The sequence below is a fragment of the Capricornis sumatraensis genome, chromosome 15 (genome assembly GCF_032405125.1).
Source record: "Capricornis sumatraensis isolate serow.1 chromosome 15, serow.2, whole genome shotgun sequence".
Taxonomy (NCBI): domain Eukaryota; kingdom Metazoa; phylum Chordata; class Mammalia; order Artiodactyla; family Bovidae; genus Capricornis; species Capricornis sumatraensis.
Window position 1 is genome coordinate 62517221 of NC_091083.1, and position 66989 is coordinate 62584209.

Genomic DNA, 66989 nt, shown 5'->3' on the forward strand with positions numbered 1-66989 from the left:
GGCCTCAGTGGCCCCTCTCCAGAGTATTTTTCTTCACAGCAGTCACCTGTTCCTGAACAATGTTGTATATTTATGTGTTTGTGGCCAATGTCAGTGTTTCATCATTGTCTGACTAAATCCCCCAAAATACTGTAGGATTTTATTATCTTCGCATTCTCGGTGCCCAGGAGGAATTTGGCCTTTTCGGAGTTAACTAATATTCCATGTATGGATACGTCACATTTTGTTTATTGATTCATCCATCCACCCATGGACACTGGGGCTGGGTCTGCTTCTTGGTGGCTGTGAAAATCACTGCTATGAACTAGGATGAGCAAACAGCTCTCCCCAGTCCTGCTTTTAATCCTTTGGGGTGTTTACCCAGAAATGGAGTTGCCAGATCATATGGAAATCCTGCTTTTTGAGTTTGGGGGGAAGCCCCGTCCTGTTCTTTGCCGTGGCTGCACCGTGTTCCAGTCTCTTTCCTGGGAGCCGCCTCTAATGGGTGTGAAGAGGCCCTGTGCGCCGCGTTCACACATCACTGGATCTGCCGTGCTCACACAGAGATGCTCCTGAGCCCTGGCTGAATGATGAGCAGATACATGACAGAGGGAAGGGTGAGTGAGGGAAGGGTGAGTGAGCGAAGGGGAGACGGTGTTTCCGGAATATCGAGGTCAAGGAAGGTGGCTATGATGGCAAAGCTCCAGCGCATCTGCCTGAGGGCTGAGGCCACACACACTGGGAGGGGAAGGTGCTGAGCAGCCTCTTCAAGCTCATGGCTCAGAACCGCAGCCCCAGCAGGGGAAGCGAGGGTCCAGGTGGGCACCAGGGGCCAGACAAGGAGGGGCTCTGCCCCCAGGAACTCAGGGCCTCCCTGTGGCCCCAGGGAGCTCCATCCCAGTCTCTGCCTCTCCCAGGTCACCACTCTGGGGCAGGCCCCTGCTGGGCCTCCCCAGGTACCCCTAGGAAAGAGAGACAGAAGAGCCTGGGCGGCAGTGGGTCCTCCACGGCCACTGTCCGCTCCTCTCCATCATGTTTCCTTTTCTATGGGTTTTCAAGATGGAAGGGAATCTAATTTCTTCATCTCTGGGAGTAATGCACTTCAGAGCTGTCTTCATGTCAGCACTGTCACTGAGAAGGGCTCAGGGCTCCGTGTAAGGGAATTAGACTCTTTTACAATATGATGATCACATGTCAAAGATGTTACTCAGGGGACTTCCCTGGTGGTCCGATGGTTAAAGATCCGCCTTGCAATGCAGGGAATGCGAGTTCTATTCCTGGTCAGGGAACAAAGATCTCACATGCTGAGGGCAAGGAGATCACACCAGTCAATCCTAAAGGAAATCAACCCTGAATATTTCCTGGAAGGACTGATGCTGAAGATGAAGCTCCAATACTTGAACCACCTGACGTGAAGAGCCAACTCATTGGAAAAGACCCTGATGCTGGGAAACATTGAGGGCAGGGGACAAGAGGGCAACAGAGGATGAGATGGTTGGATGGCATCACTGACTCGATGGACATAAGTTGTAGCAGGTTCCAAGAGATGGTGAAGGACAGGGAAGCCTGGCGTGCTGCAGTCCATGGGGTCACAAAGAGTCAGGCACGACTTAGCAGCAACTGAACAAAAACACACCAAGATGCAACTAAGACCCAACACAGCCAAACAAATAAATAATAAATAAAGAAACAAAAGAAACAAAAAAAATTATCAAAAAACGAGAGATGTCATTCATTAGTTATGGAGGGGCCAGCTGCGCGTTATAGATGAGATTCAGACGAGGCTTCAAAGGACCGGCAGTCTACAGGAGGATGACAGACAGACAGACAGAGGCAGAGCTGCTCGACTGGGTCCCCTACGTGCAACCCACCTGCATCTTCATAAAACCGAACGCTCGGCATATTATCTGTTTTCTAGAGTAAGTGGTAAGTGGCTCCAAGGCGCCAGAAGGCAGAGCTCACCCTCAGGACCTCCAGAAGACTCCTTGTTTCCCATGGAAGCCTCATGTTGCCGTGTTTATTGTCCCCTGAGGGCCACGCCCCCCACACCACCCCCACCAAGGGCTCCTGAGAGCAGAGACCAGCACTCACTCAGCATCCATTGGTTGTGGCCCAGGCTGGGCCATCTGGAGATACCTGGAGAAATGGGTGCATCCTGGCCTGTTCCAGTCTCCTCTCCCCATGGCCTGCATCTCATCAGGAGGGAAACTCAAGTCCTGTCGGTGACCAGCAGGCACCTGCTCCCTGGGCCCCACCTCATCCCCTCTCCAGCTCCACCCCAAGCACAGGACACCCCAGGGCTCCCCATCAGGCTGGGCTCCCTCCAGCCTCAGGGCTTTTGCGCCTCCCCTCCCAGTGTCCACACTCATCTCTAGCTGGTCTTCAGGGCCGACCCCCTCCAGTAACGGCTTCTCAGTAGCCCTTCTGTGACCACACCATTTAAGATCTAAAGAACCATCTCACTCACTGATCCCCACACCCTCACCTCCTGCCTTGGAGAGACTATCTATTGGACTCATGGGCTTGCTTCTCATTTCTCCCTCAGTGGACAGAAAACTCTGCCCCGGGAATTTGTTTGTTTGTTTTTATCTTCTCATGCCCAGAACCTGGAGAAGTGCACTGAACAAACACTAGAATAAATGAATAAATATAATCAATGGCCAAAGTTCATTGATAATAAAAAGTAATGTTATTACTGCTTTTAAATATATATTAATATATAAAATATATAATGTTAAGTATATAATTAATATATAAATATTTATTTATTTATTTGGCTGCACCAGCTATTAGTTGAGGTATGTGGACTCTAGTTCTCTGACCAGGGATCGAACCCAGGCCCCCTTCATTGGGAGCACAGGGCCACTGGACCACTAGGGAAGTCCCTGTTATTACTACAAAGTAGTACAAAGAATGCCAGTTGCTAACTATGATAAAAGTGCTACGACCACTTCATCAGATGAAGTGTTACCATCACTTCATCTCACACATTATTTTCATCAAGGGTCTTTGAAAACAGTCTGGGAAACCAGAGCACTGTTTCCCGTGACGGGCTTCGTATGCCACCTAGCAGCAATCTTAGGTAACTGCAAGCCTCACAAGGCCATCTAAGACAGGTACTTCAGGCAGAAGTGTCCAGTCAGCTGTCCACACATCCGTTAAAAAAAAATAAAAATCTGTATTGGCATTTCTGGTGAGAATTCGAGCTGGCACAAGCCTCCTGGAGGGAAATTTGGCAATATCTAACAAAACTACGCCTGGGCTTATACCTTTCTCCCCCACTAAGCTCATTCCTAGAAGTCTACCCTAAAGTTATGCCACCAACAACACAAAAACAGGTATGCACAAAGTGATTCACTTCATTATCATTTGTCATTTCAAACTTGTGGAAACTACCTGAATATTTGCATGTAAGACAGAGGCTGAACAAACACGATGGGGCACTCCGCAGCGGGGAAAAAAGCATGAGAAAGACCCTCTCAAAGCCAATAAGAAGGGATTTTCAAGGACATTCCGTTAAATGGAGAAAGCAAAGCCCCAAAGACTATAGAACGCTTGCTCTCCTTCACATTAGAAAGAAGGAGCGTAAGAAAATACATGTGTATCTGTTCATTTGCGCAAAAGAAATGCAGGAAAGATAAGACAGAAAGCAACGAGGATGATCACAGCCCTACAGGGCTTTGTGGAGGGGAAGAGGGCATGGGATTTGGGTAGCAGGGATGAGGAAGAGAGGCAGTTCTCTAGGTGCATCTTTTTTTCTAAATCTTTGACTCTCAGTGAAGGCCAAAACCTACACTTCTCATGTAAACCAGCGGCCATAATCCTGGACATCTAAACCAGAGAAATGAAAGTGTGTGTTCACATAGAAACCTGCACACAATTCTTCATAGCAGTCCTGTTATCATAAGCAAAAACCACAAAAGACTAAAATGTTCCCCCACAAGTGGATGGTTCAACAGACTCAGCAGCAGACAAGCATGAATTGTTGGCATACGACACCACCTGGATGTATCTGAAGGGCTGTATGGAGTGAAAGAGGCCAACCTCAAGGGTCACATACTGTGTGATTTCATTCGCATAACATTGTCATAGAGACGGAAACGAACTGGTGGTTGCCAGGGGTCAGGGGAGGTGGGGAAGGCTGTTGAGTGTCTCTGCCAGGATAGTGTAGTTGGGGGAGGGTGGGTCCTCGCTTTCACACCAGGGACAGAACAACACAGAACTCTCCCCACATATTGTTGCAACATCTGTCTTCTGGTTCTGTGATTGTTCTCAAGTTGCATAAGATGCAACCGCTGGGGAATCCAGGTGAAGGGTCTAAGAAGATACTCTGTTACCTTTGCAACTTTCTGCAACTCTACAATTATTTCAAATAAAATGGTAAAAAATGTGATTATGGTCAAACAAACATGTCAGGGCAGGGGGAGGTTTGGTCCCTGGGCCAATTGTTTGTAACTTCTAGCTTCAAGGAGCAGGACAATCCTATTCTTGATCCGCTGCCATTATTCCTTTGGTCCCATTCTCCTGGTTCAGAGGCCAGGGACTAGGTCAGAGGGAGTGTGGACTTGTCCTCCAAGGCATTGGGAACAACAATGGTGTTCAGCAATTGGGAACAGAAAGATGGGGGGTGTGTGTGTGTGTCTGTTACTGATTTTTTACTGCTGTGTCATAAACTATCACAAACTTGGTGGCTTCAAGCAACACACATTTATTCTCCTACAGTTTCTGTGGACCGAGAGTCTGTGTTCCAGTGGGTGGGCTCCTCTGTGAGGGTCTCACACAACAGAGGTCCCCTCTGACACATGGTCTGGGGGCTCTTCCAGACCATGTCCTTGCAGCTGTGTGACTGAGACTCTGGGCTTCTTTTCTAGCTGTTGACTGGGGACTGTTCTCGGATCCTGGAGGATGCTCTCACATCTCTGCCTCATGACCCACCACCTCTGGCAGTGGCCTCTTCAGGCTGCCAGGAGAGGGTCGTGGCTGCAGATCCTGCCAACCCTCCGAGTGAATCTCTTCTGACAGAGACAGCAGGTGTAGACGACTACAGCCATCTGGTGGCTTCGAGCTGCTGAGTCACTGTAGAGTGCAGAAACCCTGGGGTTTCAGCTGACGCTCAAACAGCAGAGGTGAGCGGCTTTGTGGGGCTCCTGCTCCTTGATCTGTATCTATTACATTTTTGCATGAAAATAATGCATGAAATAGACTGGGGCGAGAAAAACACTATTTTCTAGGCAACACCGGGGTCTGCAAAGCTTTGTGTTAGTCAAGGTGAAGACTCGGGACACTCCTTTATGGGAATTGTTAAATCCACTTGTACAGCAGATTTTGTTCTAATTATATCCTAGATCAACTTCCTATAAGAAATTTTGATGTTTTGCTCTTTCATAGGATTCCTATCATTAGCTGGAACAAAATGACACAAAAATGATACGGAATTACATTTTTGCTTATCAGACAAAGAGGGGATGTTTGTGAAGGTTATTGAATATATCAGATCCTAGTGAACATATTTTCTGTTTGTTAACATATAAATTAGGACTTCCCTGGTGGTTCGGATGGTAAAGAATCTGCCTGCAAAGCAGAAGACCTAGGTTTGATCCCTGGGTCAGGAAGATTGCCTGGTGAAGGGAATGGCAATCCAATCCAGTATTATTGCCTGGAGAATTCCATGGACAGAGGAGCCTGGCGGGCTACAGTCCATGGGGTCGCAAAGAGTTGGACACGACTGAGCGAGATTAGCATAAACTAGGATCAGCAAACTTTCTGTGAAGAGCTAGTTAGTAAATATTTTCAGTTCTGTGGGTCATAATGGTTTCTGTGCAGTAATTCAACTCTGCCACAGAGCAGAAAAGTCACCATAGGCAACATGTAAATGGTAGTGTGGCTCTGTTTCAATAAAAATTTATCCATGGTCACTGAAATTTGAATTTCATGTAATTTTCATATCATGAAATATGATTCATCAGTTGATTTTCTTCAACCATTTAAAAATATAAAATCCATTATTGGACTTCCCTGATGGTCCAAGTGATTAATACTCCACGCTTCCACTGTGGGTGCAATGGGTTCTATCCCCAACCAGAGAACTAAGACCTTGCCTGCCACATGGCGTGGCCAAAAATATTAAAATTAAAAATTAAAAAACCACTGTTAGTTCAAGGGCTGTTTGAAAACAGGCAGAAGCTGATTTGACCTGTGAGCCGTGATTTGGCAACCTTTCGATTATCTCCATTCTAATCTAAAATATGCCCCATGTTGTCATCACAGGTTAAAACCGAAGTCTTTTTTCCTTATCTGCATTTCTTCAGAATGTTCTGGGAAAATAACTTTTGCTTGAAAACACCCAGAAAGAGTACAGGAGGCACTGAGGAAACATCTCAACTCCTTCCAGTTTTTTTTTCTTTCTTTTTTTTTAATATTCTGAAAGTTGAAATTAAGACAAAAAGCAAAGGGTTCAGGGACCACTTTTCAAAGATAGGGTGACAATGATAAGAGGGGAAGAGGTGGGCAGGTCTAACCTGAGGTCTCTCAGACACTGTGTGGGACTGGTCTTGAAGATGGTGCTCGAACCACGAGGATTAACTCTTTTTAGCCAGATGGAAGGCAATGGAGGTTCAAGCACACTTTAATTAGGTGTGAAGTGGAAATAAGGGAACCTCCAGAGCGGACGTCTCTGCCTAGGCCTACATCTGCTCGTCCTAAAACTATCAGGGTGGCCTATATGAGGCGTCATGAGCTAATAGAATAGCCCAGGGAAAGTGTAGTTTCCATTAGCCATACGAACATGCTGAAATACCCATATTTTAATTATTTGTGGTTTTTTTTGCACACTGCAAGGCATGTGGGATCTTAGTTCCCCAACCAGGGATCAAACCCTTGTCCCCTGCAATGGAGTCTTAAACACTGGGCTGGCTGCCAGAGAAGTTCCCCAAATATCTATACTTTAAACAAGTATTATAAAGAACATTCAGGAGACATAAGAGATGTAGGTTTGATCTCTGAGTCGGGAAAATACTCTGGAGGAGGCATGGCAACCCACTCCAGTACTCTCGTCTGGGAAATCCCGAACAGAGTGGTCCATGGGGTCGCTAAGGGTCGGAAACCACTGAAGCGACTTAGCATTCACAAAGAATGTTAACACTGACTGCTTTGGAAGCTCCTGATTAGCTTGTCTATATCCAAATGACATTAGAAACGTGGTTTAAGTCTCTGTTTTTCTTAACCCACTTAGATACATGTAATCGTCAGTTTTGTAACAGAAAAAGTCAATACGTTAGACCCACAAGACAGAATGAATAAGTCTGAAGGTAAGAAAATGAAGTGAGGGACTTCCCTAGTGGTCCAGTGGCTAAGATGCCACATTCCCAATGCAGGGAGCTCAGGTCAGGGAACTGGATCCCACAGGTCGCAACTATGACCAGGAGCAGCTAAATTAAGAAAAAACATTAAAAAAAAAGAAAGTGAAGTGAATCCACCATCTTCCGGACACACACACCTCCTAATTCAATCATTTTATAATTTTAAACCTATAATTAAAGTTGTCCTTTGTAATGTAGTAAATTAGAGAAAAAATAGTTTTCTGCCCTTTCCAAAAATAGCTACTATAAAGATAAGCTATTACAGAAATAATATTAGCATCTTATCCCAAAATCTCCCAAGCCCTATTCTACGAAGGCCACGGCGCAGTGGCCAAGCTTGTCACCCAATGCAAATGTCACTGTCCTCACGCTTCTCTCCATCCTCAGCTCTAGAGGAGCTAAGAAACGAAAACTGTAACAGCAATGGCTTCTGGCCTCATGTTTTTTTTTTTTCTGGTTTAAAAAAAAATGAGAAAGGAAAAAGGTCACAAATTCGAGAATTGCTTTTCTTCACAACAGTTTTATAGTTTGGATACAGTTTGTCAGTACCAAACTTTTCCTCTCCTTCTTGGACACACAAACCCACTCAATCGGCAAAGTTGTCTTTGCCCCAAATCTCATATATTGTAATGTTATGGTGTGGGTCTACATTCCCTAAGTTCTGAAGCCTGAAGGGACTGCTGGTTGCCATGCTGACTTTCAGATTCCGCACCCTGGACACAAATTTCACAAGGTCCAACTCTAGCCGGGTTAAGCTATTGAATGCATAGTTTTTGTCGGGTGAAGCGTTTTTCCTTCCTGGAGGGCGAAATGTACAGCCCCGAAGGGTGGGAGGAGTCTGCACCTGTCAAGAAAGATATTCAGGGTGAATGATACCATTGACAATGCTGGTTTGTGTTGACGGAGTTCTAAGAGAGTTGGGCTCACCTGAGAGAAGTTGGCTCTAGCATTGATCTAGTCAAAGGACTGGCAAATGATGGCCAAATCTGGCCTGCCAGCTGTTTTTGTTGATAAAGCTTTATTGGAACAGCCAGGCTCATTCATTTGCCTATAGTCTATGACTGCTTTCATGCTCAAAGGGCAAGAGTCCTTGCAACAGAGACTGAATGGGCTACAAAGCTGAAAATATCGACCATGCGGCCTTTTGCAGAAAAGGTTTGCCATTCCCCTGCTCCCATCAGGTTGGACACAGTATCCTGGAGCTTTGGGTTTGTTGAAGAGGGAACAAGCCACCATATTTCTCTTCTCATCCCCTTCTCAGAGCTCTTCAGCCACTTCATGGACAGGCTGTTACTTCTTTACACCTCTGACCCTTTATGACAGATCTTTTCCTTTACTTGGAATAATGATACCACTTCCATTCAGTTCAGCAACTGGTAATAATTCAGATGCCAGGGAAATGAAAAGTCAGGGGCAGTGAATCTGGCTCTGTAAATACTTTTGACCTAAAACATACCAAGTTCTTGAATCTATCCTCATTTGAAAAAAACCTGATTTAACAGGATAAACATTGAGCCAAAGTTTTAGTTGCCTAATAAACAAAAGGTGGCCTTCAACTATATGAGTCCCAACCTCTGTGAGCTCAGGTCTAGTTTTCTCTAAGGATATGTGCGGAAATGAGTTAACTAGCACACTCAGGACTGGGAGTAGATACTCCACATTCAAACTTGTTATACCTAACAGTCTTGCCTGTAATAACGAGAGCATCTCGTTCTCTTGAGTCTGAGTTTTCTGAGATGGAATCACTGTGGAGTAACAAACGGAGCCACCCTTACCTTCTTCTTCTCACCATCTCCTCGAAACTTCAGTATCATGTACAGCACAACAATAAAAACGAGCCAGAGCCACTTGCTCCCAAGCCAGCTTTGGGTATGCTCTGGTAGATTCTGCCGAACTCGAAAGTGCCCTCCGCAGGGCACCTTCCCCTGGGTTTCTTTGGGTTTATCTCTCAGAGAAGAAAACATAAAGGCATAGCCGCAGGACAGACACAGAGGCAAGAACAAGCACCATTTCAGAGACTGCATGGTGAGCAGAGGTGGTGCAGGATGTGGCTCACAGTGGGCTGGTCTGCCCTTGTACCTGGAGACAGGGGACCAGGCAGGGCTGGATTGTTGGTGATGTCACAGAGGGCCCCCCCCCCCCCCCCCCCCCGCCCCTGCCCCCAGCCAGAACCTGCTCTGGCCATTGTGATGACTTCAGGGTGGGAGACAAAGAGGCTTGAGGGGGTTGCCTGGGAGTAGGATTTAAAGGGAAATGGCGTCATTTCCAGCGAGCAGTCGAAAAAGAGGCCGGGAGTGACAAAATGCCATCTCCTTGCCAGCGTATGCTTTGAGCCTGGTGCTCTACTGGGAGGGCGGATCCATCTCCTATTTTTACTTTTTCCATTTGTTGAATCCAGACACTGTGGTGAGCAGAGCAGACTCGAGGCATGTGCCCCCGTGGGAGCAGAAAGCCGAATGGGAAAGAAAGATATTAAACCAGAGGCTGCAAACTAGGAGCTACTCATGTGTTTTGCGTTGCCTATACTGTTCTGAAAAAGGATTGTGCTCAGTCGCTAAGTCGTTTGTGACTCTTTGTGACCCCGGGGACTGTAGCCCGCCAGGCTCTTCTGTCCATGGGATTCTCCAGGAAAGAATACTGGAGTGGGTTGCCATTTCCTCCTCCAGGGGATCTTCCCAACCCAGGGATCAAACCAAGTCTCCTGCATCTCTTGCTTTGGCTGGGGTATTTAAATGGGGGTGGGGGAGCTCCATTTACAAAGGTAAGATTTCTGATTTCCTTGAAAAGTACGGAAGATCTGGTAACACAGGGCCCCTCTCTGCTGCAGCCAAGTAGGAACCGCCCCTTCGGTGGCCGCGTTCTACTTCCCCACTACCTCCTATCACCTCACGTCCACACTCGCTGACATCACCTGAGTGTACAATGCCTGGCTTAATTAAGAGTATCATTTATTTCATTAAAATTGTGATAAGGGAATTAGGAAAGACCTTTTTTGCTTTATTTTTACTATTTATAAACTGAAGACAAATCATTTGAGCATGTTTTACATGACCAGTTATCAAACAGTCACAGTATGAAGTGTGCAGTTGTTCATTAGCAAACTATGTTTGAGTTTTAGACTAGTAAGTACTAATGGCTGAGATGAAAACTGAAGAAAAATGCCAATGTGAAGTTTGTGAATAGCTAGCCTTAAAGAAGCTCCATCCTTTTAGGTGATCTTTTTTTCCTGTTAGTTCTTTGGAAAAACAATGGAGATTGGACATCTCAATTTCAAATGTAAATGAAAACTAACTTTTAATATTTAATATAACTGCTATTGAAAAAAGTGAAAGTGTTAGTTGTTCAGTCATGTCTGACTCTTTGTGATCCCATGAACTGTAGCCCACCAGACTCCTCTGTCTATGGGATTCTCCAGCCAAGAATCCTGGAGTGGGTAGCCATTCCTTTCTCCAGAGGATCTTCCAAATCCAGGGACTGAACTGTTATTACAGTGAAAAAACAAACTGATGAGGGAACTTCCCTGGTGATCCAGTGGTTAAGACTCCAATGCAGGGGACACAGGTTTGATCCCTGATTGGGGAATGAAGATGCCACAGGCTGAACGGCATGGCCAAAAAAACAAAAAAATTGTGGTAAGAAATGAGAGCTTTAAGAGTGCGAGGGGGTAGCTGGAGGTTAGTTCAGGCAGGCAGGTTTTCCTGAAGAAGACCTCCGAGCAGAGTGTGAGGGATGATCAGTTGGCTGGATGAAGCGGGGGAAAGGCTGACATCCAGGCAGGTGTGGGGACGGTGAGGCAACAGGGGAGCCACGGATAGAGGCCACTGCCAGGAACACAACCAGGCCCACAGGCCACTGCGTTCGAGACCACCAGCTTCTGAAAGTGACACGAAACAAAAAAAATCCCAACTAGTGGAACACAGGGCTTGCACCTGTTCCTCTGGGTCATCTGATTCACACTTATTCCTCGGAAAGAAGACTTCTGCTGCTACAACCCAGGGTCCACGGGGTGTCTGTGCTCAGCCTCTGACTGTGTTGAGCCTAGCAAGTTTTGTGAGAGGATGTGAAATCAGAAGGGGAGACAGAGGAGAGTCGGACGTACCACACAGGCTGACTCGGGGCTCACACTCCCCCTAGCTTCAGGGGCAGGGGGCTCCCAGGTAGAGAGCTTACAGGAGTGTGAGACCCCAGGGTTGATCAGAAATAGGCACGGTGATCATAACTAGATGTACCTGTATGTAAATGTACATAAATGGTAATTTTCACATCTCTTTTGGAAAAAGTCCGCAACAAAAATTCACTGATGTTAATATAATCTGATGAAAATGCATCTATATTCACATATCCTGGGGTCCAACTCCCCAGAACGCTAAGGCAGAGGACAGGGTGACAGAACAGCCTGGCTTCGGCTCTCCAGCCCCTTCCCCTCCCCAACCCCAGGCTGCTCCCTCCCACTTCCAACCTCCTTTCCCAGCTCCTTTGGCTGCTTTTAAAAAAATTTTATTTTCCTGAAGTATAGTTGATTTACAGTGTTGTGTTTCCTCTGCCTGCTTTTTAATGGAACCCCATGCCCCGGATCTCTTATAAAGAACCATGTCAGTAACATGCCCCTGTCTCCAGAAGGCAGGGCTCGCAATCTTGATGCTCCTGCCTTTAGAGCAGAGTTTCATTAACTATTGACTTTAACACACTCTATGCATGAGACATACCAATTTTATGTCCAGTTTCCCTTTTCATAATCTGCTGAGAGAGAACGTGGAATTGACATGACGTCACAGAATTACTGTCACTAACAATGCAATGGCTGCAAGTTTCTTACTCAGATATTAGTGGAAGAAGGAAAACACAGAGGTGAGAGAAAAAGCAGACTTTAGACTTAATTTTTGTACCAAACCATCAGGTGCGCAACTAAATCTCCTTTCTCACCACAGCGATGGAGCAAGGAAACCCCCTAAGTCCCCTGCTCTGGTGCAAAACACTCCCTCCCACAGCCCCGCAGGCAGAATGTACTTGAAACTCAACTCGTCCTTTCTCAAGTTCAGTCTCACTCGGCTTATTTAATTAATTAACCATTGGCAGCAAAACCATGAAAATTTTAATCAAAATGAGCTGACCACACACCCAGGAGGAACCTGGAGTCTTTACTTATTTTGAGCATAAATATGCAGCCAACATGCTCTTAGGGCCACGGGAAGGTCCAAGTGCACAGAGGGTGGAGGTGAGTGGGACAGGGTGATGGGCGAGGCCAGCGGGGTCACAGAGTCCCCAACTGTGCCTGAAGGCACCGTGCCTGGCTCCAGCTTTAAGGGGACGAGCAAGTGCACCGGGCCCAGCTGAGGCCGCACCACTGGCCTCAGAAGCAGTAGGATGTGTGGGTGACCCAGTGGGCCGACTCCTCCTTGGAGCGCTTGGCAGAGCTGTGGGTGGTGAAGAGAGACTTGTAAGCTTCTGACTCTTCGCTGTCAGCGATGGACCTCTTTGTGGCTTTTCCAGAAGCGATCCCGTGTGCTGCAAGAAAAATGAAAAGCTTTGAACTTTGAGGCTAGGGCTGCAGACCATTCCAACCATCACATTCTCGAGAGGCCACCAAGCCCAGGAATTTCCCTCCTCCTTTCTGGGGAGGAATGTTGAAATACAGTATCTCAATCACCAAGCCCAAAAAACAAACGAAGCTGCTGTATGTAAATCTGTCGTTTAAAATCAGCTTAATCACTACTTGCACTGGCCCCTGCTTCAGAGACTGACGTACATGAGACCCTGAGGCCAGGTGGCTGGTATGTGGAGGGGTAGCTGGAACCCATGAACACAAGATGACTCACTCCTCACCTCATCCATCTGTGCTTCTCTTCTTTGTGAAATAAATACTAGGGTCTCTAAATTCTGGACTAGCCACCAAACAGCTCCTGGTTAGGAGGCCAGAGGCGGGAGGCTGGCTCCAGTGCACATCTGGTGCACAGAGAACCCAGCCTTAAAATGGGGAACGACCGAGTCAGGTCTTTGGTCTCTGCACCCCATTCGCCTGGCCCTATGAGCAGGCTCCTCAGGAAAACTGGACAATGGCACGTGTGAACACCCGCTTCAATCCCGACAGGTCTTCTGCTCCAAGGTGAATCAACTGCTTCCTAGTTGCCCCCCAAGAGAGCTCAGGGAGCCCCCAAGAGAGCTGGAGACACGATCAGGATAAGCTCCAGTCTTCAGAGTCACCCCAACAAACAGTGACACAACCACGCAGGTCTCTAGCCGTCTGAGTGGCCCACAGTCGTCTCAACTGGACCCACCTGCACTTCTGGGAGCCGAGTTGATCTTCTTCTCTCTAGTATCAAGGCTGGTTTCTTCGGGCTTCCCTGTTTTCATTTTTGATGGTCCTGGGGTTTCTGTGAAAAAACAAAGCAAAACAAAACCAAAGCAGGAACTTATTTAGCAAAACAGGCCTAAGGTCTTATTTTTGCTAAATAAGGACTTCTTTTTAGCATCTTACCTTCACTGACATCTGATTTTGAGACAGACTCTGCTGCCTTAGGTTTCTTTGTTTTCTGTGGAAAGAAAAGGAGAGAGGACATGTGCTCCAATTCACTGATTTTAACGTCCGTGTGGCTGCCACTGGCCTGGGAGTCCAACTTCAGGCTGACACAGATCACCTAGGGCAGGGTTCCCTCTGAAGATGACTCTGACCCTCACCCCTGCACCTTGGTCCTGCCTAGGTGTTTCTGGCTGCACACTTATGCCTCACGCAATACACATCTGGAGAGATCTGCTCAGCTGTACAGTTATATTCCAAAACCACATCCTCAGACAATTTCAATGAGGAGGACAAGTTTTGGTGAGAACAGTCCATTTTAATAGTGACCACTACACACATAAGAGCAGTTAGCTGGATAATAACATAAAATCCAGACAGGATAACTATAGACTGAATCCTAACCTTTTCAGGAAGACCTCTTCAAAGTGGTCAAAATGCTCTGACATTTGTGTATTTAACTAAGGACTTGAGGCCTGTACTAAAGAACATTTTAGCCAATTCTCAACTGTGGATTACTTCTGTTAGAATTCTGTTGCTCATAATAGTTAAGCTGGTCAGCAAAAAATTAAGAAATGAAACTTCTAAAAACCACACAGCTGGGCTTCCCTGCTGGCGCAGTAGTAAAGAACCCACCTAACAATGTAAGAGACACAAGTTCGATCCCTGAACTGAGAAGATCCCACAGGCCGAGGAGCAACTAAGCCCGTGTGTCACAACTACTGAAGCTCGCACACCCTAGAGGCCATGCTCTGCAACGAGAAGCCACCGCAATGAGAAGCCCATGCATCACAACTAGAGAAAGCCCACGCAGCAATGAAGACCCAGTGCAGCCATAAATAAACATTAAGAGAAAAGGAATATTAAAAGCCACACAGCTGATTCAATCATAGGACAAACAGGACTCTCTTCACTGAGGGAATTTACTTTAAGCATGCCATTTCCTTCAGTATGCAAAAGGTGGCGCTAAAGATACACAGCCTAACACTTTCAGGAGGCTCCCATATTTAGAAAACATCCCATCTCTAGAAAACATCAGAGACCCTGCTCAGGCAGTGGCCTCTTGGTCTCATAATGTATAGATATGCCATGTGATTCATAACACCTGTCCAAAACACAATGTCCTGTTCATTTCAAACAGGCAAGACATGCATTCAACTCTGAGGGTAACATATCATAGTTCAAAAATGATACAGAAAACTGACTTCTAAGCCCTCCACTCACAGCTAAGGTTATGATGTTTGAAAAGCACGGGCAATGGGGCATTAGAAAGGAAATGCTATGTCCTATTCTTAGCTGTGGGTATATTTGGGAAATATTTTGGTTTCCTGGCAGCCGTCTCTAAGAGGCATTCCCAGAAGCTCCAGGGAGGACCCTGCGGAGATGGGCAGGTTAGCTCCGCTGGGCTTTCAACAACTTGGCGGAAGCCTGGGACACAGGAGACAACTAAGGTAAGAGGGCTATGACCACACCACCATCTCTACTAACACTTCCTTCAAAACACAATCTTCCCCTTCTGTGCTTTCTAAAAACTGAACTTGATTGATAGTAGCAATCAAGGACAGGCAGATCCTTTTTGGTAAATGTCCTCTGTCAAAAACATCTCAAACTTTTTCTTTTTCTGCTCGTTTGATAATGAGATCACAGCCATTTAAAAAACCAACTTAAAATGAACTCATTTATAGATTTAATTGCTCCTAAACCTAAAGTCACCCCTTTAAAACACAGAGTGGCTCTTTATCCTCATGAATGTTGTAATAACCTAGTATAAGACCACTTCGGGGAACACTTCTATTGGCATTTGATCACAGAAGTTGGACACAATTTCCTGTACTACAGAATAATTCACACACATTATTTATTTTCTACCTAAGTGAGACAATAAGAGGAGGAAACCCAAATGGTTTAGCTCTTTCTGAGAATGCTGGACACATAATACCAACACTACATTCTCAAGCATCAGGCTTTTAAAGCGCCATGGGCATGAATTACATATTATTTGAGAGTGATACAGTCCTTTCTCTATTATGCACCTTCTTCTATTATGATTTTTAAAAAAGAATAACCTGAAAAATCTTTAACTATTACATCACTGGTAGATGTACTCCAACTGCATAAAAACAGGCAGGCTATTTTTCCTTCCCCACAATTTTATGGCCTCAATTTTCTAGTATTTTAGGCATTCTTTTGCCTTAGTTCTGAGGACATGGAAGTTACTCTCACATTTAACCTAAACCTAACTTTTTTTTTTAAGAATGAAAAAAGACCATAGCTATCACCTTAAGTACTCAAAAAATAACAAAATTTACTGCTGGATACAGAATTGATGGCATATTGAACACATTTCTTAGCTGATCAATTGTTTTGGGGCACAAAACAAAGCCTGCACCCCCATACCCCCACCCAGAGCGTTGCCTGCAGTTGATGGTCACCAAGGCGCCACTCAAAACAGGTGGGCGGGAGGAGAGACCAAGCGTGGCTCCCGTGGTGGGAAGGCTGTTCTCTACTCTCCTGCCCATGCCCATCCCCTGCGGCTGGGCTGACCACTCCTCCCTCCACACTGATGAGGAAGCTGAGTGCTGAGCAGACCATGGAGCCCAAGCTGCGAGGAATGTTCCTAGAGCCCAGGCTCTTCTAGGTCATAAAAGCCACCTCCATCACAGCAAACCCTGAGGGCGCCGCCAGCAGTGTGGTTGTGGGGTTGCAACAGGCTCCAGAGCAGGGGCCAAAGCTGGGCAGGACCTACTTTTGCCCAGATTCAGAGGCTGAGGGAAAAGCCCAGGATGCGGTACCTTCCCCAGCTTGGCTCGCAGCCGCCTCTCCTCCATCCTACTCTTCAGCACTTCCACGTCTTCCTTGGTGCCATTGAGCACGATGACGTCATCCTCCTGGAAGGCAGCCCCACACTGGAGAGGAGACAGGAGAGAGGAGAGAGGTCCCGTGAGCACGCGGACAGCAGCGATCCCAGGTCCTGGCTCTCAGCCCAGCCACTGGGCCTCCTGTTGTTTTCCCGCCTGCACCTTGGCTTGATCAGCTGCGGAGGTCCCGCCCTGCTTGGGGAAGTTTCCAGGCATGGTTAGTCCAGCAGGCCTTGGCTGGTGTCTGGGAATATGCATTTCTGGAGGGTTCTTCCCATTTCCAAACTGTGCTGGGCTTTTGCTTACAGTCTCCACCTCCGCCACTGGACCCAACCTCTGGGTGCACAGACCCGAGCACAGGGTGGGCATTTAGGAGATGCCTGTTAAGGACTCACCAGCAGGACTTAGTGAGCACCTACTGCTGCCTCATCTCATGATGATAGACTTAATACGAGCCCGTGAGGCTCACATACAGCGGGGCCAAGGCTAAAAGGGAAGAGACCAGGGGACCTCACATTCCAGACAGAGGTCACAGACCTCTGTGACCTGGGACCCGCCTCCAGTTTCCATTCAGGAGTTCTGGGGTTGGGACCTGGGAATTTGCATTTCTAATGTGATCTCAGGTCCTGCAGGTGCTGCCTGTGGGGGAACCAGGCTTTGAAAACCACGGTTCTAGAGTTTAGGGGGTTGGCAATTGGGGCAAATGGGCTGAATTACAGCAGGATGGGGGAGAGACCATTCCAGAGACACAGCTTCTTCTCAGCTCTGTCCTGGGCTGCAGTGGCCACTGGCATCCCCACAGGGACCTGCATTTTCAGCCGCTCCCTGGGGAGCCCGTGCTGCTGAGGACAGGGTGTGGGCGAGGGGGCATGGAGGAACTCTTCCTGTGGGCCCTCCAGAGTCTCTCTGCCTAGACCCTGGGCCTCAGGTTACCACCTCTGTTAAATAGGAATAAACTGAACTCCCAGCAAGAGTAACACTGAAGGGACTAGAATGCCGAGTTGGGCACGGAGCCCTCAACCATCCTCAGCTACTGTTGCAGCTCAGCATTTTCCTGGAGCAGAGCTTCCAGTATCAGCACAGGTGGAGCTCCAAGACACAGCCCTCTGCACCATGCTCTAACCAGCTTCCTTAGGCAGAAGCACTGCCTACCCCGAGTTCCTCATCCATGGATTCAACAAACTTCTGACTGAAAATACTGGGGAAAAAATTTTTTTTCGTAAAGTTCCAGAAAGCAACACTTGAATACTATTTAAATAGTTACCACACATCTGGGCAGGGCAGTAACTATTTACACAGACCCCCAACTATTAACATAACATTTAAACCGTATTTACAAAGCATTTACTTTCTATTAGTAGTAGTGTTAGTTGCTCAGTCGTGCCCGACTCTCTGCGACTCCATGGACTGCAGCCCACCAGCCTCCTCCGTCCATGGGATTTTCCAGGCAAGGATACTGGAGTGAGTTGCCATTTCCTTCTCCAGGGGATATTCCCAACCCGGGAAGGTCATTAGGTATTATTATTATTCTTAAGTACATTCTATTAGGTATTTTATATTAAGTAACCTGAAGATGACTTGGAGTATATGGGAAGATGGATGTTGGTCATATGCAAATACTACACCATGCTACATAAAGGACTTCAGCCTCTTTGGATTCTGTTATCGGCGGGGGGTGGGGGAGGGTGCTGTCCTGGACCAACCCCCTAGCCCCCAGCCCAATAAGAAGGGCTGACAGTCACATGGCTGAGTTCTCCCTGCTGGGACGTGCGCGCCCGCATGTGGGGAAGAACGCAGAAGGAAGCCTCACAGGATTCCTCTAGACTGCCTGAGTCTCCATCCCTCACCATGAGGGCTACACACCCCTGCTGGATCAGTGGACAACGCTGGGCCATAAGGACAGCTGTAGGGGCACGTCCAGTGGGTCCTACTAGTCCACTCTGCCTGGAATGGTAAGAGACCCACTGTGCCCAGAATCTCTTTGATAGAGAACATTCTCAGCACAAGACTGTTGCAAGTGCTGTTCTTAGAAGCTGCCAAAGCTTTCCCAGCACCTCCCAACTCTCCTCAGATACAGCCTGGGTTATTTACTGTGGTTCTGGGCCCAAAAAGCATAGCTTCAGGTCAAAGTAAGCTCATGTTTGGGTAAATTTTCTCAACTGAAAAGACATTCCTTTGACCCACCAAGCCCAGGGTTGGTGCCATAGAGATAGTTCTGTGCACAATGAGAGAGGGGTATCCAGTCTGGCCTCCAGCCAGGGATGCCCTTGGAGAACAGTGAGGCTGGCAGGCCAGGGGAAGGGAAGAGACCCTCTGCAGGGGCAGAGTCCCCCTAACCCAGAAGCCCCAGGTTGTGGGAGATTTGGGTAGAGCCTCCCCCGGAGGTGTCTTCCTTGGAGAGACAATGGGAGAAAATCTGCAGAACAGAATTGAGTGGTAGATAAGGCCCAGTGGGGCTTGGGGCTGGGTTCTGGTGTCAGTAACCCTCCTGAGCACAAAACCGTGAGGCAGAGGTGTGGCGTCTGCTCTGTCTGCTCCGTCACAGTCCACGTTGTCCTCCTCTGGGGGCTTTCTGTGCCTCCTTCCACCTTCTGCCATGATCATGTCAGCAGCCTGCAGCCTCCTCCCCCTGCACGTGACTGCTTAGTTGCCCGTGTATAATGGTGGGCTCTGCCCTGCCTACTGTTGCAGTGTGCTGCCCCCAGCATTGTACTCTTAGAGCTGACTTAGCTGCTAACACCACCAAGTCAGGAACTGCTCACATTAAAATTTGCGGTATCTTGCTCTTTGTCTCCAAAATTTAGAAGAACTACTAATGAAAGAGTGCTTTGTTAGAGCAGCTGTGAAGAGATAACCCACGCCCAAGGTAAGAGAAACCCAAGTTAAGATGGTAGGTATTGCAAGAGGGCATCAGAAGATAGACACACTGAAACCATACTCACAGAAAACTAGTCAATCTAATCACACTAGGACCACAGCCTTGTCTAACTCAGTGAAACCAAGCCATGCCTGAGGGGCAACCCAAGACGGGCGGGTCATGGTGGAGAGGTCTGACAGAACGTGGTCCACTGGAGAAGGGAATGGCAAGCCACTTCAGTATTCTTGCCTTGAGAACCCCATGAACAGTATGAAAAGGCAAAATGATAGGATACCAAAAGAGGAACTCCCCAGGTCATTAGGTGCCCAATATGCTACTGGAGATCAGTGGAGAAATAACTCCAGAAAGAATGAAGGGATGGAGCCAAAGCAAAAACAATACCCAGTTGTGGATGTGACTGGTGACAGAAGCAAGATCTGATGCTGTAAAGAGCAATATTGCATAGGAACCTGGAATGTCAGGTCCATGAATCAAGGCAAATTGGAAGTGGTCAAACAAGAGATGGCAAGGGTGAACGTCGACATTCTAGGAATCAGCGAACTAAAATGGACTAGAATGGGTGAATTTAACTCAAATGACGATTATATCTACTGTGGGCAGGAATCCCTCAGAAGAAATGGAGTAGCCATCATGGCCAACAAAAGAGTCTGAAATGCAGTACTTGGATGCAATCTCAAAAACAACAGAATGATCTCTATTCATCTCCAAAGCAAACCATTCAACATCACAGCAATTCAAGTCTATGCCCCAACCAGTAACACTGAAGAAGCTGAAGTTGAACGGGTTTTATCAAGACCTACAAGACCTTTTAGAACTAACACCCAAAAAAGATGTCCTTGTCATTATAGGGGACTGGAATGCAAAAGTAGGAAGTCAAGCAACACCTGGAGTAACAGGCAAATTTGGCCTTGGAATGCGGAATGAAGCAGGGCAAAGACTAATAGAGTTTTGCCAAGAAAATGCACTGGTCATAGCAAACACCCTCTTTCAACAACACAAGAGAAGACTCTACACATGGACATCACCAGATGGTCAACACCGAAATCAGACTGATTATACTCTATGCAGCCAAAGATGGAGAAGCTCTATACAGTCAACAAAAACAAGACCAGGAGCTGACTGTGGCTCAGATCATGAACTCCTTATTACCAAATTCAAACTTAAACTGAAGAAAGTAGGGAAAACCGCTAGACCATTCAGGTATGACCTAAATCAAATCCCTTATGATTATACAGTGGAAGTGAGAAATAGATTTAAGGGCCTAGATCTGATAGACAGAGTGCCTGATGAACTATGGAATGAGGTTTGTGACACTGTACAGGAGACAGGGATCAAGACCATCCCCATGGAAAAGAAATGCAAAAAAGCAAAATGGCTGTCTGGGGAGGCCTTACAAATAGCTGTGAAAAAAAGAGAGGCGAAAAGCAAAGGAGACAAGGAAAGATATAAGCATCTGAATGTAGAGTTTCAAAGAATAGCAAGAAGAGATAAGAAAGCCTTCTTCAGCGATCAATGCAAAGAAATAGAGGAAAACAACAGAATGGGAAAGACTAGAGATCTCTTCAAGAAAATTAGAGATACCAAGGGGACATTTCATGCAAAGATGGGCTCGATAAAGGACAGAAATGGTATGGACCTAACAGAAGCAGAAGATATTAAGAAGAGGTGGCAAGAATACACAGAAGAACTGTACAAAAATAGATCTTCATGACCCAGATAATCATGATGATATGATCACTAATCTAGAGCCAGACATCTTGGAATGTGAAGTGAAGTGGGCCTTAGAAAGCATCACTACGAACAAGCTAGTGGAGGTGATGGAATTCCAGTGGAGCTGTTTCAAATCCTGAAAGATGATGCTTTGAAAGTGCTGCACTCAATATGCCAACAAATTTGGAAAACTCCACAGTGGCCACAGGACTGGAAAAGCTCAGTTTTCATTCCAATCCCAAAGAAAGGCAATGCCAAAGAATGCTCAAACTACCACACAATTGCACTCATCTCACACGCTAGTAAAGTAATGCTCAAAATTCTCCAAGCCAGGCTTCAGCAATACGTGAACCGTGAACTCCCTGATGTTCAAGCTGGTTTTAGAAAAGGCAGAGGAACCAGAGATCAAATTGCCAACATTGGCTGGATCATCGATAAGCAAGAGAGTTCCCGAAAAACATCTATTTCTGCTTTATTGACTATGCCAAAGCCTTGGACTGTGTGGATCACAATAAACTGTGGAAAATTCTGAAAGAGATGGGAATACCAGACCACCTAACCTGCCTCTTGAGAAATCTGTATGCAGGTCAGGAAGCAACAGTTAGAACTGGACATGGAACAACAGACTGGTTCCAAATAGGAAAAGGAGTACGTCAAGGCTGTATATTGTCACTCTGCTTATGTAACTTATATGCAGAGTACATCATGAGAAATGGTGGGCTAGAGGAAGCACAAGCTGGAATCAAGATTGCCGGGAGAAATATCAATAACCTCAGATAAGCAGATGACACCACCCTTATGGCAGAAAGTGAAGAGGAACTAAAAAGCCTCTTGATGAAAGTAAAAGAGGAGAGTGAAAAAGATGGCTTAAAGCTCAACATTCAGAAAACTAAGATCATGGCATCTGGTCCCATCACTTCATGGCAAATAGATGGGGAAACAGTGGAAACAGTGTCAGACTTTATTTTTGGGGGCTCCAAAATCACTGCAGATGGTGATTGCAGCCATGAAATTAAAGGACACTTACTCCTTGGAAGAAAAGTTATGACCAACCTAGATAGTATATTCAAAAGCAGAGACATTACTTTGCCAACAAAGGTCCGTCTAGTCAAGGCTATGGTTTTTCCAGTAGTCATGTATGGATGTGAGAGTTGGACTGTGAAGAAGGCTGAGCGCTGAAGAATTGATGCTTTTGAACTGTGGTGTTGGAAAAGACTCTTGAGAGTCCCCTAGACTGCAAGGAGATCCAACCAGTCCATTCTGAAGGAGATAAGCCCTGGGATTTCTTTGGAAGGAATGATGCTGAAGCTGAAACTCCAATACTTTGGCCACCTCATGTGAAGAGTTGACTCATTGGAAAAGACTCTGATGCTGGGAGGGATTGGGGGCAGGAGGAGAAGGGGACGACCGAGGATGAGATGGCTGGATGGCATCACCAACTAGATGGATGTGAGTCTGAGTGAACTCCGGGAGTTGGTGATGGACAGGGAGGCCTGGCATGCTGCGATTCATGGGGTTGCAAAGAGTTGGACACGACTGAGCGACTGAACTGAACTGAACTGAATGAAAGAGATGGGAATACCAGACCACCTGACCTGCCTCTTGAGAAACCTATAGGACATCACCCTTATGGCAGAAAGTGAAGAGGAACTAAAAAGCTTCTTGATGAAAGTGAAAGTGGAGACTGAAAAAGTTGGCTTAAAGCTCAACATTCAGAAAACGAAGATCGTGGCATCTGGTCCTATCACTTCATGGGAAATAGATGGCCAAACAAGTGGAAACAGTGTCAGACTTTATCTTTTTGGGCTCCAAAATCCCTGCAGATGGTGACTGCAGCCATGAAATTAAAAGATGCTTACTCCTTGGAAGAAAAGTTATGACCAACCTAAATAGCATATTCAAAAGCAGAGACATTACTATGCCAACAAAGGTTCGTCTAGTCAAGGCTATGGTTTTAGTGGTCACGTGTGGATGTGAGAGTTGGACTGTGAAGAAAGCTGAGTGCCGAAGAATTGATGCTTTTGAACTGTGGTGTTGGAGAAGACTCTTGAGAGTCCCTTGGACTACAAGGAGATCTAACCAGTCCATTCTGAAGGAGATCAGTCCTGGGATTTCTTTGGAAGGAATGATGCTAAAGCTGAAACGCCAGTACTTTGGCCACCTGATGCGAAGAGTTGACTCATTGGAAAAGACTCTGATGCTGGGAGGGATTGGGGGCAGGCGGAAAAGGGGACGACAGAGGATGAGATGGCTGGATGGCATCACGGACTCGATGGACGTGAGTCTGAGTGAACTCCGGGAGTTGGTGATGGACAGGGAGGCCTGGTGTGCTGCGATTCATGGGGTCGCAAAGAGTCAGACACGACTGAGCGGCTGGACTGAACTGAACTGAACTGAATATCAAACCCACTCCTCTCTCAAGGCCTCAACTGCCTGGACTTGACCTGGCATCCACTGGAGAAGGCACCTGGCTCTCTCACCAGCCACAGGCCTGTTCATCTGATCTCACTAGGCTTCTGCAGGACTCCAGGGCCCTGGGTGGAGCAAACCATCCCTGGAGGTGAGTGAAACCAGGGCAGGAATCAGGCTTCTGCCATGATGCCAGCCTCCAGACTGGGGCTCTTCTCTGTGGACTAAAGGGTAGGAATCACTTTAGAAAGGGGGGAGGACGCTGCTGTAAAGACCCCAAAGGGACTGATCCTCTCTCTGCCTATAAAATTAACATGTACACAAAGCAGAAAACACCATATTTTCCTGTGAATGCATTTTTCTATGTGTGCCATTACCATGCACTTGAAATCATATATCCATTTTCAGTTTTGCTTCATCACTTGGACCTTAGATGTCCAAAACAATGGGGGGGGGGGGGAATAGCTAAATAAATCATAATAAATTCCTAAAAAGGAAGCGTATATATAGCTATTTTAGAGTTTTTGACAACAGAGAAAATGCTTATGATATGTTAAAAGGAAAAGTAGGCTGGAAGTTATATATTCATATGATCTCTGGATGTTAATTTCTTTTTAAATATTGGGGAAAAAAGGCTAGTAGGAAAGTGCTGAAGGAGACAGAATTAAGAGTAATATGCTTCTATATCTGTATTTTTACATATGAGACGAATGGAGTAGTGGTTTCTCAATTTTGTTCTTACAAACAATAACTGTGATGAAGAACTGATTACATGCATCTCTGACCCAGAAATTTCAATTCAGAGACTTGGTTGTTCTGTCATAGAACCCTGTCAGTTTCCTGCGTTCATGGCTTATAATATTAATAAGTGAATGCATGCCTGTATGTGTGTATGGACTTTTAAAACAGGGCTTCCCTCTGTCACACCGTAAGCTCCAAATGAGAAGGTTTTATCTTTCTTGGTTGTAGCCAAGTCTTGAGAAGGCAATGGCACCCCACTCCAGTGTTCTTGCCTGGAAAATCCCATGGGCAGAAGAGCCTGGTAGGCTGCAGTCCGTGGGGTTGCTGAGTGTCAGACATGACTGAGCGACTTCACTTTCACTTTTCACTTTCATGCATTGGAGAAGGAAATGGCAACCCACTCCAGTGTTCTTGCCTGGAGAATCCCAGGGACAGGGGAGCCTGGTGGGCTGCCATCTATGGGGTCGCACAGAGTCGGACACGACTGAAGCAACTTAGCAGCAGCAGCAGCCAAGTCTTAAGCACAGGGTCCTACACACAGTGGATGCTCAGTAAATAACTGCTGACTAAATGGATGAGAACATAACCTTAAGAAATATTTCAAACCAGGATGAAAGGGAGTGAAATTTTAAAGCCAAATAGCTCCCCTAAAAGGCTGCATAAACCTTACACTCCCTAAAACATGTGAGAATGCCCATCACATCACGTAAAGGCAGGGAAAAAAACACTTATGGTAATCTAAAAAGGAGAAGAAGATCGCTCCTCTTGGGCTTTAAGAAATACAAAAGTATCCCACTGTATGCATAGCACATATAAATTGTTATTTATATGTTTATGCGGTTCTATTAGGACTTTCATTAAAAAAAATTTTAGCTGAATCAAATCTGTATAAGAAGCTGATACATTAAGCCTATCTTTCATCCACTTATTACAACAGCTCCTCCAATATGTTTGATTTTTATTCTGTATTTTCCTCAGATCTGTGGGAGTGTAAAGTGCATGTAGGCAACTCTCTCATCATTTTCTCAGCTGTTTACTTCCATTGTTTTTTACCCCCAGGTTAAGATGTGAGATCCAGGTGAAATCCAGCACCAAACCTCTTGCCCCAGGGATGGACCTGCTAGGCCAGTTCAGCAGCACCCAGGGGACATTTAAGACAAGCCCTCAGGGTCCCGGGGGGCAGCACTGCAGCAATACTTGACGAGCTGGCAGGGTGGCCTTTCCTTTCTTGGAAAAATTAGCCTCTCGACTCAGGGAATCTGAGCACCTCCATACAAACGTACACAGGGTCTCCCCACTGAAAAGCTGCACAGATCTGTTTTTATATAAAAAGTATGCATGTCACATGCACAGAAATGAGGCAGCCCCTTAAGATCAGACAAACCAGCTTCTCTATGCCCCATTAAGAAACCTTAAGCAACATCTGTTCTGCAAAAGAGCAACAGGTATCTTGAGTGGCCGCAGGTGAAGAAAGCTGGACTCGTCTGACTTAATAAAGAGCTCAGGTGTCTGGACACCCACGAGGGTGAGAGTCTCTGCGGGCTTTGAGTCACGTCTCTTGGCTTCACTATCCCCGGCAGACACACATGGGGTAAACCTAAAGAGCGGACCAGCAAATGGAGGACCTTTTAAGCCAGAAAAGGGACGATTGTTAAGAGGAGAAGTATCCATCAGAGGAGAGCAACGAAGAGGGAGCCACTATTCGTGGACAGAGACTCCACCTCCGCTTCGTGCACAGGCTAGCCGGTGGCTGCGGGAAGACGGGGCAGGGCCAGGACTCTGCCTGTGTCCCTGAAGTCAGGCCTCTGGAGAGCCATGCTGAGGCACTGAACTGCTCCAATGCTACGTAGGAAGCAAGTGAGATTTCTAAGTGACTTTTATTTACTCCCTGAATGAAAAGGCTCAATAATCAATTCTGGCCTCCTACTTTTAAAAACATTTAAGAACTCTGATCCAGGACTGCCAGGATTTCACCCAGCTTTTAGAATCCGAGAAGCACCCTGCGCTGCCCTTCACCTGGGCCATGTGTTTGTTTTGTAAAGGGAGCCAGCCCTGAAGAAACACTCAGATTCTGTTTTTCAACCCATGGGTCAGAATCGAAAAGAATAAAATCCTCCAGGGATGAAAGGGTAACAAAACCTGCCAAGCGACTCTGGTTCATGTGACTTCAGCAGGAGCCGCAGCAAGAGAAGCAACTGAAGGAGAAGAAAAGCCAGGCAGGGTGCAGACACGCCAGGACTTCCGACCCACGCGAGGAGCATCTCTCGGTAAGTGCTTCGTGAATGCCACAGGCTGAGCAGGTATTGTTACTACTAATAAAGTGAAATTTAAGTTTTTTTGTATCTCCTCCATGCCTTTAAAATAGAACTATTGGAATATCAGTAATATTTTAAAATTCAGAAGTATTGCGCACCTTTTCCTCTCAAAAAACAGCCCTCATTTTTTCATTTAAGCCAAGAAAATTTATAGTGGAATGTTTTTAAGAATGAGACCAATTTTAGCTGCCATTTATTGATTCCTCATGTGGGAAATAAGTAAGTCAGCCTCAAGGCCATGTCCAAACTCTCAGTTCTCAATCTGTACCAATAATAAGAACGTCGTGTTTGCTGTGATTGTTCTGAGTGGATATCCCGAAATGCAGTTTCCCTCTTCAAATCAAAGTGGCTGAATAAATAAATACTCCTTCTAGGAATTAGCCTGTTGTGATTAAGACATCTATTTTACTAGATAGCTAGATGGTCTGAGTTCAAAATTAGTCTAATATGCTAAAGCTCAAATAGTTGAAGAAAAACACCATTAACTTGTAGGATGCTCTGGACATCATTCTGAGCCTAGAGATAATAGAAAAGACACACAAAATTTTCATCGCTGCAGGTACAGTGACTTTTTAGGACAAACACACAGTAAATGGAGAGAGAGTCGACATTCATTGTCCGAAGGTCTCACTACTCCAGGGGACTGGTGGGTACTAAGCACCCCCATCCAACTTAAGCATCGAGCACCCTCCCAGGCTAGGCTCAGGAGGAAACACTCACCCTTCCACTCCCATACCCCTGGGTCCCCGGACCTTACGAGACAGGTTCTATCATACACCCCCACCTGCAGTCCAGAAGATAAAGACTACACTGTTTAATCCCTGTTAAGTTGACATTAACCAGGTAATATTAATGCTCTAAAACAGAAGTATACTAGAGTATATGGCAAAATACCACAGGTTCATCTTTAAAGATGCCCATGATCTATTTACTAACAGGAATAACCTTTAAATAAGTGTAAGTTTGAGCAAAGTAATTAATTTATACAGGATGTTGCCAACCTGCCCTGAAAAGTCTATACAACAACTTAAATCCCATCATAATAAAATTCAAAACGACTGCCCTGAAGTGTTCAAGTGGCAATACCTGGTACCAAACCCACATTACTGGCTTTGTTTTGGGCTGCTTAAGGCTTGTTAGTGGGGTTGGAGAGGAGGACTACAGAAGGACAGAGAAGAAAGAAAAAAAGAAGGAAAATATACTCACTGGCTCTCACAGTTAGGATAGTAAGGAATTGTGAAATAACTTCTTGGAAATATTTTATGCTTGGACAAAAAACATAAAAGGTTAAATTATTCCATTCTGAGAACTAGAATTAGAAATCATGTGTGATTGCTAATACCACAAAAAGGAAAAAATCTTAACACCATCCTTAACCATAGCCTTGGTAATTATTTCTATGGAAGGATATTCTACAAAATCTCTTAGATGTCATATGTCTTCAGTCAACTGACTGTAAAATCTAACATTATTCACTGTCTGGAAGCTATTTAGTTCTACTGTACACTATACATATTTTATTATTATTATTTTGGGGCCATTCCCCTACCAGGGACAGAACTCATGCCCCACCCACCCCCTGCCCCTCAGTGGAAGCAGAGTCTAAGCCACTGGACCACCAGGAAAGTCCCATTATATATATATTAATGATGTTTTTGCTGTGCTCAGTTGCTAAGTCGTGTCTGATTCTTTGCGATCACATGGACTGTAGCCTGCCAGGCTCCTCTGTCTATGGGGTTTTCCAGGCAAAAATACTGGAGCAGGTTACCATTTCCCACTCCAGGGGATCTTCCCAACCCAGGGATTGAACATTCCTGTGGCTCCTGCATTGGCAGGCAATTCTTTACCACTGCACCACCTGTGAAACCTTATTTTAATGAGGCTACTCATTTAAAAAAAAAAAAAAAGGTCTGAACAAAGAACTTCTATATCTGCTCCTGCTTCATGAAACACAAATGATAACTCCCGCCCTTTCTAAAGCCTTTAAAATGCACAGTTTAAATAAAACTTTTTGCGGAAGAAAAAAAATGGCTCAAAAATAGAAGACTGTACTTCCCTCACTTGAAAAATATTGCTTATATTTCTTGGAAATTAGTGATAAAAAGTCACATGTTTAACAACTACAGTTTCATGATGACTACAATAGTTGATTTCACGTTACAGAAACAAAACAACAACAAATCACCAAGAACAGAGGTTGGAAATGCCTGCAAAGCTGAAAATGGTGTTCATTTATGACTTCAAAAGAAAAAATTGCCAGGCCCTAAACGGTTGATCCCTGTAGGAATTTGCACGTTATCCACCTCATGGAGGTTAAACCAACAGCAAGAACTATTCACATTCAACAGCATTGGAGTCTCCAAAGGCTTCATTTCAAGGCTGTCCTTGAAAAGCTCGTGTTGAAGCAATGAAAATAAAGTTGGTGACCCTTCCCACAACATGACATTCTAGCACTCCCCAGTTTCTAAATTCCAAAGTGAACCTGAGCTAAAAGGAAGACTGGGCAACTGTGAACAATGCACCACAGAACAAGAGGTGGAAAGGCAGCTGATTAACCCTAACTATGCTCCCCTGCCCATCTCTTTATAAGGGAGGGAAGGGACTTAGCCCTTGTATTGCCCTGAAGGACAACAGGTTACACATGGGACTTGTCTTTATTTAATTATCACAAACCACTGAAAATACCCATTCCTCTGGGTGCTGCATGAGGTGGAGTCTGTCAGCGAAGTGGGGCTAACATTTCTGTGATGAGGCCAGCTGGTTTACTTTGACCATAAGCTTAAAAACATCAACCAAGACAACAAACTGAAAAATACTCCAAACCTCCTTCCCATGCTAAAGCTAAACGCAGGAGAAAATGTAATAAACTATGGTACATGGTTTACATTTAACCAAAATTCTTAACAGAGAAGCATTTCTTTTCATTTCAGGAAGGTATTTCTTTCCAACTGGATTTCTGTTTTCATGATAAAGGTTGTATCTATTTTAGAGACCAGATATAAAATGTGTTAATTATAATGATGACTGTACTTTATAAAAAATGTCTCTAAAATTATGCCATAATGTTTTCTGTTTGGGATCATCAACAAACATTTACTGAACTAGAGTAAAATGTAACCTGGCATATCTGGGCAGCAGCTGCTTTTTATTTTTGAAGCATGATGCATAAAAAGAAAACTATACAATGAAAATGCATACATTTTAAAAATCCATAGCCCTCAATCAGCATTTATAGTTTTTCCTGGCTCACAGTTTTAAAAGCACAGAGATAACTCAAAAATGTTGCCTCATCCATACTTTCAAATGGTATTTGCAACAATGATGTGGAAAGGTAAGGGGCTAATGTGAAATTTGAGATTAACACTGGTCAAAAGTAAATGGGTTTTTAAAAACAGGAAGGAGGAATAGGAAATGATGACTTTTCTTTTTTTTTACAGAAACTTAGAAATAAGACTCATAAATAAGGAAAAAAATTACTAACAATAAAGAAATTTTACCTGATCAATTTTCTTCCCTAAATTCCCAAGGATGGTATTTGCATGCTAATAATAATTAATTAAAACACCTATTCATGCATCTCTATAGAGTTCAAGAGAGGCAACTAAATTATTATCAAATAATCTTATTAAAGATATCTTGTTTCTAATCACTGAAGCCTTCTCTAAAAAAATTAAAATACATAAATTCATTTCAATAAGTTGAATTATGTGATCACAAAATTTCTCTTGATTTGTTGTTCCTTTTATTGAAAAGATATATCCTCATAACATGATACAGAATAACAGCCTAAGAAATTCAGGATAATGCAAACCAGGACAGGATCTATGTTCAAAATAAATATTTGAGATTTTTTTTTTCCTGCCAAGATAAAGGCAATAAGACATGAAAATATACTCAACATCATCAATCATTGGGGAAATGCATAGTAAAACGACAATGAATTATCATTACCAATTAAAAAAATTTTTTTTAATTGACTACACCCTGTGTTGGTGAGGATGTGGAGTAAACAGGAATGCTCATACTTTGCTGGTGGGGATATAAAATGGCACACTCACTTTGGAAAACAACCTGGCAATTTCTTAAGAAGTTAAACACCCATATGTGAGCTAGCTAGTTCACTCTTAGGTACTTACCTCAGGGATATGAAAACATAGGTCTACACAAAGACTTATGCACAAATGCTTACAGCACCTTATAGCATCCTAAAACTGGAAACAAGTCAGTGTCCTTCAGCAGATGGACCACATTGTGCCACATCCATTTGATGGAATACTGCTCAGCAGTAAAAAGGGAAAATGGTGATAAATGCAATGATGTGGATCAAATCTTAAAAGCATTATCCTAAGTGAAAAAAAATCCAGGCAAAAAAATACACAAGTATAACTCCATTTATATAAAACTGCAGAATATGCCAACGCATCTATGGTGACAAGAGCACATTAAGAGATTATCCAGAGACAAGGATGCAAGGAGGACAGAGTAAAAGGGGCCCAAGAAAACTCTTATGGGGTAAAAGAAATGCTTAACGTGACTGTGGTGTGGGTTTCACAAGCACTTTCACAACACCCTAAATTCTGTCTATTGTTCCTTTAAAAGGAAGCTGAGAGGAGAACATTTCAAACCATGGTAATAAGAAGGCAACTGGAGCTCAAAGCATGAGCCAGCTGCGAGCCACAAAGCCTGGTCTTCTCGTGTGCACAGCCGTTTGCATCTTCATTTTTATTTATCTAAGGAATCTGACTCCCGAGGAAGCAGAGGAGGAACCCACCCACCCAGCAGTGGTGGAATGTGGCTTCTATCCTGATGAACTGTGCTCCGCTTTGTTTGAAGGGAAAGAGGCGGCTCCCCAGATTGCAAAGTTCTGTAGAAACCCTCATGGATCTGAAATACTTGCTCATTTACACAGACCAAGAAATTGCTCCAGGATTTCCCAGGAGTTGCATTTCATAACCAGACCCCTGTCTACAGAGGAGGGCAGCTTCTCTTTGGCATATATTGTAACTATTCATAAGGAGCTGGCTATGTTTGTGCAGCTACTCAGGGCTGTTTATGTGCCTCAGAATGTTTACTGTATTCATGTGGATGAAAAAGCCCCAAAGAAGTATAAGACTGCGGTGCAATCCCTGGTTAATTGTTTTGAGAACATTTTTATTTCATCAAAGAGAGAGAAAATGGCTTACACTGGCTTTAGAAGACTGCAGGCAGATATTAACTGTATGAGAGATCTAGTGCATTCCAAATTTCAATGGAACTATGTCATTAATCTCTGTGGACAGGACTTTCCAATCAAAACCAACAAAGAAATCATACACTACATCAGAAGCAAATGGAAAGATAAAAATATCACTCCTGGAGTAATCCAGCCACCAAGCATTAAATCTAAGACAAGTCAGAGCCATCTTGAATTCAGCCCTGAAGGAGACATCTACGTGTCTCCAAATGCAGGATTCAAGGTTGAGCCACCCCATAACTTAACCATTTATTTTGGAAGCGCTTACTATGTACTAACGAGGAAGTTTGTGGAGTTTGTGCTGACTGACGTCCGCGCAAAAGACATGCTCCAGTGGTCCCAAGACATCCACGGCCCAGAGCGACACTACTGGGTGACTCTGAACAGACTGAAAGGTAAGAACAATCCAGCAGAGGGGTGTCTGTGCAGGCCAGCGGCAACAGCAGAAGTGTACCCTTAAAGATTCTACTTCAGCTCTCTGACTAGGCAAACAGCGCTACATATTCTGTAGGACCTCCCACTTGGGTGGCCGTTGGTGGGGGGGGTGGGGTGCAGGGTGTCTCTGCTTTTAGGGGTCTGGGGTTTGCCAGGCTCACTGCTTTGTTCCCTCTCCAGAAGGAAATGCCAGCATTCTGCGTCTCCCCAAATAGAGCCCTTTGAAAATTCTGAGCACAGATCACTGGAAAGTTCTTCCTTTCTTCATTTACTTATTACATACCGCTGAATACCTACTAGTACTATATATCATGCTAGCGGCTCTTTAAGAATGGAAAATATTAAAACTAGCCATTGTGAGTGGGTAGGTAGGTTTTCTGAGAGGCAGAGGGAAATATGATGCTTTCCTTTAAACAGGCTTGTTTGGTCTTTACATAAAGTTGACTGGCTCCAATTGGGGACGTGCCTTCGAGCTTGAATAGCTAAGTGAATAGGTCCAGGAAGACAGTACATATAATGAGTCCAGAAGAAACGGGGTTAGGACCTTTTTAACCACTGAAAATCCTTTCAGATTACCCCAGAGAGCTGTCCTTTGTGCAGACAAGGGCACGCATTCTGAACGAGGTGGGGCTTTCTTTCCACCTGCTCACTGTGAGCCTGCCTGTCTTCTCCCTTAGATGCTCCGGGCTCCACCCCGAACGCTGGCTGGGAAGGAAATATTCGAGCTGTTAAATGGAGAAATAAGGAGGGAACAGTTCACGAAGGCTGTAAAGGTAAAAACAAAACCCAAGGGAGCTCCCTGGTGGCCTAATGGGTTAGGACTCCAGGCTTTTAACTGCTGGGGCCCGGGTTCCATCCTTGGTCTGGAAACAGATTCCACAAGCCAAGCAGCTCAGGAAAACAAAAAACAGAAACAAAACAAAACACACACCACAGGATGCCTTCAAATTTTACAAAAACTGTACAACTGCTGCCTCAGTAACAGTAGGAAAAGGCTAATGGTCATGTATGAGATGATCCAATTAGCATGGTGTCAATTTTTTAAAAAACTTCTAATTACTCTTCAGACAGAAAAGTACACAAATTCTAAGAATCTGAGTCAATAAATTTTCACAAAGTAAACACACAACAGGACTGCAACTTCCAAAGTTTTCAGATAAAAATACATCAGCTATCTGGCTTTCCCCACTTGCTCCTAGAATTCAAACCCAAACATTTATTTAAAATGAGCTCCCTGCCTCCCTGGGTCTATTAGAATAAAACGACTGAAAAACACATGTCTGTGCTCCTTGGTGGGATCAGCCAGCGAGACCCCACACTTCCAACACAGTTCCTGCTGAGAAAAGTCTCTTTGCTTTGCCCTCAGGAGGCTCTCCCCCCAGGAACTGTGGATTCTTTTGCCCCTTTGACCGGTATCCCAGAGGTTTTAGTTACTGGGACAAAACACAGAAGCCAGATAGGGGGTGGAGGAGAGAGTGGTGTCTCTGTTTTGTGAACAGTCTAGAAGAGAATTAGCAGGCTCCAGTGGGGTTCTCAGGCTCATCAGTTTGGGGAGATCACCTCCAGGTTGAAGAGCCAGAACCTGGCTCCTGGGGAGCAATTCGAGCGTACTCTTCTGGGTTGGTTCTCCCCGCCCACCCAGACCTGCGATGTGAAGATGGCAGAGAGGGGCAGACAGTCTCAGGTAGGAAATGATGGATGACAATTCACAACGTGACACGGACGAGTCCAGCAGAAAGATGGCAAGTTCTCTGGAAGGGAAGGGAAAACAGAGCATGCATGACCTCTGTGGGCCCGTAGCTCGTGGTGGACAGAGAATTCACAGAGACTGCAGCAAATCCCTGCGTGAGTCAGCTCTTCACATCACGGGGCCAGAGTGTTGCAGCTCATGACAGGCTAAAATTCTACAGAATTCACCTACAGCAGCCATTAAAGATTTCAGAAATCACTAACAAAAAGAACAGAAGCTTCCCTTCCATCACAAGTTCATAGCTGAAAATAAAAGCCCCTTTCAAAGCAATTGTGGAAATCATGTTTAATCTGAACTTGCAAGAAGCAGAGAGGCCTGAGAGATGACCTTAGAAGTGTGCCACTTGTCCACGTAGACATAAACTGACAGCAAAACGAAGGCAGCTAAATTTCTGTGTTCTCTCTGCAGGCCACTATGTCCAGGACACCTGCGTGTACGGACCGGGAGACTTGCCGTGGATCATTCAATCACCTTCTCTGTTTGCCAACCAATTTGACTCGACCGAGCCTCTTGTGGTCTCCTGCCTGGAGCGGTGGCACAGACTCAGAGTTCTAGGGCAGGCAGAGGGCCCTGTGGAGGCACACTGGCATTTCCAACGGGAGAGCCATTTTAATATGGAATTGAACCGCTGAGTCCAAAGTTATACAGACTGTTTGCTTTCTTATTGGTATCATTCTGTTATCTTGACTTGAAATCAGAGAACATTCAACCAAAAAAGAATGGAAAAATAATTCCTTGACAGAAGTTAGTCCTAAAATGAATTTAGAAACTTGCTACTGACAAAAAGACTCTGCTATTGATGATAAGCCACTTTCACAGTTTAGAGAAAGAAATCACAAGAGAAAAAATAATTCAAATTTCCACTGGTGACTAGATAAGTGACATGGAGGCCTGACTGCCTCACTAAACTGTTAATGGAAATCAATATTCTCCAAACACTTAGATCCAGGCTCAAGTTAGAGTAAGAATGTATCTTGTCTTATAGATACTAATGTGTATGAGATTCTAATAAAGAACAAACTCCCACTGAAAATGAAAATATGCTTCTAGCAGTCCTCTTGGCTAGGAACAATGTAACTTTGTTCTAGAAATCCTAGAAAAACAAGGAAGAGTCTACTTCCTTTGGGTAAAAGGCAATTATGGAGTTGAAACACAACTTCTTACAAAGGCTGCTCCCAGGTTTCTGCGGGCTGGGATGGTCTGTATCTAAGCTGCCTATACCAGTCACAACCACAGGGAGCGCTGGGCATCTGAAATATGGCTGGAGTGACTGGTAAGTGAACCTTAACTTTAAAAACTTTAATTAAATGTAAATAGTCCCATGTAGCTGGCGGTTACCATACAGAACAGCACAGGTCAAAGGCGTGGACAGTCTTACTTCTCTCTACTCAAAGATTCAGGTCTTCCCCAAATCCACGAATCTTTGTTGTTTTGTCAAGGACTTTTTATACACTCTTTCTAAAAGAGCCCACAGAATCATACAGGGCTAGAAACATACAACTATTAAACACCACAACTTAAAACAACTAAAATAAGGAAAAAGTAGGAACCACCGGACAGGACGCTAAAGAAATAAATGTAGAATTCAAGGACAAAGCATACCCTTCAGTGAACTGACACTTCTCAAACACAGAAACTAAATGAGATTCCACTTAAGTCAATGAAAACAGCCCTTGAAAAGCATGGAACTACACAGAAGGAGAAGAGGTTCTGAAAGTAGAGTCTGAAAATCAAACCTAAGCTAACCATAGCACATTAAAATTTCCGTTGAAACAAATATTTCTTCCCCAAAGATACGTGATTCCAGGGAAAGCGCACAACAGAAGGTTAAGACCATCAGAGAATGTGAGCGCCCCAGACAGCCTGCTTACAGGCAGACACGGAGTTGATGGTCACGCTCTGAGTGGTGGTTCAGAAAGCTCAGGTTCACCACAATCATGTCCCCTACATTTTATAACAACTCTTTGCAAGTAAGTGCAAACCCCAGTACACTTTTAAATTAAATTAAATAAAAAATAAAAGAAGCTTACATTGTTTCAAGTTACATAAAAGATAAGCTTTCCTGCATTTCAATGTCAATTCATAGAACACAAGTTCACACAACTGCCCTCAAAAGGCTCAAATGCTGCAATAAATCATTTCTGTAACAGCGAGATAAAAAATAAGAATAATAAGATAACTTAAAGATAGAGACTTCCCTGGTGGTCCAGCGGCTAAGACCCGCCCTTCCAATGCAGGGGGCCTGGGTTCTATCCCCGGTGAGGGAGCTGGATCCTGCATGCTGCACCAAGACCTGGTGCAGCCACATAAATAAATAAAAAACAGCTTAAAGTACAGAGGAATGAAGGGGGCTTCCCTGGTGGCTCAGTTGGTAAAGAATCCCCCTGCAGTGCAGGAGACCTGAGTTCCATTCCTGAGTCGGGAAGATACCCTAGGGAAGGAAACAGCAACCCACTCCAGTATTCTTGCCTGGGAAATCCCACGGACAGAAGATCCTGGCAGGCTACAGTCCATGAGGTTGCAAGGGTCGGACAGGACTAAGCGACTAAACCACCACAGTGGAATGAAGCAGCGTGAGATTTGGCGAAGCACAAGCTGGGTGTTAGTGGGGCATCAGGGCACCTCCCAGGAGGCCAAGACAAAGCCACAGCCTCCATGGACATCAGAACCAGCGGGAAGCTGCTGCGCTCTCTAGCCTGAGCCAGCCTCTGACTGACTGTGTTTATTCGTCATGTTAAAGAACAAAATTAAATCACATGTAAAACAGTCTGAACAATATTTCTAAAGATTGTATCTTAAAGGTGATCGTGAGACAAATAGGGATCTTGAGATAATTTCTCTTAAGTTTCTGGGAACAGAACCTGCTTGTGAACATGTAGAGTCTACTGTTCAATTTTCCTATTGTGTTTTCCTTAAATGTAAAAATTTAAAGCTGCCTGTGCTGTATGCTATGTGATTTCCTAAGGCTTACTATTCATCGAGACCATGAAGATGGCAGAAAGGAAACAACTGAAGGAGGCTGGGCCCGAGAAGCAGAATTCACCACCTCCTTTTGAAGTGCCTCCTTCTTTATTTTCTCCCCTTTCCACTCTGCTCACTCCATGATAAAAACTAAGACAAAACAAAAAACCAGTGTATGAGTATAAATTTTTGTTCCATTTCTGACTTTAAAACATCCACACCCTGCGCTCAGTTGTCACAAAGCCTGACTAAATAAAGTCAGGTCAGCAGGCCAGATGCTACTGCCCACACCTCGACTGATTGATGCTTTCCAACTGTGATGCTGAAGAAGACTCTTTAGGGTACTTTGGACGGCAAGGAGATCAAACCAGTCAATCCTAAAGGAAATCAACCAGGAGTACTCATGGGAAGGACTGAAGCTGAAGCTGAAGATCCAATACTTTGGCCACCTGATGCAAAGAGCTGACTCACTGGACAAGACCTTGATGTTGGGAAAGACTGAGGACAGGAGAAGAGGGTGACAGAGGATGAGATGGTTGGATGGCATCATCGACTCAATGGATATGAGTTTGAGCAAACTCTGGGAGATAGTGAAGGACAGAGAAGCCTGGTGTGCTGCACTCCATGAGGTGGCAAAGAGGCAGACATGACTGAGCGAAGGAACACCATCACTACCACCTTTAACATCCAGGTCAGCTTCTCAAGCTTACCTGTGCATACCAATCCCCCGGGAGGCTCTTGTTAAAATGAAGTTTTTGATTCCACAGGTCTGAGGAGGGGCCTGGGAGTCTGTGTTTCTTAAAAAAACAAAAGCAAAACCCTCCCAGGTGACGTCAGTATTCGCAGGACCATGGCTCATGTTTGGAGTAACAAGCACACCATTTATATTGCAACCCGTGGTTACTCCAATGTGTTTCTTCTTATTACAAGCAGGAACGAACACAGTGGGGAATTCTATTAGTTTTGTGGCTAGTGTTTTGTTTACCATGAAAACAGAAAAGCCTAGCAACTACATCTCTTTGGTCTCCGTTTCCTAAAGTCAAGCGCATGGCGTGTATTTTAGAACACAAAGCCAGGGCAACTTCAAACCCTGGAGTCTCTTCTGGTGAACCAAAAAGCCCAGTGTCCACGGAATTAGAGGGAAAAGTGGAGAAAGTGCACACCCTCAGCATCACTCCTGATACTGTTCTTCTTTTTAAACGTAACATTCTATCATGTTTGTTTACGTGTTTATTCCTTCCTGTTTCCAAGAAAGTGTTCTTGTGCAGAGGAAACACAGTTCTAACCCCTGGACTGCCAGAGAAGTTCTGACACCGTTCTTACGACATTGGTTCCTCTAAATTTCAGACATTATCTAAAACATGAAAAATACTTGCTTTGGATTTCCACACTGTGGCCTTATCTCCCTTCATTCACATTTTCACGACGCACCACAGCTCCTGAAACTGCACCATCATTCCTCCTTTGGGTACTTGGGCAGAAGTGGTTGGTGTTCACCTCTGCTTCTGGGGTGTCCAGCTAGACCGCAATCCCTAGGCTCCTTCAGGTAGGTGTGGTCACATGACTAAGTTCTGGCCAATGGCATGTGAGCAGAAGCAGTAAGTGCTACACCCAGGTCTGGCCCATAAAATACAAGGCTCTCAGTGTTGGCTGCATGAGTGACTGAATGAATGACTCCCACCAAGGGTACCACTGACTGTCCCAGGCTCTAATTTTCTAAACCACAGTGTTATCAGTTGAATTATGCTCCCCCACCCCCAACAAATGTTGAGGTCCTAACCCCTGGGATGTTAGAATGTCACCTCCTGCAGATGCAGTTAGTTAAGACGCAGTCACTACGTGGGCTGGTATTATTACAAAAAGGGGGGAATTGAGACACAAAGACATGCTCCACAGAGGGAAGACTGTGCGGACAGATACAGGCAGAGGCAGCCACGGACAAGCCAGGCAGAGAGGTCTGGAACAGGTCCTCCCCTCACTGTCCTCGGCAAGAACCAGCCCAGCCAACACTGTGACTGCAGACTTCAAGCCTCCAGAAGGGTAAGAAACTAAATGTCTGTTAGGTCACCCAGTCTGCAGCGCCTGGTTATGGGAGCCCTAGCAAACTAATACTAATAGGTTGAGGCAGGTACTCAACCTACCTCTGTGTGCAAAGGCGATTTTTAAGGAGATGACCTAAGTGAAAAGAATAAAATATTGCTCTTCTGACGACAGACTGATTTTTAAGGGAAGCTGGTCCCTAAGGTTGGTTCCTGGGTTATACAGCCAGGGTGCTGTCTTGACTGTGGGCAGTCTCGGCTGCCCTGCAGCCCATTAGGTGGCGGGAGGAGCCAGCACTCCAGTTCTCACCTGGTCTTGGCTGCTGCTTGTGCAGTCCTGATGAGGTCACTTCCCCCTTCCCCCTGCTTCCTCCCCTTCCCTTGAAGCGCTGGACGATGACTTTCAGAAGTTGACTAGCACTTTGTTCCGAGACAACAACAGAATGACTTTACAGTTCCCGAGTGGCACTGCCTTTCCATGAAATAACATCAATGTTTGTGTAGAGCTGTTCTGCAGAGCACACTCCTGTCCTGCTGCAGGTCTGTCACAATGGCTACCACCAAGGACATCCAAGGTCAGCCAGAGAAGAAGACAACTGCACACTGACCTAAGAGATGGTCACCCGCTGTGGGTCAGGGGGAAAAGCCTGATTCCTTTAGATCATTGAGCCTCCCAGCAGAAATCAAAAACAAAGAAAGAAAGAAAAGAAATACGTGGGGGCTCCACACTAATCCTGAAATCCTGACGTAGGGCCTGAGGTTGGGAGTGGGGACTTAAAAAACCACTGTGGTGACTCTATAGTGCGGCCTAGGCTGGGAACCACTGGTTTAGGGGATCGTCTGACTGCTTTAAGATTTCAGCTTAATTTCCCACCTTCTCGTATTTACATTCTTTCAAGCAAGCTTCCAGAGTGCACCTGTGGATGTATCTGACACAGACAATGCCTCACACACTACTTTTTAAAACACACACACACTTGAAGACAGAGAGGTTCCTTTTCTGCTCATGGGGACCCCAGGCCAGCTGAGTTCCCTCTCTTTCACGACGCTTCTCTCACAGGCTCCTTTTTCTTACTTGCTCTTGTTTAATCTTTTCTCTCTGTCCATCTTGCACAGACCTACACATGGTCGCCCCCAGGGCTCTCTGCTGCTACAAAGGCATCAACAGCCCCCGATGACAGCACTGCCCTCCGGCCCCCACCCCGGGGAGCTGCTCCTCAGCCTGGTGCTCCTAGTTTCCACCAGGCAGTCTGACTCACACCCCTGGCTTCTCCCTGCTCCTGAGCAGCCCAGGCAGTGATGGCACCTCGAGCCCCCACCTTCTCAGGCTGCCTGGGCACTTCCTCTCCTGAATACGGCCGCGGCTCGTCCTCTCCCACCTATTGCCACCCCCACAGCGCACCCACCATCACTAACAGCATCTCTCAAACTGCAGGCCTTCCCCTGCCTAATGTACTGTCAGCATCTTAGTATTTTTCTTTAAATCTACCCATTTTTTTTACTTAAATTTACTTGAAACATTCACTTGATCTTGCTAAGTATAAAAATAGTGTGTGTGTGTACATGCTAAGTCATGTATCTGTCTCTTTGCAACCCCATGGACTGCAGCCTGCCGGGTTCCTCTGACCATGGGATTTAGGAAGCATAGAAATGCAGAGAACAAATCTCTGGAGGCCCTGCCTGCCCAAGCTCTGAGCGTAAGGCCCATTCTCCTGGGAGCTCAGTGAGTGTTGGAGATGCATTTAAACCATCCCAGGACCAAATGGAGACCTTCCCTGCAGGGCAGGCATGTGACGGAAGGCACGGGAAACGGGAGCTGCCGTCCTGCCAGGCAATGTCTCGTGAGGATGTTTGGGGGTCCTTCCTGTGGTCCCCGCACCAGCACTCCTACACTGACAGTGATGTCCCAATCTCTGGGAAAGCCTGACTGATGAGAACACGCTCTGCCTCCAAGGCCTAGAACAAATGCCTCCTTCATAAAGCCATTTCTCACCAGCACGGCCAGAAAGTTCTCTGGCCCCTCAACTCCAATAACATCCTTACATCCACTTGGTGACTGGCCTCAAGAAACAAAGAAGGGAATGACAACCCACTCCAGTGTTCTTGCCTGGAGAATCCCCATGGACAGAGGAGCCTGGCAGGGAGTCCACAGGGCTGCAAAGAGTTGGACACAACTTACTGACTAAGCAACAACTCAAGAAATAAAGTAGAATACGATTTTTCATATAACTTGATTCCTGCAGGCCTGCAGTCTCCTTAAGCACAGGGACCGAGTCATCCACATCCCACTTTCCCTGGGAACCCCTGTAACATCATCTTTAATACCAGAGACATAATCAGTACTGGACAATAAATGACACGGATTGATTTGTAAATGCATTCTTTAAATTTCTCTTTTTTTGGTAAAAGCTTAATGAGACAGATTCCAAATTTTGTGATGGGCTTGATCCATAATCACCCCAAAGTAGAAACAACTAGATGCTCCCTGACTTCTTCACCACCCATCACCTTCTGTCTGCCTTTGAGCCTCAAATTAATGAAATCACATTTCAGTGAGTCCTCCTCTGCGTCTGGCTTCTTTGCAGAGAAGTCATTCTGAAACTAAAGTCATCCAGCCTAGCTGGAAGCTGCCCCCAGCTTCCCACTGTTCTGAGGATAAAATCCACAACCCCCTGTGTGGCCACCCAGGCCTACGGAAGGTGACCCCTGCCTAGCCCTGCACCTCACCCACTTCTCCTCTCCTGTGCCCACCCGCCACCACACTTTCTGTTCCTTCAACTAGCAAAATCCTCTGCCACTTCTGAGCTTAGGCTCAAACCTTCCTCAGCAGGCTCCTTCCTGCCCTCAGGTCTTAAATCTGCAGAGGTGCCTCCACTGGCCACTGGGAGGCCTTGTTCCCTCTGGTACCTCAGCCTCTGCGTTTCCTTCCTGGCTGCTGTCACAATCAGCATTACCTTGCTCCGTTACCTGAGTGTCTTTCCAACTGGAAAGTGGGCTCCATGAAGGCAGGGACTGGATCAATCTTACCTACCATGTACCCCATTCCACAGCTGCCAGGATGGGGCTGGCCCATGACAGCTGTTTTATGAAAGCTGCTGAATCAAAGAATAACTCACAACAGGGAGAAACACCATCCTGGGAAGCCTAAGGAAACCCAAGCAGAGCTAATGTGGGTGAAAATGCAGTCAGTGACATTTTGGCATCCATGACATTAAAATAAATGCCAGGTTCTCCACGGACAGGTGGAACACCAAGACACAGAGGTCCCAGGCTGTGCAGCAACCCCGGAGAGCAAAGTCCTCTGTACCCTCTCATGTGAGCTGAGCGGGCACTCTTACATCACGTGCGTCCTCATGGGTGTGAGCGTCTACTGAGGACATGCAACATGCCTGGACAGAACAAGGCAAGGGTGAAGAGACAGACAAGCCCTGTTCCCACTTTCAAACACGTCCCAGCGGAGCACAGGGGATGGCAAGGGCAGTGGAGACAAACTGTGAGCCTGCAGTGACAGACGCACACCGTTACATCCTTGTCCCAGCTCAGGAATGCTCGCTGCCGAGCATGGACCCTAACATGAAGGGGCCTCAGTTGACGGTGAGGGATCAAGATAGGTTCACTAACTGGAATGAATACACCACTGGCATGGATGTGGATACGGGGGAGGCCGTGCACACATGGGGGTAGAGGGCCTGTGAGAAACCCTTTACTTTCCTCTTAATTCTGCTATGCACGTCAAATTGCTCTGAAAGTAAAGTCCTATTTATAAAAAGAAAAAAGAAAATGAGAAAGAAGAAACTGCCATAGTTCAGTGGGAAAAGTACCACACAACCAGCAAGTACATTCTAATGAGATCCGTGGGATAACCAGGCGCCCAGGGAATGGGGAAGGAGGCTGGGCTCACACAGGAAGCAACGGCTCTGAACTAAGGTTCTGGGAGCAGGTCTCTGCCCGCTAGAGGGAATAAAGGCACCAGAGAGGACAGGTGGGCAGGGACACGGCACAAGAGGTGGTCTGAATCTCTACCTCCAAGGATGGGACAGAAGATGGATTCAAAGCAAGGATGGGGATACAAGGGTTTTATGCAGAGAAGCAACTCATGAGATCCATGTCTCAGAAAGAATTGAGAGATGCTGAAATAACACACAGAGGGAGGGAGCCCAAACCATCTGATGACTTCAGCTACTGAGAAGGAACAAATGATGTCAACGACTCACCGTGTGACAAACTTCTGCTTTGATCTCTTTTAGGGCTCGCTCAGAAAACACGCAACCACAGCACCGGAGGAAGCAAAACCTGGAGAGACAATCCAACATGGACAACGACTTAAATAACAACTTAAAGATTATTACTCATGTTATCGATTAATAGTTATTCTGTCTGTACAAAGGCCAAGAACCACAAAGAGAAAAATGGTTATATCTGATTCCCTTAAGAAAAAAAAAATCAATGTGTCCTAAATAAGTAAGTAAGTACAGACCCACACGAGGTATCCCCCACTTTTTGAAAGTTTGCTTTAGGCTACTTCATTCTTTATGAAAGACCTACACTTTCATTTTTTCAAAACCTACATGAGCACCTATTTTTACTAATGGAAAGAAATTAAAAGTGAATTTTTGCTTTTATGAAACAAGGCAAGAAAGTAGAAATTAGCATTCAGTGTTTGTTTTGCAGAGAGCTATTACACAGGTAGCTTGCACTCCAAACTCCTTCCAGCTAACTACATTCAACCATCTCAGCATCAAGCTGCCAATAGCTCTGAATTATGTCTGTGAGCATCAGGCCTTTATCCCTATTTATTTTGTGCATGTGTAAGTAAGGTGTGTCCTAAGGTAACTGCTTCCTCATTTTATAAGAAAAATTCTTATAAAATATTGTACAAATTTAGAGAAAGCTCTACTTTTCAGATAGAGGAGAAACCCATATATTGAAATTAAAACCACAAACAAAGGCCACAGTTCCACTCCCACCTCCATGCAATAATCCTTTGGAAAAAAAACTAACGATAAAAATAAATAAATGCATTTTTAAAAAACTCCACAAAAGTCAAAAGACAGAATAGGAACTCAGGGGGAAAATATTTTAAATATATATGAGACTCAGGTTTTTTTTGGCCACTACATGCAGCATGTGGGATCTCAGTTCCCCAACCAGAAATTGAACCCACATTCCCTGTATTGGAAGCACACAGTCATAACCACTGGACCATCAGGGAAGTCCCAAGCTTCAGAGTTTATGAATATTCAAAATGGTCTTTAAAAGCAAAAATAAACAATACAGAAAAATGGGCAAAGGGCCTTAACACATGGTTGAGAAGAGAAACATAAATGGTCAGAACACATAAACAATGCTTAACCCCCATCTGTGAAAAGAAGAGAAGCGAAAAGCAAAGGAGAAAAAGAAAGATAAAAGCATCTGAATGCAGAGTTCCAAAGAATAGCAAGAAGAGATAAGAAAGCCTTCCTCAGCAATCAATGCAAAGAAATAGAGAAAAACAATAGAATGGGAAAGACTAGAGATCTCTTCAAGAAAATTAGAGATACCAAGGGAACATCTCATGCAAAGATGGGCACAATAAAGGACGGAAATGGTATGGACCTAACAGAAGGAGAAGATATTAAGAAGAGGTGGCAAGAATATACAGAACTGTACAAAAAAGATCTTCACGACCAAGCTAATCACGATGCTGTGATTACTAACCTAGAGCCAGACATCCTGGAATGTGAAGTCAAGTGGGCCTTAGGAAGCATCACTACAAAGCTAGTGGAGGTGATGGAATTCCAGTTGAGCTGTTTCAAATCCTGAAAGATGATGCTGTGAAAGTGCTGCACTCAATATGCCAACAAATTTGGAAAACTCCACAGTGGCCACAGGACTGGAAAAGCTCAGTTTTCATTCCAATCCCAAAGAAAGACAATGCCAAAGAATGCTCAAACTACCACACAATTGCACTCATCTTACACGCTAGCAAATAATGCTCAAAATTCTCCAAGCCAGATTTCAGCACTATGTGAACCGTGAACTTCCAGTTGTTCTAACTGGTTTTAGAATAGGCAGAGGAACCAGAGATCAAATTGCCAACATCCGCTGGATCATCGATAAGCAAGAGTTCCAGAAAAACATCTATTTCTGATTTATTGACTATGCCAAAGCCTTTGACTGTGTAGATCACAATAAACTGTGGAAAATTCCGAGAGAGATGGGAATACCAGACCACCTGACCTGCGTCTTGAGAACCTATATGCAGGTCAGGAAGCAACACTTAGAACTGGACATGGAACGACAGACTGGTTCCAAATAGGAAAAGGAGTACGTCAAGGCTGTATATTGTCACCCTGCTTATTTAACTTATATGCAGAGTACATCATGAGAAACGCTGGGCTGGAAAAAGCACAAGCTGGAATCAAGATTGCTGGGAGAAATATCAATAACCTGAGATATGCAGATGATACCACCCTTATGGCAGAAAGTGAAGAGGAACTAAAAAGCCTCTTGATGAAAGTTAAAGAGGAGAGTGAAAAAGCTGGCTTAAAGCTCAACATTCAGAAAACGAAGATCATGGCATCTGGTCCCATCACTTCATGGCAAATAGATGGGGAAAGAGTGGCTGACTTTATTTTGGGGGGCTCCAAAATCACTGAAGATAGTGATTGCAGCAATGAAATTAAACGATGCTTACTCCTTGGAAGGAAAGTTATGACCAATCTAGACAGCATATTAAAAAGCAGAGACATTACTTTGCCAACAAAGGTCCGTCTAGTCAAGGCTATGGTTTTTCCAGTAGTCATGTATGCATGTGAGAGTTGGACTATGAAGAAAGCTGAGTGCTGAAGAACTGATGCTTTTGAACTGTGGTGTTGAAGACTCTTGAGAGTCCCTTGGACTGCAAGGAAATCCAACCAGTTCATCCTAAAGGAGATCAGTCCTGGGTGTTCTTTGGAAGGACTAATGCTAAAGCTGAAACTCCAATACTTAGGCCACCTGATGTGAAGAGTTGACTCATTGGAAAAGACTCTGATGCTGGAAGGGATTGGGGGCAGGAGGAGAAGGGGACGACAGAGGATGAGATGGCTGGATGGCATCACCAACTCGATGCACATGAGTTTGAGTGAACTCTGGGAGTTGGTGATGGACAGGGAGGCCTGGCATGCTGTGATTCACGGGGTCGCAAAGTGTCGGACACGACTGAGTGACTGAACTGAACTGAACCCCCATCTATTAATTACACAAATGCATTTCAAACAAAGACACATATTGTTTTACTCATCAGGCAGTAATGAGTGTGAAGGTGACCAGCTGGAAACTGTCTGGGGAAACAGGTACATTTGTGGGTAGGTGGGTGTGACACACTACAGCATTTCAGGAGGACAACTGGCAGCACTGGGTAAAGCATCACTCTTTTGAATTTTTCCTACAGAAATATTCCCTATGGAAACAAGTGTTCAGTTCAGTCACTCAGTTGTGTCTGACTCTCTGTGACCCCATAGACTGCAGCACATCAGGCTTCCCTGTCCATCACCAACTCCCAGAGCTTGCTCAAACTCATGTCCATTGAGTCAGTGATGCCATCTACCCATCTCATCCTCTATCATCCCCTTCTCCTCCCACCTTCAATCTTTCCCAGCATCAGGGTCTTTCCGAATGAGTCAGTTTTTCGCATCAGTATTGGAGTTTCAGCTTCAGCAGCAGTCCTTCCAATGAATATTCAGGACTGATTCCTTGAGGATGGACTCGCTGGATCTTCTTGCAGTCCAAGGGACTCTCAAGAGTCTTCTCCAACACCACAGTTTAAAAGCATCAATTCTTCAGCACTTGGATTTCTTTACAGTCCAACTCTCACATCCATACATGACTACTGGAAAAAACCATAGCTTTGATTAGATGGACTTTTGTTGGCAAAGTAATGTCTCTGCTTTTCAATATGCTATCTAGGTTGGTCATAACTTTCCTTCCAAGGAGTAAGCATCTTTTAATTAAGGCTGCAACCGCCATCTGCAGTGATTTTGGAGCCCCCAAAAATAAAGTCTGTCACTGTTTCCACTGTTTCTCCATCTATTTGCATGAAGTGATGGAACCAGATGCCATGATCTTCGTTTTCTGAATGTTGAGCTTTAAGCGAACTTTTTCACTCTCCTCTTTCACTTTCAAGAGGCTCTTTAGTTCTTCACTTTCTGCCATAAGGGTGGTGTCATCTGCATATCTGAGATTATTGATATTTCTCCCAGCAATCCTGATTCCAGTTTGTGGTTCATCCAGTCCAATGTTTCTCATGATGTACTCTGCATGGAAGTTAAACAAGTAGAGTGACAATATACAGCCTTGACGTACTCCTTTTCCTATTTGGAACCAGTCTGTTGCTCCATGTCCAGTTCTAACTGTTGCTTCCTGACCTGCATACAGATTTCTCAAGAGGCAGGTCAGGTGGTTTAGTATTCCCATCTCTTTTAGAATTTTCCAGTTTGTTGTGATCCACACAGTCAAAGGCTTTGGCATAGTCAATAAACAGAAGTAGATGTTTTTCTGGAACTCTCTTGCTTTTTCCATGATCCAGCAGATGTTGGCAATTTGACCTCTGGTTCCTCTGCCTTTTCTAAATCCAGCTTGAACATCTGGAAATTCATGGTTAACATACCGCTGAAGCGTAGCTTGGAGAATTTTGAGCATTACTTTGCTAGTATGTGAGATGAGGGCAATTGTGTGGTAGTTTGAACATTCTTTGGGATTGGAATGAAAACTGAGCTTTTCCAGTCCTGTGGCCACTGTGGAGTTTTCCAAATTTGCTGGCATATTGAGTGCAGCACTTTCACAGCATCATCTTTCAGGATTTGAAATAGCTCAACTGGAATTCCATCACCTCCACTAGCTTTGTTTGTAGTGATGCTTCCTAAGGCCCACTTGACTTCACATTCCAGGATGTCTGGCTCTAGGTGAGTGATCACACCATCGTGGTTATCTGGGTCATGAAGATCTTTTTTATATAGCTCTTCTGTATATTCTTGCCACCTCTTCTTAATATCTGCTGCTTCTGTTAAGTCCATACCATTGCTTTCCTTTATTGTGCCCATCTTTGCATGAAATGTTCCCTTGCTATCTCTAATGTTCTTGAAGAGATCTCTAGTCTTTCCCATTCTATTGTTTTCCTCTATTTCTTTGCATTGATTGCTGAGGAAGGCTTTCTTGTCTCTCCTTGCTTGTCTTTGGAACTCTGCATTCAAATGGGTGTATCTTTCCTTTTCTCCTTTGCCTTTCACTTCTCTTCTTTTCACAGCTATTTTAAGGCCTCCTTAGACAGCCATTTTGCCTTTTTGCATTTCTTTTTCTTGGGGGTGATCTCGATCACTGCCTCCTGTACAATGTCACGAACATCCGTCCACAGGTCTTCAGGCACTTTGTCTATCAGATCTAATCCCTTGAATCTATTTGTCACTTCCACTGTAAAATGGTAAGGGATTTGATTTAGGTCATACCTGCTTGGTCTAGTGGTTTTCCCTACTTTCTTCAATTTAAGTCTGAATTTGGCAGTAAAGAGTTCATGATCTGAGCCACAGTCAGCTCCTGGTCTTGTTTTTGCTGTTTAGAGCTTCTCTATCTTTGGCTGCAAAGAATATAATCCATCTGATTTCGGTATTGACCATCTGGTGATGCCCATGTGTAGTCTTCTCTTGTGTTGTTGCAAGAGGGTCTTTGCTATGACCAGTGCGTTCTCTTAGCAAAACTCTTATTAGCCTTTGACCTGCTTTGTTTTGTATATTAAATATACAAACTAACCCCAAAATCAATTTTCTAGTGTGGAGGTCCTACAAATAGCACCAGGGCAAAGCCAAAACAGGCAAAGCTCAATGAACTGAGAAGAGAAAAAGGAGAAGAGATTAACTAACGAATGAAAAGAAAATCTAGGGGAAACCACAATCGGAGCTATGTACTGCAGGTAACCCCTGCTCAAGACCCTGGAGCTTAGACTGTTTCTGCTAAGTTCCTCTTTTGGGGTGAACCATGGTTTCCTTAAAAAGAAGTGGGAAGTCAGATACGAAAGGTCACATAGTGTATAATTCTATGGGGGCGGAGGGAGGAATGGGGAGGGACTGCTTAATGGGTAGGGGGTTTTTGAACTAGATGGAGATCTAGTTTGAACTAGCGTGTGAGATCTGCACAACACTGACTGGATCAATACTAAATACCACTGAAACATACACCTTAAAATGATCAATTTGACGTTATGAACTGCATCTCAAAATACTGTGTATGTACACAACACACACAGAACAAGGTTAGTGACAAGTCTCATTTCTCAGAATATCTCTCGTGAAGTTTAGCCTTTCATTTTATTAATTTTTTCAGCTTTATTTAGGTATAACTAACAAACAGGAATTGTATATATTGTGTACAACTTGATGATCTGCTATATATATAAACTGTTAAGAAAATCCTCGCAATCAAGCTTGTTAACATACCCATTACCTCAGTTCAGTTCAGTTCAGTTCAGTCGCTCAGTCGTGTCTGACACTTTGCAACCCCATGAATCGCAGCACGCCAGGCCTCCCTGTCCAGCACCAACTCCCGGAGTCCACCCAAATCCATGTTCATCGAGTCAGTGATGCCATCCAACCATTTCATCCTCTGTCGTCTCCTTCTCCTCCTGCCCCCAATCCCTCCCAGCATCAGGGTCTTTTCCAATGAATCAGCTCTTTGCATCAGGTGGCCAAAGTATTGGAGTTTCAGCTTTAGCATCATTCCTTCCAAAGAAATCCCAGGGCTGATCTCCTTCAGAATGGACTGGTTGGATCTCCTTGCAGTCCAAGGGACTCTCAAGAGTCTTCTGCAACACCACAGTTCAAAAGCATCAGTTCTTCAGCACTCAGCTTTCTTCACAGTCCAACTCTCACATGCATACATGAGTACTGGAAAAACCATAGCCTTGACTAGATGGACCTTTGTTGGCAAAGTAATGTCTCTGCTTTTTAATATGCTGTCTAGGTTGGTCATAACTTTCCTTCCAAGGAGTAAGCATCGTTTAATTTCATTGCTGCAATCACCATCTTCAGTGATTTTGGAGCCCAGAAAAATAAAGTCAGCCACTGTTTCCCCATCTATTTGCCATGAAGTGATGGGACCAGATGCCATCATCTTAGTCTTCTGAATGTTGAGCTTTGAGCCAACTTTTTCACTCTCCTCTTTTACTTTCATCAAGAAGCTCATCAGTTCTTCTTCACTTTCTGCCATAAAGGTGGTGTCATCTGCTTATCTGAGGTTATTGATATTTCTCCTGGCAATCTTGATTCCAGCTTGTGCTTTTTCCAGCCCAGCGTTTCTCATGATGTACTCTGCATATAAGTTAAATAAGCAGGGTGACAATATACAGCCTTGATGTACTCACAGGGTCACCACTAAACGTCAACTTTAAGAGAGGCCTAAACGATTTCCATTCAGACTGTCTGAAGAATATAATCTTTAAAAGTAGAAGATCATTGGGACTTAAGTTTTCCTTCTCCACAAACCCATTAAGCCTTAGGTTATTTCATTTCAGAGGTGGGTAGCTGGTTCCTCTGGTGTGGTTTTCCACATACAACGTACATATGTCTCTTAGATGGCCATGTACAGATGTGCCAGAACACTCCAGATTAGCTGGAGCACTTCCCTAACCAAAAGACACCATAGAGAAACCAGTGTGATTATGAAGCGACAGCACAGTTCGTAACAGCCCTGGGATCACTTACCCAGAGTCCACATCACCTGTCCACATCAACCACCTACCTGTGTCGGCCATTCATCTCCAAGCCCACGACAGGGCAGATGAAACGCGCCCGCTGGAGGTCATCATGCTTGTCGCCTTTCGTGTTTCCTTTATCACCTTCCCAGGCAGGGTTGTCAGAGAGCCTCAGTTCTGTTACATTCTGTGAAAAAAACAGCAACAATTCCTTTGACAAATGGATCATCCTTAGCCTTAATTATTGTTCTAGTCCCTTCCCAATCAAACCTCTTTTTCTACTTTCCTTTTGCATCAATTAACACAGAAATGAAGTTAAACCATAAGTTGTGATAGAAAACAAGATTTTTTTAATGCACTGTCTAGCAAATTATTAATTTCTATTTTACAAGCATTTTGCTAAAGAAGCCAAAGGAACTCTGTACATAAAAATTTATCCCACTAAGAGAAGAAAGCTTCGTATTAGTATCCTCTGGAAAGGAACATCTTCTTTCTTGGCTAATGAAGCCTCAGTCAAGCTGTTCATATTACTGACCTGCCATGTTAATTTAATAGCTGAAGAGACAGTAAAATTTGTGAGGCCACGGTCTAATGAGTCCAAGGCAGGCTATCAGCTGGGGATTACTGTCATACTCCAAGATCCAGTTATTTGGGTTTTCAAAATTCAATTTTATAAGGAGTGACTTAACAGCCTCACTTTAGCATCTGAAGCATTTCTTCATAATTAACTGCACCAATTTGATTTCAACACTCCAGGGAGCAGCTGAGCACGTCCAAAGCAAAGCCACCACACAAACAACTTCTTGCTTAAAAGCTGGTGTGCGCACATTAGGTTCTTTGCTCAGAGTATTTATGGACTATTAATTACAGTAATAATAACTTTTGCATTGTTTTATTTGAATCCTTCTATCTTTATAGTTATGAGTTCTTAGAAAAAAAAATTTGCATTAAAATTAAAAGTTCAACCACATACATTACATATTTTAAGTGTAGACTTGTATAAGTTAATTTCAGTGGTCATCACATTTTTGAGATAAGGTAATTCTGCTACTGTGGGTTTTTGAGAAATTAATTTTCTTCTTAAGGAAATGATGACAAAGATCGACATGGATATCTCCACAGCATGACCATCAGCCACAACTCAGAATTACTAATTTGTCTGAAATGAACTATTCCAAATCCCTATATCCTTTAATTACCCCCCCAAAATCAAACAAAACGCCTATTATAGTAATAGGCTAAAAACTTAAAAAAGAAAGAGGAGGAAGAACAAAAGGAAAAAACTCAAAGCCTCAGCCTGGGAGTCAGGGGCTCTGGCTCTGATTTAAGCAACCCTCTGACAAGCCATGAGGCCTCACCATGTCACACACAGTGAGATGAAGTCACACACAGTGAGATGAAGTGTCTGACAAGCTTTGCAGTTCTCACTTTCTTCACTACTTTTTTGATTTTTCTCCCACTGACCAGATTTGAAAGATTTTGTCTTCTCAACAAAGTTCCTTTACTATAAAACTTGTTTTTCCACTTCTGTGATAGAAATGTGTCAATCAGAACATCTAATCAGCAGGAGATAACCACAATGACTGAAAAGTGATCTATCTATAAAAATCTCTAATTGTATAAAAATGTTTTCTAAATAAAAAAACTCAAGTAGCTGAGTTTTAACTTCAAATATTATGCCTGTTAACATTTATACAGCACACTGAGAGTTTCTGAAGCTCTTTCACACACATTAAGTCACCAAAGATTTATAATCCAGTAAGTACAGGTGTGGGGACTTCTGGCTTGAACTTTAAGTGACGTGTCCTAAGTCACACCTTTATTAGATGGGTGGATGGGACTGGAATTCCAATTTCCAAGTTCAGTCTAAAACATACATGAATTCTATACAATAAACCTTAACCATTGAGACCCCCAGAGCACTTCAGAATCACCTGTCTTACCTTAATGCTTTTAATGTGAGAGGCTGCCTTCCCAAGAGCCTTTTCGGAAGATTTGTCCAATAAAAACTCAATGACTGCATCTTTGTTGTAGAGTCTGCAACAATAAAGATCAGTCAAGACATTCTGGCAACAATCAACCTTCATCCAAGGGAAGAAGACTAAACTGAGTACAATCTAAAGTCACTTACGTCTGATAACAGAAATGTCCCTGCACTCCTAAAAAAGTAAATTTAATCCTGTCTCAACCACTTCCAAAGCATACAAAGAAACCAGTTTAAATCAAGGGCTATGTAGACTGGCAGTCAGAGGACTGAATGTGACCCAAACCAAGATTTTTTTAAATTGGGAAATTTAACATAAAACATTTTCAGGCTTCCCTGGTGGTTCAGTGGTAAAGAATCTGACTGTCAGTGCGGAAGACACAGGTTCAATCCCTGATCCAGGAAGATCCCACCTGCAGAGGGACAAGTAAGCCACATCTATTGAGCCTGTGCTCTGGGTCCTGGGAACCAAACTACTGAGCCCTGTGCTGCAAACACTGAAGCTTGAGCACCCTAGAGCCTTGTGCCACAACAAGAGAAGCCACCACAATGAGAAGCTTGTCACTGAACCAGAGAAAAGCCTGCTCAGCAACAAAGATCCAGCAGAGTCATAAATAAATAAATAAAATTATTATTTTTTTAAATATACATTTTCAACTTTTCCTGGGGAAAAAAAAAAATCAGATGTTTTGGAATCAGTCTATCTTCTTGAAATGTAACAACAAGCTGGAATTGAATAGCAGCTGCCTTTTATTTTATTATTATTATTATTTTTTTGCTATGCAGCCTGTGGGATCTTAGTTCCCCAACCAGGAACTGAACCTGGGCCCTCAGCAGTGAGAACAAGTCTTAACCACTGGAACACCAGGGAACATGAACTCTCCAGTTCACCCAGTCCTCACCATGCCCTACTGATCCCACATGGGCCCTTCATGCATTTATGTTTGTAACTTAGCTCCCTCCTATCAGGCCCTGAGTTTTCAACCCATGGACTAAACAAACCAAACTGAATAGAAAAGTGCAAAAGAAAAGAAAAGTACTCTGAGACAGGGAATGACAACCTAGGCTTCACAAATTTGCTTGAGATTACTCACATCTGATGAATCAAGAACTGTATTTACATGTTAAAATTCTTTTTAACACCATGTAATAAAAACTCGTCTCCATTAAGTGAAGGAACTATACCTGCCAAGTTCACAGGCAACTACTGGTCGTCTTAGTATTTCCTGACTTAGAGTACAGTAGTTCCACTGGGCCACTAATTCAGCATCCTTGTCGACCTGAGAAGAGAAAAAGAAAATCCTTTCAGTTAATTTTCTCCTCTGAAAGACACACACTCCACAGAATTCTACATATAAAGGCTTATTCAGTAATACCACGCTGTGATGATTTTTGTTTTTTAAATCAAAATACTGACACATGAAGCTGGGATTTAAAAAGTCACAAGTAATTAATAGTATGTCAAATAAAGGCCTCTCTATATATGATGCGTACAAAGAAACAGTTTACATGAAGTCATTAAATGGCTTATGTCAATTACATATAAATATTAATATTTATATCCTAATAGTAAACTAGGAAGCTCATACAGAAAAAACAAGCAGTACAGGTTGATTTCTAACAGTGGGAACAGCTCCAAAGTTGTAGCAGAATTTAAGGGCAAAGAATTGAGAAGACAGGCATTAAAAACAAAAACGTTAAAAAAGAAGCTCAGCACAAAGACTGTATAATTCGTTACAAAAATCATCCATTTAACAGAAATGTTTTTTTGCAGAGTACTCACTACAAGGCATATCAAGTCATTATCCGCACTCTAAAGATTCAGATCTGAGACCCTCCAAAGCCCTCAAATGATATTTCCACCTATTTAATATCCCATGTCTCACTCTTTACTGTTCCTAAAATGTCAAACCTGAATAATGTAACAAGATGGCAAACTTGGGGGGAAAAAAAGGAAGAAAAAAATAAAGAATTTAAATTCCCTCAAATTTAATTTTTGCAGGAACTATTTAAGGGTTTACTGTGTGCCAGGTACTGTGCTAGACAGTTTCTGTGACTTAGTCTTTTCAGTTCAGTTGCTCAGTCGTGTCTGAGTCTTTGCAACCAACTCCATGGGTTGTAGCACGCCAGGCTTCCCTGTTCATCAGCTCCTGGAGCCTGCTCAAACTCACATTCATCAAGTCGGTGATGCCATCCAACCATCTCATCCTCTGTAGTCCCCTTCTCTTCCTGCCCTCAATCCTTCCCAGCATCAGGGTCTTTTCCAATGAGTCAGTCCTTTATATCAGGTGGCCAAAGTATTGGAGCTTCAGCTTCAACATCTTTTAGCCCTCATAAAAACTTATGAGTTAGGATTCTTATCTTTGTAGTTGAGGAAACTGAGGTACCAAGAAGTTAAATTCCATGTCAAGGTCACACACTCAAGCAGAGGAGCGAAGATAAAAAGTCAGGCAGGTGGGCTCTAAAGACCATGCTTTTAATCGCTACTCTCTATTACATTTCTATTATTTTGTATAACTTTTATATTATTCATTTTTATTGAAGTATAGTTTATTTACAATATTGTGTTAGTTTCGGATGTATAGCATAGTTATTTGAGGTTTTTGCAGATTATGTTCAATTATAGGCTGTTACAAGATATTAGATTTAATTCTTTGTGCTATACAGTAAATCCTTGTTGCTTATTTATGTATTTGTTGTTCAGTCGCTCAGTCACATCCGACTCTTTGTGACCCCATGGACTGCAGCACGCCAAGCTTCCCTGTCCTTCACTATCTCCCAGAGTTGGCTCAAACTCATGTCCATTGAGTCGATGATGCCATCCAACCATCTCATCCTGAGTTTATGTATAGTAGTTAGTATCTGTTAATCTAGATAAATGTGTCCTTCCCCTCTATAGTTTAAAACAAAACCAAACACACAAACAACGAAAACCCCACCACACTACTGCAGATGTTGTCCTATTCGGTCCCAAGATCCAACAGCCACATTTCAGCATCTTAAATAGCTCTTATCATCAGCCACACTGTAGAAGAGCCCTGAGAGAGATTTGTCACCAGTGAAGCTGATATACTATACCTTTTGTAGATTTAAAAAGCTACATTAGGCAAGTTTAGGATCTATTTTCTAGATCCCCCACCTGCTTCACACCACAGTCCTTCACTGCTTCAAAAAAACCACCTGGGAGAGTTGGGGACAGGGAAGGAATTACTCCTTCCCAATTTAAAATCTGGTCCACCCAAGGTCTTAAACCTGAGGACTGTCTTGGGCCAAATCAAACATACTGTATGTGATCGACAAATGTTATTATATACCAATCTGAAATGCAAGCTCAACAAGGGCTGGACTCTGTTCACTGCTATAACCCCAGGGCCTAGAATGGTGTATGTCATAAGCACTTAATATGTATCTGTTGAGTGAATAAGGATAATAAAAATCCACCCTGCCTGGGTACTCTAGTTGTTTCAGATCACCCTTTCTTCTTTTCTTTCCCCTTCTGACATCTATTCTTAGCCAAGCCTGTCAATAAGCTACTCCTCTTCAGTTCTGGGCTCAAGGCAACAAAACCGAGCTAAATACTATTTGGGTAAAAGCTCACTCACACAAGTGGTAGCTACCCAGCATTAATTCTGTACACGTAGCTGTGATCAGAAGGCAAACGCCATCACCTTGGGTGTTCACTCACTCTCAAATTCCATATACATTTGTTGGGAGTTGACTGTGTGGCAGACACATCACAGGGGTCTCAAAAGTGACACATACATGGCCCCTATCCACATAAGAAATAGACAAAGAATAAATAAATATAGTGATAAGCACAATAAAGTAAAGCAGCAGAAGAGGATAGAGCAATCAGAAGAGAGATGTATTTTGGCTACAGTGGGCTGGGATGACATTTCAGTAAAGAATTAACTGATGTTTAAAAAAAAAAAAACACCAAATGATATGATTGTCTCAGTGAAGAACATATCAGGTTGAGGAAATTATACTCCAGGTTGAGGAACAAGGCCTATGAGCTGGAACAGAATAAAAGAACTGGAGAAGGGCAGAAGAGGAGGTAAACAGATCACATCCTGTTTAATCACACAGGGTCTTGTGGGACTTTTTTTCTGAATACAATGGGAAATGACTGGAGGGGTTTAAATGCAGCAGTGATTTAAACACAGTAGTGATACATGGAATTTACTTAAAAAAAAAAAAAAAAGACTTCTCTGGCTACTGATTGGAGACTCATATTGACCACCCAGTATGGCAGTCACTTTTATTAATAGTAGGTAAACACCTTCTATATTAAAAAGTAAACACTGGTGCCAACTCTGAAATCCTGAATAACTGGATGGGAATCTTGGTTTCATTATCTAACAGTTGTGTGATCTTGGTCATGTTACTGACTCAATTTCTCTGTTAGTAGCCTACGACTTAGAGACTGAACAACAACAAAAGCAGGGAAATTATAATACATAATTTGCTCAATCATTGGTGAGAATTATGGATTATTCAATCACGTGTTTATCTACCGTATTTACAGTGCTGAAGAAGGGGAAAAGGTGCAGCCTCAGCCCCCAGGAGCTTACCACCCTCTGAAAGTTAAAGTCGCTCAGTCCTGTCCCACTCTTTGCAACCCCATGGACTATACAGTCCATGGAATTCTCCAGATCAGAACACTGGGAAATGTTCAGTAGCCTTTCCCTTCTCCAGGGGATATTCCCAACCCAGAGATCAGAATCCAGGTCTCCTGTATTGCAGGCGGATTCTTAACCAGCTGAGCCACAAGGGAAGCCCAAGAATACGGACTGGGTAGGAGAAGGCAAGGGCACCTCACTCCAGTATTCTTGCCTGGAGAATCCCAGGGACCGGGGAGCCTTGCGGGCTGCCGGCTATGGGGTCGCACAGAGTCGGACACGACTGAAGCGACTTAGCAGGAGCCTATTTCTTCTCCGCGGTCTCCTGCATTGCAGGCGGATTCTTTACCAACTGAGAAGCCTAACCACCCTCTGAGACCAACAATAATCAACTTGAACGCAGTGTACACGGTGGTTACTTTTTAAGTGGAGGCCCTGACCTCAAAGGTAACAGTTTGAGACTTCACTGAGAAAACGATGTTAGTGTGTACAGAGCTCAATAAACAGCGACCATTTGTATCATTGTTACTAGCAGCAGACAAACTTCAGATCCTGGTTCTGCCACGTACTAGCTGTGCAACTTTCTCCTCCTGAGCCTCAATTTTCAAGTCTCAAAAATGAGGCTTCTGAAAGTATATACCCGTAAGGCTGTTTTGAAAATTACATGAGACACCCTATATTATGCGTACTGTCGGATGAATGGCAACAGCCCGCAGTCAATAAAGGTCCCTTATTAACACTGTGGTTAATTTTGAGTTCTCTGAAAGGGATAAATAAGCCCGGTTGTATGCGGAAACCCGTTAACTCCTCCCTCCACCTCCCTTCGCTTCCTGGGAGCGTTCGCAGCCCGCACCACCCCCAGGTCCCACTGGGCCCACATAACTCACCTTCTCAACCTTCTTCGGCCCCTTCACCAGTTCATGCCTCTTAGGGATTGTTCCTCCGTCGCAACCCATCGCAAGCCAACACAGTCCAGAGCAATCACCTACAGCAGCAACTTCCGGAGTCCCTGGCGACTGTTGGACTCACTTCCGGCGCGCCGCAATGACGCAATACGCCAGTCTCCACGCGAAAGGGCGGGGCGGGGTTTGGGCCCAGTCTTGGTTGCTATGGAGAGCGTCGCTAGGCGCTGGGCGTGGTCCCGCAGCGGCGGCCCCTGCAAAGCGAAGGCAGGGTCTTGGTGCAAGCAGTGTGCAGAGAGTTCTCCCACTCTCCGGCTGCAGCCAGTTCCTTCCTCTTTCCGGTGGACGTGGGATTCCTGCTGCATCCGCCTAATCGTTCTTCCACCCTTCGAGGGCGGGGTCCAGGGGGCGGCGCGGGTGGGGACGACTCAGGAGTAGCAGCGTGTTTTGGGGCCCCATCGCATCCCAGCCTTTCTGACTGGGCAGACATCCCTAGACTGGGACCGCGTGGAGGAAAAAACTGAGTTTTATTAGTGCAATTAGCGATGAATAGGGATGGATCCATCATTTCAGTTAACGTTTATGTGTCTAAAAGAGAACGTATCTTTTTACTGGGCGTCGGCTGTGATCGAAGCACTCAGAACAAAGAAGTGATGTTAACAGATTGTGCGGGAGTGAGATTCTATATGGCCTTAAACTTTCTAATACTGCCGTGCATATTGTATATACATGAAATAGTTCACACAGTTTGTACATGTATATATTTCATTCACAGCATCCTGAAGCCCAGGCTAAAAAAAATTTTTTTTTAATTGAAAGATTCAAAAAATAAATAAATAAATAAAAGAAAGATTCCCCAGTGGCTCAGTAGAAAATCTTGCAATGCAGGAGACACAGAAGATCCAGGATCATGAAGATCCCTGGGTCAGGAAGGTCCCGTGGAGAAGGAAATGACACCCTACTCCAGTATTCTTGCCTGTAAAATTCCATGGGCAGAGGAGCCTGGCGGGCTACAGTCCAACGAATTGCAAAAAGTTGGACATGACTGAAGCGACTGAGCACACATATAAAAAACTGAAAACAAAGAAAAAAGCAGGTATAATCAACAGGCACAGATATAATTATACAATGTGCACTGATGTTGCATGCCTTTTCTGAGAGACAGGCTGTATCATATCTATAATGAGAACGCAAAACCCGTTAAAATCCATGATTGTCTGCTTTCATGCTCTTGACCATCTTTCCATTTTTTCCTTTAATTACTATAAATATTAGAGGAAAGCTTATCCACTGCTAGTAAAGCAGACCTTTTATGACTGGGTGTTTCCACCTTGATCAAAGTGAAACAAAAAGACTAATAATACTCCCCACTTGGGAACAGAAAATACAGTATACGTGGATTGAAAAGCTTCAAGGGCTAGATGATTGAGTTATCTGATACTGCAATTAATGAGAATTAAAAGAAAAATAAATCCTTTAATCAGTTGGTCTCTGATTAGTGCCTGATTTATTTTTATTAACATCTCAAGAACTGTAAACTCCCTAGGGACTTTGTTTCACTCCCTCTTGCATTCTCAGTGCCTGCAAGAGTCTTCAGTCCTCCACAAACCAAAAAGTACAGATTCATTCCAAAAGGGTTGACCAGCAGACCCTAAAAAAGTTTCATTCAACTAGAATCTCATTTCTAGGGTAGGGAAACAGAAGGCTGGAAAGATCAAAAGCACTGGTCCAAGGTTAAACAGCTAGTGAGGGCTGGGGATGGGTTCTAAGATTAGTTTTCTCTTAAAGCAATGGACAGAAAAACAGAGAATAGCAAAAATAAAGGATCTTTAGACACACTCTTAAGCCAGTGTTCTTTTTGGACAGATACAACTACCCCTCACCAAATTCATTTGGGGTGGAATAAACAAAAATAGCTGCTCTTTATCAAACTGTAATTCTATGCTGGGAGAGTTGGAAGCATTCTTGCCTTCTGTCCTCTCAACCTTAGTATGGGGTATAGTGCCTTCTGTTACCAGGTGACAGCCCTGAGGCCCAGATGTGCCAGATGTCTTGGGTCCATGGCACACATTAGGAAGTAGAAGGGAAAGGAGGTGAGGGAGGGGCTTTTTCAAATGAGGCCCATCTAACCACAGATGCCAGAATCCTTCACCTCCTCCCCCCAAAGCTACTGGTGACACCCAGTGATAATGACTATGCGGGCGTTAAAGTTCAGGCAGCTGGATGCTTTTTCTCTTCCCCCTTGGTTTCCTCTTTTAGAATATTGGTTTCTAAGCTACTCTGTGTTGCAGACTATACACAGCTAAAATGTACAGGTTTATTTTTATCATCAGTAGCAACTAGTTTGTGTTGAGAGCTGTCAGGCATTGTATTCTGCCTTTATTTCATTAGAGTATTTCATTTCCAGCCACACTGGAAAGTAGGTCTGTTATTTGCTGCTTCTTCCCACTGTCTTTGTTGAGTGAGCCAGTAAAGGATATTCCCTTATGAGGATCCTTGGTGACAAGTTTGATCCCTGGATCAAGCTGTGAACTTGAAGGGCAGGAGAGGAATGAAATCATGATAGAGAAAACCATTACCTTCTACCAAAATCAGTATTCCTTAGAGACGTCTCTGGTAGTCCAGTGGTTAAGACTCTGCTCTTCCAATGCAGAGAGCATGGTTCCATTCCTGATCAGAAAACTAACATCTCACATGCTGTTCAGCCAATTAAAAAAATCAGTATTCCAGTTTCAATGTATGATACTGCATGCTTGGGGCTAGTGCACTGGGATGACCCAGAGGGATGGTACAGAGAGGGAGGAGGGAGGGGGGTTCAGGATGGGGAACGTGTGTATACCTGTGGTGGATTCATGTTGATGTATGGCAAAACCAATACGATATTGTAAAGTAATTAACCTCCAATTAAAATAAATAAGTTTATATTTAAAAAAAACTCAACATTCAAAAAATAAATAAATAAATCAGTATTCCTTAACCTTTCTGGGGTCATTGGGCCTGTTGGAGAATTTGGTGAAAACTTTGGACTTATTCCCCAGAAAAATTATCCATAAGCACTCAGGATGCTACAGTTTGTTATTTTAGTTGCTAAGTCGTCTCTGACTCTTTGTGACTCATGAACTGTAGCCCGCCAGGCTCCTCTGTCAATGGGATTTCCCAGTCAAAAATGCTGGAGTGGGTAGCCATTTCCTTCTCCAGGGGATCTTCCTGACCTAGGGTTTGAACCCTTGTCTCCTTCATTGGCAGGTGGATTCTTTACCACTGAGCCACCTGGGAAGCCCAGCTGTACTTTATACATATATGCATTTTACTCATGGTTTCCTGAAGCCCAGGCTAAGAACCACTACTTTTAAGTGCTTCTACTGCCTGTTAAAATAGTTCCCAAATACTTCCGACTTCTAAACCATCGAGGGTTTTATTTCCTGTTAGCTCTGCCCATATGCTCTTCCAAAGCTGCAGTTTAATAAATTCTGTCTGGAAAAAGCTGATATGCAGAATAACTCGTTCCAAGAGTCAAGCATGAAAAAACAAAAAGGCAAAACTACGTGTTAGGATTCTTTAAGAATTTCACAGCCTGGGGACTTCCCTAGAGGTCCAATGATTAAGACTCTATGCTTCCAATGCAGGTGGCATGGGTTCAGTCCCTGGTGGGGAATTAAGATCCCACATGCCTCTTGGCATGGCCAAAAAATAAAAAGAATTTCACAGCCTCATTTAAGGTTACACTTGGGAGTGTGTCCCAAAGACAGTTAAAATAATGTAGAAAATGGAAGTGATTGTGGCGGTAATTAACGACAAAAGTTACTTTTCGTTGCAGTTTTAGTGAAATATTAAAACTATTCCAGGACTCTACAGGGCCTTACATGAACTGGGCTCCTAACTACACCTCCCAGCTCATGTCATTCATTTTTCTATCCCACACTGGCATCTCCTCCACTTGGTAGAACTCTCCAGGTATATACGTTTACTCTCCAGGCCGACATTTATTCTCAAGGTGTATGTTTGCTCTCCAGGTGTACATCTGCTCTGCACACTCCCCTTGCTCTTCCCTCTGCAGAACACTCTTCCCCAGCATTTGCCAAGCTGACTCTCTTCAGTGAGGCATCATCACTTGGCTCCGGGTCCCCTCTTCAGAGCAATCTTTCCAGACCTCTCCATTTGAAAAGGCACATTTTGGTACTTCTCTGGCGGGCCAGTAGTTGAGGTTCTGTGTTCCCAATGCAGGGGGCATGAGTTTGCTTGTTGGTCGGGGAAGTAAGATCCCCCATGCTGCAGGGTGCGATTAAAAACAAAAACAAAGAACTCAGGCTTCCCTGATGGTCCAGTAGTTAAGAATCTGCCTTGCAATGCAAGGGACACCAGCTCGAGCCCTGGTTCAGGAAGATCCCACATAGCACAGAGCAGTTAAGCCCACGTACCACAACTACTGAGCCCACCTGCCCTAGAGCCGGTGCTCTGCTACAAGAGAAGCCAGCCCCTGCTTGCAGCAACTAGAGGAAGCCTGAGTGCAGCAGTGAATACCGCCCCCCCCCCCCAGCTAACAAATAAAATAAATAAATCTTTTTAAAAATGCACATCTCCCCCATCACCCTACCCACTACCCTGATTTAATTTCTTCCTCGCATTTACCATCACTGATAACCTGTTATACATGTAACATTTGATGTCCTGTTCACCATGGAGTTTTTGCATTAATTTAGATTTTTTAATGTTGTATCAAAATATGATTTATATTTATTACCAAGTGCTGGGTGTGCCCGCCTGCATTTTGCATCCAAAGAGAGTGCCTCACTTGCCTTCACCCTCACTCTGGCCCTGGTATTCCATCTCCCTCAGCTGAGAAGAAAGCTGCATGATGAGACCCTTTGTTTTGTCTACTGCAGCACATCTAGTGATCAGAAGAGGCCTGGGCAGATAGGAGATGCTCAATAAATGATTCTTAAATGAATGAAGGAAAGGAAAAGGACATTAGCAAATAACCTACAAATATGGGCAACTTGCAAAGGGAAAACTTGCAAAGGAGACCTGGGGTGCGTACTTGGGGAGAACAGAACATTTTTAAAAGATGCTTTGTTAAGAAAAATAGTTGCCACCCACCTGAGTTCTTGGCTCCCCCAGTGCCTATCACATTGAAAGATCTCAACGAGGCTTCTCACCACTTCCATCTTCCTGAGGAAATTTAACTTAATTGAGGTCAGGTTGCTACCACCACCACCACCACCACGGTACACCCACCCTTTCCTCTTCCTACCTTGAGAGGAAATGGCACAGAATTCTGGACATTGAAGAAACAGACTTAGCAAAAAGCTGCTGAAACCTAAAATTTGTGATTTTATCCTACTTTACAACTTTTTCAGAAGTAATTATCCTATGAAATCTATCAGTGGAAACTCATCCCATAACTGCTCTCATTCAAAAAAAAGGAAGGAAACTCATTTAGCTAGTAGCAGCAGTTTTCAATATTTTGAACCCAGTGGTTTTGGTTTTATACTTTGTTGCCAAAGGTCCCTGGTTTAAACTGATCTCAAAAAAAGAAATATAGATAGATAGATATAGCTCCAGAGGTCTGTCTCTTTGTGGTGTCTCTGTCTCTCTTTTTGGCTCTATCTCTGGGTCATTCTATCTCTCTACATACATAGGTACATACATAGTGTTCTGAAACCATGTGGGACCTGTTTATTACCTACTGGAGACTAGGTCACTTATAAAGGACTAAATGAGTTAAAACATCTAAAGCATTAGAACAGTATCTGAAATTAGTAATCACTTAATAGATACATCCCGTTGCTATCAGTAGTGTGTAACACATCACTTTGCCTCCTGGAGCAAACACTGACTGGTGTCTCCCTGGAGCAACCCTTCCTCTTTACGGTGCCATTTCTCACTTTGCTAGGGGTTCTGGCTGGGACACAGTGCTCCAGGGGTCTCTCGTGTTTCTGCATGTCTTCTGAACAGAGGCATTGGCTTGATATTTTGTTCCAGACTATCTTGTCAAAGATGTATGTAGCAACCCTCCTTGGAAGACAGAGACAACGTCTCCCTCCAGAGCAGAAGGGCAGGATTGTTTGCTGTCTAGTGTCATAAAGTCTCCCTCTGAGGCAAAGCTTGGTCAGGTTTACACGGAGACTGGTATAAAAGATTGGGAGCTTCCTAGGTTCAGGGTTTTTTATGGCTTTGATGCAAACCCTTTGTCTGCACAGCATCACATACACACACCTTTGCATTGCCTCTGGGACTTGAGGGGTATGGAGAAATGATGTAAAATGAAGCATTAGCAGACTTCCCTGATGGTAGAGTGGCTAAGGATCGTCTTGCCAATGCAGGGGAGACGGGTTCTGTCTCCGGTCTGGAAAGATCCATGTGCCACGGAGCAACTGAGCCTCTGCACCACAACCAAGAGCCCTGAAGTCACAACTACTGAGCCTGCACGCTCTAGGGCCTGAGAGCCACAACTGATGAGCCCCTGTGCCGCAACTACTGAAGCCCATGAGCACTCGAGCCTGTGCTCTGCAACGAGAGAAGCCACTGCTATGAGAAGCCCATGCACCGCAACAAAAGCAGCCCATGCCCTCTGCAACTAGAGGAAGCCCACGAGCAGCGATGAAGACTCAGCACAACCGAAAATAAGAATAGATAATTTTTTTCATTTTAAAAATCAATCAGTAACCACTTGTGAGGCTATAAGAGGGGCCCTTTGACTCTGTGCAGGAGAGTTGACATAATAACAGGTCTGACTAATATCCTTAGAAAGGCCTGCTGGCAAGATTGGCTTTGGTGGTTGTATAGGAACTTGGTTTCAGGGAGAGTTTCCACCATCCCTGAGTTGATAAGAATGGAGCAGGGCCTTAACCGTTTGTACAAACAATGTGATTCACACAGGACATCTACTTCCCTTCAAAGAGTCTGGAACGTTGGTCCACGCCACACAGAGGCTCACACATGATCAACCCTAGTGAAACCCTGGAGGCCAGGCTGTCATGAGTTTCTCTGGCCGGCCACACTCCTTGTATATTGTCATGGCTCCCAGCTAGGGGAATTAAGGGGGTCCTAGGTAACCCCCGGGAGGGGACTCTTGGCAGCCTGAGCCTGCCCTGGCGCTTCATTCCCACATGACCTTTCCCTTTGCAGATTTTGCTCTGTCTCCTTTCATTGTGATAGATCAGAGTGGTGAGACACTATACGTGGGAAACTGTGAAGCTTCCTACCGAATCAGGGGGCCTCAGGGTGGTCTTGGGTACCCCTGACATGGTCTCTTACCCCAGAATCTCATGTCTTCTCTCAGCATCCATGAGATTATGGCAGGCTGACTTGTTACTTTGAAGTAAGGGAAGACATTTCACAGTTCTTGCTAGAGCCATCTCCTTATCTGTCTAGGAACACATGGCTGTGTGTGTGTGTGTGTGTGTGTGTGTGTGTCTGTGTGTGTGTGTCTGTGTGTGTGTGTCTGTGTGTAGGGGTGAATCTCAGGTCTAGGACACCTCAGGTATTATACCCCCGTCTTACCATGGAGTTATTAGGGGCAGACATCTGATCTAAACTAGTCCAAGCAGAAAAGAAGACTCTTTCTTCCCCTCTGGCCATAGACCAAGAAAGACCATAACTCATGGCAGACACCTTGAAACCATGAGAGCTAACACAGAGAAAGTGGGGCTCATAAATTGGGCCTTGATGATTCTGCTGGGGGTACCCAAAGCAGCTGTTTTGGAACCCAGCTTGCCCCTGGATTATGTTAAGATACTTGAGTCAATACATTCCTTTTATTGCTTAAGAGAGATGGTATCAGGAGTCCTAACTGACACAGATCATGGCTGCTCCCAGAAAATGTCTCTAGTCTAGCGCAGAGAACCAAGCCTCGGACAGCATCCTTCTTTAGGGACCCTGAGAGTAACTCCATGTATACAATCAGTCTTTTGGTAGTCAACAATTTAAAAGTGCAGAGTAGCAGATAGGAACTGCAGCTGGTACCATTTCAGGTAATTTCCAGCCTAGAGATGGCTCATGGCAGAGGGGCACATAGAAGACATGAACCTCCACCTGAAGTGATGAGGTAACCATAGAAACGTGAACTAAAGCCCCAGCTGCAAGGACAGGAAGAGGAGGTGTTTGACTTGGCGCGGGGGAGTAGGGGGAATTCTGGGCCACTCTCAGATCTGTGCCCAGTGATAGGGATGCTGTTTATACCACACTTCCTGGCTCTACTTTTCCCGAGCTAGCGTTGCATGTGCAAACCTGGCCTCTACTTCCTCTCCTTGCACACTTTGGGGAGAAGCATTTGCGTGACACAAATAAACATTTTGCTTTGGTACCAGAACCCAAGTGACAAAGATCAAACATCTTTCCAAAGAAAAGACTGGTGCAAAGGACGTTTCAATTCATGACTGTATTGACATAATATTATAAATGGTAACACATTTGAGACTGTTGAGGTATAAACCTTTTCTGATTGAACATACTAAACGTTCAATCCATGTGTTGAATTTATTAACACAGAATCTATAATGTACAAAATAAATAGGGAACCCAATAGAACATATTATGTTACAAATTTACTGCTACTTATAACATGCTGTTTAACTCTGTTCAGATAAAACAGCAAATAT

The 66989-nt window shown here is 44.3% G+C and overlaps 3 protein-coding genes across 4 annotated transcripts; 1 reads left to right on the forward strand and 2 right to left on the reverse strand.

Moving 5' to 3' along the window:
• Positions 1-7923: 7923 nt before the first annotated feature.
• On the reverse strand, positions 7924-9361 carry FAM209A (family with sequence similarity 209 member A). The gene is made up of 2 exons (XM_068987878.1): positions 9113-9361; positions 7924-8181 (listed from the first exon to the last, which is right to left on the reverse strand). Exons 1-2 carry the CDS (start codon positions 9359-9361, stop codon positions 7924-7926), a joined length of 507 nt encoding a protein of 168 aa, XP_068843979.1.
• Positions 9362-12460: 3099 nt separating this feature from the next.
• Positions 12461-58497, reverse strand: RTF2 (replication termination factor 2). 2 transcript variants are annotated; one of them, XM_068987460.1, is made up of 10 exons: positions 58375-58497; positions 54051-54145; positions 52825-52918; positions 50929-51068; positions 43395-43473; positions 16644-16757; positions 13813-13867; positions 13613-13708; positions 13408-13410; positions 12461-12842 (listed from the first exon to the last, which is right to left on the reverse strand). In XM_068987460.1, exons 1-10 carry the CDS (start codon positions 58441-58443, stop codon positions 12688-12690), a joined length of 900 nt encoding a protein of 299 aa, XP_068843561.1. In that variant the 5' UTR covers positions 58444-58497; the 3' UTR covers positions 12461-12687. The 2 variants fall into 2 exon arrangements, with proteins under 2 accessions (XP_068843561.1, XP_068843560.1); XM_068987459.1 differs by lacking the exon at positions 13408-13410.
• LOC138091069 (beta-1,3-galactosyl-O-glycosyl-glycoprotein beta-1,6-N-acetylglucosaminyltransferase 7) lies at positions 31421-34812 on the forward strand. The gene is made up of 3 exons (XM_068986722.1): positions 31421-32390; positions 33108-33203; positions 34589-34812. Exons 1-3 carry the CDS (start codon positions 31421-31423, stop codon positions 34810-34812), a joined length of 1290 nt encoding a protein of 429 aa, XP_068842823.1.
• Positions 58498-66989: the final 8492 nt, after the last annotated feature.

Coding starts and splice junctions, on each gene's coding strand:
- FAM209A (XM_068987878.1), bottom strand. CDS start 9,361: ATGCAGTCTCTGAAATGGTGCTTGTTCTTGCCTCTGTGTCTGTCCTGC. Junction 8,182..9,112: donor GAGATGGTGAGAAGAAGAAG/GTAAGGGTGGCT, acceptor CTTTCTTGACAG/GTGCAGACTCCTCCCACCCT.
- LOC138091069 (XM_068986722.1), top strand. CDS start 31,421: ATGAGCCAGCTGCGAGCCACAAAGCCTGGTCTTCTCGTGTGCACAGCC. Junction 32,391..33,107: donor GACTCTGAACAGACTGAAAG/GTAAGAACAATC, acceptor CTTCTCCCTTAG/ATGCTCCGGGCTCCACCCCG. Junction 33,204..34,588: donor AGTTCACGAAGGCTGTAAAG/GTAAAAACAAAA, acceptor TTCTCTCTGCAG/GCCACTATGTCCAGGACACC.
- RTF2 (XM_068987460.1), bottom strand. CDS start 58,443: ATGGGTTGCGACGGAGGAACAATCCCTAAGAGGCATGAACTGGTGAAG. Junction 54,146..58,374: donor GGCCGAAGAAGGTTGAGAAG/GTGAGTTATGTG, acceptor TTCTCTTCTCAG/GTCGACAAGGATGCTGAATT. Junction 51,069..52,824: donor CTCACATTAAAAGCATTAAG/GTAAGACAGGTG, acceptor TTTTTTTCACAG/AATGTAACAGAACTGAGGCT.